This window comes from Dipodomys spectabilis, unplaced genomic scaffold, assembly GCF_019054845.1.
Source record: "Dipodomys spectabilis isolate Male_0828 unplaced genomic scaffold, ASM1905484v1 ptg000017l, whole genome shotgun sequence".
Taxonomy (NCBI): domain Eukaryota; kingdom Metazoa; phylum Chordata; class Mammalia; order Rodentia; family Heteromyidae; genus Dipodomys; species Dipodomys spectabilis.
The window spans coordinates 3,598,041-3,670,129 of NW_024870694.1; the positions used below are offsets into that span (position 1 = coordinate 3,598,041).

The 72,089-nt window shown below is 36.3% G+C and overlaps 1 non-coding gene across 1 annotated transcript; it reads right to left on the bottom strand.

The window, feature by feature from the left end:
• Positions 1-52,387: 52,387 nt before the first annotated feature.
• LOC122099893 lies at positions 52,388-52,493 on the bottom strand. Its single transcript, XR_006146025.1, has one exon. It is a non-coding gene; the product is annotated as a U6 spliceosomal RNA (small nuclear RNA).
• Positions 52,494-72,089: the final 19,596 nt, after the last annotated feature.

Consider the following 72,089-nt stretch of genomic DNA (forward strand, 5'->3'; position numbering starts at 1 on the left):
GAACCATAATCCTACCATTCTCATCCTTCAAAGGAACTAAGATTTCAGGTGTAAGACATCTCATTTTTTTAACTGTTTGTCTGGTTTTCATTTCTTTATTTTGCATTATAGTCTAGTATCATTTCATTTATCCTTCAGGATTCTTTTACATATTTCTTTACAATAGGTCTAGTAGCAGCAGATTTTTGTTTTTTGTTTTTTGCTGGTCATGGGGCCTGAACTCTGGGTCTGGGCGCTGTCCCTCAGCTCTTCAGCTCAAGGCTAGTGCTCTACCACTGGAGCCACAGCGCCACTTCCGGCTTTTTCTGTTTATGTGGTGCTGAGGAATCGAACCCAGGGCCTCATGCTTGCAAGGCATGCACTCTACCGCTGAGCTACCTTCCCAGCCCGCAACAGATTTTTTTCAGCTTTTGGGTATCTAAGAATATCTTAATTTTCATCACTTTTCGAAAACTCAGTATTACCAAACAAAAATCTCTTCTATGACAGTAATTTCTCTTTGAACACTTCAAATATATTGGTTGTTTTCTATAAAGAAATATGCTTTTGGAGAGAAATATGATCATAATCCCATTAGAAAAGCTTTTATAGGTTGAGGATGCCGCTCCATAGTAGAGTGCTTGCCTAGCATGTAAAAGGACTTAAGTTCTATCTTTAGTGCTGAAAGGGAACAAGGAAATCACAAGGTGGTAAAAAAAAATTAAGCATATGCCTTGTAGATGGTGAGTTAATTCTTTCCTGTCACTTTCAAGTTTCTCTTATTTTTGTCACTTGAACATTTGAACATAATACATCTCAGTATGGTTGTATTTGAGTTCATCTTACCTGGACTTTGGTGAGCTTCTTGGATACTTGTACTCCTATGGTTAATAAAAAATAAGTTGGTGTTTTCGACAATTATTTCTTCAGATATATTTTCTTCCTTTCTCTTGTTTTCTCTTCTCTGTGGCTCCAATGTATGTTACTCCCTCTGATGATGTTGTGAGCTTCGCTTATACTTTGTTTAGTTCTTCAATCCTTTTAAATTCTGTTCCTCAGACAGTAATTACCATTGTGTTGTTCAAACCCAACTATTATTTCTTCTTTACACTGAAATCTGCCTTTGAGTCCCTCTAGTAAGTTTTGCAGTGCAAGTATATTATCAGCTCCACAATTATTTTTTGAGTTCTGTTATTTTATTAAGAATCTATTAGCTCTGTGGACTTCTTTTCTTCATTTGTTTTTTGACCATTTTTTGAACTTTTATTTTGGGCAGTTTTGAGGTTAGAACTCTGGATTCCTGCTTGCAAAGCTGGTGCTCTACAACTTGAGCCATACTTTTAGCCCAGCGCAATTGTCAGTTAGAGAGACATCTCTTAGACTTTTCTGCCCAAGCTCTCCTTGAACTACTATCCTACAGATAGTACAGACCTTTTGAGTAGCTAGGATTAAAAAATTAAAAATTGGCCTTGAATTATTTTTAAGAGCTATTTTTCTAGTTTGACCTTCCTTTTCTTCATATTGACTGTCTTTTTCATGTATTTGTCTTTACACGTTGATTTATTCTTTCATTTTTAATGGGCTGAATTTTCGCTTTTTTTGTATACCTTGTTATTTCTATTGGTTTGTTGCTGTTTAGTAGTAAGTATTTTTCCCTAGTAATTCAGTTACCATAAAAGTCAGTCTCTGTCCTTTCCAGTCCACATTGCTCACTCCTGTGGTGCCAATATTTGTGTTCTCCAATAGTCATACATTAAAGGGTACATCCCTTTGGGATATGATTATGAAGTGAGGACTTTGAGGAGTACTTAGCATAGAAAGGAAGAACTTTAATAAATAGAATCAGTGACTATTATAGAGAAACCCATTCCTAGAATTATATTAATCTGAAATTTTCTGAGCTAAAGAAAGATTGCTTTAACACCTTTGTTTCCTAAAGCAATGAAATATTAGACACTCATCAGTGAAGACATACAATACAATAATAACATTGGCAACCATTTTGGTTGAATTGATCCTCATTTCAGAGTACTAAAAAGAAATGCTGTCCTTAAACCAGAAAGTACTCTCACCAGAAACAAAATCTTTGATATTGCACTTTCCATCCTCTATAAATTACTAAGTTTTTAATAAGTTATTTATTCTGTTTTAGGGACTTCAACAGCCTATGATTGAAAATTGAGACTGAGAATTGGGTGTTTAATAACAAAAACCAAGACAAAAAGTTAAAGTAGACTGGCAACTTGGTAGAAACTCAGAGATATTTGAATAGACCATAAAGTGTGATTACTATGGAGGCTCATAGGATGGATGGAGAACTACAAAGAAACTCTCACTGGCAAAGAATGCTTAAAAGATTCTGAGCAGCATGGGAATGTTAATGCTCCCTCTGATAATATTTCAAGTAGAAATGAAGAATATTAGACATAGAGGAATGACTAACATCATTATAATGAAGAAAGAACTTTTCTAAATTGTGTTCTTTTCATAGTGCTTTATGAAAGGCAGAAATGTGACTGATGAATTTGGATATTTGCCTGAGGAAATTTCTAAACAGTGTTGAAGGATTAGACTGGTTAATCCTGACTGCTTATACTAAAATATAATAAGAGAGAACTATTTTAAAGATATACAATTGTTCATCAAAGTAAAACAGAGCATTAGAATTTGGAAAACTCTTCACCTATCCATATTGGAAAATGTGAAAAAAAATCTGTGCAGAGAAAACCAGGGATGACCAAATGATCACATTATGTGATCAGCATAAATTAGGTATCTAAGTAGGAGACAGGTACTATTCATCAAGAAGTAGTGTACTTACTCAGCTAACTAAACAGAAAACAAATTATTTTATTAGGCAATGAAAGAATGACCTCTGAACTATTTTGATGCTCACTCATTAAGATTGCTGTTCCTATCACAGGCCAGGGTGTCTCTACTAAGGAGAATGAAATAAAAGGAGAGGCATCTGCTGCCTCGAGCCATTTATATTTTGGACTCAGCTACCCACATACTCTCATCATGCTCCTCACTTACCTCAGAACCAGAGTTGCAGCGTATTGCAACTCTGGATGGTTACCACCTCTACTGAGACTTCAAAGCCCTCATAAACGATGGGACTAAGCAACTCTCATAAGTATAAAATCACTGCGGAGTTTCTAGTAAAGCAAAACCGAACAGTACTGTAGGGGAAAGGCTGTGCTAACACCACCAAAACAGTAGAACCATAAATAGGTAACTATAACCCAGTAGAACCAATAGTATATGTTCTAGAATTAGAGTCTTGGAGCTTGTGATGACACAGCTTCACTTCAAGGATGAAACTGTCAAAAAGCTGTGAGGCCTGGGCTCCTCTGGCTCAGACCTGTAATCCTAGCCACTCAAGAGGCTGAGATCTGAGGATCAGTGTTTTGAAGTCACCGGGGGCAAAGAAATATGACTGTTGGGACCTATGTTTCTTTGGGCCTGGCTTACTGCACTTAATATAATTTTTTCCAAGTCCTTCCATATCCTAACAAATAGGCCAATGTCATTCTTTCGGTTTCCCTTATTTGCAATAACTAGTATATGTCTGGAAGAAGCAGAAAGGGTCAAAAGCTATGTTCATATGAAAGATAAGATGATGTTAAGCGAAATGAACCCCAACATAGGGACAAAAGTTTTTTTTCTTGCTATTGTTTCTAACATATTTATAATGTACCATGTGAATTTTTGTTGCTTTGTATGTTCCTCCCCCATGGTATAAGCCCTGTTTTCACTTATTTGATGTTGGTCTAATTTGGGGAGGAGGAGGGAAAAAACAAAATGTTTAAATAGGGATATAGGTTTACCCATTGTAACAATGAGATGTACAAGAACTGTTGAACAATGAACTTTACAATTTAGTTGGGGGTGGAGTATAGGGGGGCGTGGAGGAGTATAGTTGTGGAGGTGGGAAGGAAGGAATGGTAGGAGAAAAACCAAGGAGGAGGCAACAATGCTTGATAGGAAATGTACTCATTACCTTGCTCATGTAACTGTAACCCCTCTGAACAGTATTTTTACAATAAAAAACTTATTAAAAATATGACTGTCATCTCCATTTACTCAGCAAATAGCCAAAAGTGATTCAAGTGTTAGATTGCCAACCACAGACAAAGGTTTCAAGCTAGAGCTAGAGTTTTGGAGTTCTAGCCCCTGTTCCCACAAAATTCTTATAAGGTATAAAGTCAGGCTGCCTCCAAAATATGTCTAGGTGAGACTCTAAGCACACACAGTGGATCTGAAAAGCTAAACAATTAGCCAAAGACAGTGTTCTCCAACCTTGAGGTTTAGGACTTGTTTCAGAACCTGCTATTGCTTTATTCTTTCTTATCTCTGTTTTATAATGGAAATAATTTGTCCTGTGATTGGACTATATCATTGTGCATTGAAATCATATAACTCATTTGATTTCATAGATACACATCTGAAGCATACCTCAGAATCAGTGACCTTTTATTCTCAGCCTTTGATTTAAATGATAGTAAAATGAGACTTTAGATTTTAGAGTTTTGAATTGATACACAAATCAGGTAAAACTTTCAGGGTTATTAGGATAGAATGAATCATTTTTACTTTAAAGCAAGTTATGAATTAGTAGGATCCAGAAGAATAATCATTTGTTCTGAATATTTGCATTTCTCCATAATTCATATGAAAAAAACATCATCCATAAGATGATGAGACTTTGAGAAAGTCATTGGAAACGAAATTCATCAGATAATAAATATGATTAGTGTCTTTATAAAGTAAGTCCCAGAGAGTTTCCTTCTTCCTTTTCCATGTGAAGACAAAGTGAGAATGATACCATCTTTGAACTAGAAAAAAGGCTCTCACAAAATCCCCAAACCTGCCTTAATCTTGGTCTTTCAAAGCACTGGAACTATTCAAATTAATTTTTGTTACTTCTAAACTAGTAAGGAAATTTTTGATTTTCTAAAAATTTTATTGTCTTGTAAAGATGCTGTACAGAGAGGTTACAGTTACATCAGCAAGATAATGAGGGCATTTCTTGTCAGCCCTGTTACCTGCTCCTTTGTTTTCCTTCTGAGAAGATGAAGGGTCTATCCTTGATCTTGAAAAATAATTTGGGAACAAAGGCACAGCTGTGTATCATGGGGGAAATGGCAGGGACAAGTAGATGCTATTGCCACAAGCTAAAACTACTTGAAATTAACAGCAATATTCTGCTCCAGACTTCCATTGCAAGAAAGTTGCAATCTTTCAGGAGACTCCGAGTTCTAAAACAGGTTCCATTGTTGCAATTGTTGGACACATGATGAGAAAGATTCCTGGGGTTTCCAATTTAGCAAATTTACCACTGTAAGTATTCTGAAATAACTCCTTTTATCCTGTGTGTTAAAATGACAAAATAATTCTTTTATATTTATTAACATATTCCTCATGACAGATGATCTTAATTCCTTTTTGGGGATCTAGAGTTTGATCTTGGTTTTACTTTTAGATTTTACATGTGTCCCAAAGATACCCTATATAATTTCTTTTAACTTCTTTTATATATGTATTATAATATTATATATTATATATATTATACATTACATATTATTATATTTTATACATTATATTATATTTAATAGTATATATTATATATTTTATGTGATATATATTATATATAATATATTGTAAATGTTATATATAACATATATAATATAACCACTTATGTCATCTTTTATTTCAAATTGAAATACAATACAAATATATACTTTTTCCTGATTCAATTATTTTTCCTCTGCAGATACCAATTGGATATCTAGTAACTAACCTCAATTGTTATACTAACCACTCAAAGTGTCAGACCACATGGTTGAAAAGTTCAGACCCACAAGGCTGCTCTTATGTCAAGATATCAGTCAAAGGCAAGGTCAGCCTTGCTTTTAACCAACTAGTTACAAACCAGTCATTTTGATGACTTTTTCTCTTGTTTTCTAGAGATCTATAGTTTCAAAAAGTCACTCAGCCCTTTGTATATCACCTTGACAATAAAAAATAAAATTAAAAAAATAAAAATATTTAAGATAAAATAATGGACGAAATTGCAGATAGAGATTAAAAATTGCATTTGATGTAACAAAAAGTCACTCAGTCACTAGTTTATCATAAAGGATACAAATGAGCAGGCATAAAATGAGATTGTAAGATATAATTAAGAAAGGTTCTGTATGTGAAAGCTTTTGTCCCTATAGAGTTGAGCATAACATCTTCCTAACACATATACGTAATTCAATTTCTGATACAGTTTTCCTCAATTGAATCTTATTGAATTCTAATGTAATTCCGTTGTGGTAGTAAAATGTATGCTGTATGATACTGGTTAGATTTAGAATACATACCAAATATATTCAATGAATACAAAAGACTGTAAGAAAGGATGAACAGAGGAAAAAAGCAGGACATAAACAGAAACCAAATGATAGAAGTAAATGAAAATATATCATCAATTTCATCAAATGTTAATGGCCAAAACATTCTACTCAGAAGCAGAAGTTACTGTAGTACAGACGGAATAAAATCCCATCAAATGCTGTCTATTACACTAGACAAACTGTAAACACCAAGCTTGGATAGCTTGAAAGTAACTTTAATAAAATAGACTTAAGGACAATAGAAGTGCCAGAAATAGAGGAATATATTACATAGTGATAACATTTTAGTGATAATATTTATTTCATAAGGAGAACAATGATAATAAATGTACTTACAGCCAATGACCTCAAATTATATTACTCTGAAATTTGCAGAGATAAAGGGAGACTGTTTCAACACCTTTATTTCATAAAGCAATGAAATATTAGACACTCATCAGTGAAGACACACAATACAACAATAGCATTGGCAACCATTTTGACTGAATTGATCCTCATACAAAAGAATAAGTGTAATTAAAAATTTCAGAATATGCATTCGTTCCCAACAGATATTTATCAAGATTGATTTTATCCTGAATCATAAACAGAATCATGACATATAAATTCTAATTAACCTGTATCATATAGAGTATATGCTATTACCACAGTATAATTGAATTTAAATTTAGTAAGATTCAGTCTAAGAAAACCCCATGAGAAATTGATTGTAAACACTTTGTGGCAAATAAATGATATAGTCCAAGGAAAATTATAAAATATGTAAAACAATAATTCAATTAGAATGTATCAAAATTTGTGAAATACTAAAAGAGCTTTTGTTGGTGTATTAGTCTTTTCTGATTAGACATTGATTATATGATTAGAATAAAAGGAAAGATGCAAAGTCAATGTCCTAAATTTCTAACTTGATACCTAAAACAGTAAGACAAAGTAAGTCAATAGCGAAGTCCAGAAACTAACAACAACTAAAAACAAGAGTACAACCAAAAACAAGAGTATAAAATATTTAAAATTTCTGTGTTTCTTTTCATACTTATATCTTAAATCTGTACAAAGTTCTTTTATTTTCCCTTTGGATATTTGGAAATTTTGACCCCTGTGGATGCATTTTACAAATCATCCAAAAGAAATAAAGATGATTTATATGGAGATTTATATAGAGATGATTTTTATGGAGATTTATATGTAAGGCTTGTCTATGACCCCCTCCCTTTTGTATTGTTTCAATTTCTACTCATTGTAGCATCTCTGTATTTTGACTTCTGACTCCTCATGCCCAAAGGATTGTATTTTTCTGCTCTAACTTTTCCTGACAGCACATTTTTGTTGACTGAATACTAAACTAACCTCAGAGCAAAATGGTCTGATGTGAAGATTTCACTCTTGTGTTTTCTCCTCACTTAAGTGTTTTATTACTCCACTATCTTCCTGTTCATCATTATTCTGCCTTGAAGCATTTTGCTTAAAGTTTACCACTGCTTTCCACAACAGGAGCATTCTGAATCAGGTTGTCCATTAACACTAGCAGCTGAAAATGCCTTAGTAAATTCTGACCATGCTAGTTAAGTGCTTCAAAAATTTTGGTGCCCAGATAAGTCATCAGGGAATTATACTCAATAGAGCTTCTGGTTCAGGAAATTTGGGATGAGACCTGAGTTTTTGCATTTTTTAATGTGCTCCTAGTGGTATAGATGCTTCTGTTGATAGACTAAACCTGTAGTAGTAAGATCGTAAAACTACAAAATGAGATAGGAATAGCAAATTTCAGAGTGTGATATAACAGAATTTTTGAGCTTGAAACAATTAGAATTAACATGGTGCTGTTAATGAAGAAATGCTGGCTATGGTGGTAATTCCTACTTTCCAGGGCCTGAACAAGTGTCAGTATTGATAAAACCTACCTTTACCTTGTTAAAACTAACAGATTAAATGCACCATGAGCCTGATTATCTACTAGCCAATTAAGATAAGCATTGAACTTGTCTTTATAGCATATTTATTGTGATTGGAAATATTGATGCATTCTATCTTAAATACCAGCCAATATATCAAGCACACAATATGCCCTTGGCAGATCCCAAGAACAAGCACTGAAAACCAATTATGAAAAGAGTAGTTGCCAATATTTCTCCATTGTTAAAAAAATTGTCTCTAAGAGGGTGATAATAGTTCAGTTTCTAAGAAGGACCTAAAAGGGAGTTATCTTCTACTCACCATTATAATATCAACTGCCAGTCAATACTAGAGCTGTTTTCCTTATAAGATCACTCCCTGTGGGTCACCAGATCTTATCAACAGTCTCAACGGACTTTTTCCTCGTAAATAATACCATATCCAATTCCTATCCTCTTCTGCTTACTGCCACTATACCTTAATGATTATATCCCTCTCCTAATTTTTGTTCTTTTTCTCCTCAGGTCCATACAAAACATGGTAACCTAACTATTTAACCCATTCCTTTAAATACAATACAGAATGCAACCTACACAATTTGCAATGATAGAAACCTCATGGGTTGATCTTTGGCTATGACTACAGCTTCTTTTCCTGAATTTTGTCTCACAGATGATGTTCCACTGATAATAAGCGGCTCTCATCTTTGTATCTATCATCTATACCACACATATCACTCTTCTTCTCTGGGTAAGTCATAATTCCATTTTAAATAAGATTTTTATTGTGAAAATACAGCACAGAGGGTTTACACTTACATGAGCAAGATAATGAGTACATTTCTAATCAAGCATTGTTGCCTCCTCCTTTGTTTTTCCCCTACTATCCCTACCCTCCCACCTCCACAAATACATTCCCCCTTCCCCCCTAAATTGTAAAGTTCACTTTTCAACATAGTGTCTTCTACATCTCATTGTTGCAATGGGTTAACATAATTCCATTTTAAATCTAATTCTATTTTCATTTTCTTCAGGAAAACAAATCGGATGCTTCTTGGCAAGTTCCTAGTGCACATCAAATGCTCTGCACATACTATGATAACCATTATAGCAGAAATCAATTTTTTTTGTCCATTATGGGGCTTACACTATGACCTGGGGGCTGTTTTTGAGCTGTTTTGCTCAAGGCTAGTGCTCTACCACTTTGAACCACAGCTCTACTTCCAGTTTTTGAGTAGTTAATAAGAGACTTGTGGGGACTTTTCTGCCCAGGCTGGCTTTGAACCATAATTCTCAGATCTTAGCTTCCTGAGCGGCTAGGATCACAGGCATGAGCCACCAGTGCCCAGAATACACCAATCAATGTATTTGTCCTGGTCTCTGTTTCTCTCTTGAAGTTTAACTTTTAGGTCAGCTGATGGCTTCTACATTTTTGCATGCTAAGTGTCCAGCGTAATATCTGCCACTGAGATAGGTAATGTCGGCTGAACAGATTAATTAAGGAATTCCTTCTTCCCTTCATTATTTGAACAGCTTGTACTAGAGTTTTTCTGGTTTTAATTTAAGAAACTACTTCGCTCAACTGTATTTGGTGCAATGAATAAAGTAAGATCATGTATAGTAAGCAACTAAGAGACCTTTAGGCTATTCTTCCAATGAAAAGTAATTAAAATGTGTGGGTAGAGTGAACAGGAAATGAAGAACGTTAGAAAAGGACTGAAGAATACCATGAGGGGAATCTGTACTCTGGAGCCTGGGATGTGAATCACCAGAAATCCCAATGGCCTGATGACAGACACTTTCATAAACACACAGATCAAATCTCCAATTTAATGTGTTCTGTTCTTCCTTTTTTGTAGCATCATCTTGTAACTGGTTTTTGAAGCCCCTATACTCTGGACCATTTTAGGAAATCCTAAGTATATCAATACATACTTGTAAAGCAATATGAAGAAACATTAAGATGAAGTAGTAAAGGAATATAGATACAACCTATAATTCACTCCTTCCCAAATGATATTTAAAAAATAACAACAATATTCGATTACAGGAATATGTAACCCAACACCACAGGGTATAATTTGCCTCGAGATAAGTGTGACAAGAATGGCTGGGGAAGACAGGTAGAAGGGACTTCTCACTGATGACTTCACAAAGTTACAGCTATAAAATGCTGATGACCCAGTATATTTGAAGGTTGTTATACCATTTAATGATGGACACTCTTTTATGAATTCCACCTGTGTCCTCCACATGTTGGGTCCCCTGATAAGCACGGACATTCTTCTTCCTTTATCACTGCTGTTTAGAATGTCTCTCTATTTTCTTTTTTGTTCCCTTCTCTTCAGACCTTAGGTATCTCCTAAGCCAAACATAAATTCAACAGATTGTTTCAGATAACACTGGAAGAGCAGAGAGAGAAAAGCAAAACAATGTCAAAGATAAGATGACTCATTGAAACATTAATCCATGACCCATTGAAACATTAATACCCACAAGATAGTATATCAGAAATGAACTTTAAATTTTCGGGGGTGGGGGAGAGTGAGGGAGGTGGGAGAGAGAAGGGATAGTAGGAGAACAACAAGGAAGGGGGTAATAATGCTCGACAAAAAATGTACTCATTGCCTTACTCATGTAACTGTAACCACTCTGTACAGTACCTTTACAATAAAATAATTTTTAAAAAGATAATTTCTGACAGGTATATACACATATAACACACTTGCATGCAAGCACACACACATACAGAGCTACCTGAATTAGGGAATACTATTCTGTTACATATGAATCCTAATCCATTTTTAGCTTACTTTCACTTGTGTGCTCATAATCACGTCTAATACAAGTGTAGTAAGGTAATTAGAAAATCTAGCCAAAAGTTGCACTTGTAAACTGACATGTTGAATTGAAATATCTTTGTGTAACTACTCAAACATAATAAACTAAATAAATAAGAGTTTTCCTTCAAATGCAAACCTTCCATAACACTTTTCTGCGAGGTTTATCTCCTCACAGTGTGAACAGTGGTTTTACACTTCACTATCTACATGTACCATGTCATTCTATGTCTGTGTTATCAAGACGACCACCAGGAATGACAAAAGAGAAGGGAGGAAACCTGGCAGTCATAGATATCTACACATCCAGATGACAATTCCCCAACTATCTGTAGTTCCTAGTCTATGTACTTCTGGTATTGAAGTTCTCCAACCTCCATTCTTCTCATCCTGATTACATTCCTATCCATTCCCAGTTCACTGAGTAACCAATATTTAGTTTGCCTTTCTAGGAACTAGGCACCATTGTAAACATTGTGGAAACTACTGGGAACAGAGTGATTTTACTCTAAAATATTCAAGAATGTAAAAGGATAAGATAGGCTTTTTAAAAAAAAATAAATATGGTATTCAAAGAAATCCCATTGGGCTAAGCACCAAGTTACTTCGTGTCTGCCCACCTCCCTGGGAATCAGGTATTTATAAACAAATGGTGATTTTGTATTGGCATGCACCAGACAGAGCTTCCATTTTAATTCTGTTTATGCATTTATCAGAGTTAGAAAGCCATCTCATATTCCCTCATGCTGGATTTCTCCATTCTACTATCCACCAAATAGATGATTACAAACCAAGAATGAGTCATTTCCTCTGTGCTGTAGATGAAATGTGTTTCTACCATTTTAAAATAGAATTTAGGGAATTTTTCTTTCTCAGAGAAACATTTTACCATATAACATTTTGAACTATACTTGTATTTAAAATAAATAGAAGTCCGAAGATGATTTTATATGCTGCTTTTTGAATATCATTATATCATAAAGAAGTGGCATTATAGGTTCCAAGAAAATGGTTTATAAGGTTCTTATTATGTCAACTTGCTGGTAAATCAGATAACCATGTATCTCATTCTTTAATTTTAAGGAAACTTTAGAGCTAGAATTATCAAGGGCTGTAGACATATTTTATAAACTTCTTTATTTAAAATAATTAGAGAAGTGAGTAGGTAAGGTCAAAAGTATGCTCCATTAATTACCTAAGGCTCATTAGAAGAAAGTATATTTCACAATCCTAATTCAACATATTCCCACAGTAAAGGTTCTCAAGTTCCTGAAGCTTTTACTCCCCTTGAGGGGAAAGATAAACCCTTGAAATCTGAGTATAAAAGAGAGAGAAGAGAATGTAAAGTATGCAAAACACCATATCAGATAAATTTTAAAAGAGGTCAAGCAATTATGGTCCTATTGGAAACTCTGATCCTAATTAAAATTAACCAACACATTTCAAGTATTTTCCTCAGTCATTGTCATAGTTGGAAAATTCTTCCTTTCTTTCATTTTTTAAATTCTGGTGTAGAGGTAGAGATCTATTCAAGAGAAAACTGTCTGTCAACCTGGGATTTAAAGGAAAGACATGCTAGTTTGAAACCTAGGGGCTCATGTACAATTGGACATTACTCTCATGTACAACTAGAAGTGAGGTCATCTGACTATCTTAGGATTGATTACACTGAGCACTAAATCTTTGCCATTCTTGTTTTTATTGATTTATTTTTCATTCTGCTTTAAGTGGTTGCTCAGAAAATGTGCAGGATTCTACTTTTTGTTGTTGTTGTGCCAGTCCCTGACCTTTTGCTCACGGCTAGCATTCTACCACTTGGGTGACAGCTCTATTTGCATCTTTTCATTTTTTTCTTTCTCTCTTTTTTATTGGTAGTTTAGTGAAGATAAGAGTCTCAGAGACTTTCTGCCCAAGCTGGCTTCAAAACCACAATCCTCAGATCTCAGTCTCCTGTGTAGCTAAGATTAGGATTACAGGCATGAGCCAACATCAGCCAGCAGATTTAATTTTAATAGGAAGGAAATTGTAGGAGAAAAACTGTTAGTAGGATATATATTCCTGTACACATTATTACTATTATAGGGTATTGATCTTCCTGTCTAAGAAAGAAACAGTAAGTCTAAAAAAAAGAATTCTTTTTTTTTGTTTTGGTCAGTCATGGGGCTTGAACTCTGGGCCTGGGCGCTATCCCTCAGCTCTTCAGCTCAAGGCGAGCGCTCTACCACTTGAGCCACAGCACCACTTCCAAGAAAAGAATTCCTTATGACAATGAGGTATTCATGCTCATAAGAAATAATCTGTGAAAGACATCAGCTTTGTCTATAAAGAATACTATTCAGAGCTCTGAATATCAAATAAGAAATATGGATAAACTAGATATATATGTGTACATACACATATGAACACACACATATATACACATACATGTATGGTAGACAACATTTTTAAGCCTGACTCTGGTGCCTTATTTCTCTTTCTCATCTCTGTAATCCTAGCTGCCAAGAGGCTGAGACCTGATGATAATGGTTCACAGCCAGCCTGGACAGAAAAGTCTGTGAAACTCATCTCCAATTAACTGCGAAAGAGAGAGAGAAAGAGAGAGAGGGAGGAGGTGGACAGAGGGAGGGAGGGAGGGAGGGAGGGAGAGAGGAAGGGAGAGAAGGAGGGAAGAAGGAAGGCAGGAAGGAAGGAAGGAAGGAAGGAAGGAAGGAAGGAAGGATGGAAGGAAGGAAGGAAAAGAAAGCCAGAAGTGGATGTGTGACTAACATAGTGCTAGCCTTGAACAAAAAAATCAGGTCAATCACGGAGGCCCTGTGTTCCAATCCTAGAACTGACAAGAAAAAAAGAAAGAAAAAGAAAGTAAAAAAGAAGATCTTCTCCCAATCCGTTGGCTTTCTATTAATCTTGCTAGCTATGTCCTTTGTCATACAGAAGCTCTGCAATTTCATGCAATCCCATTTGTCCAACCTTTCTTTGACTTGTTGTGTTTTTGGGTCTCTATTAAGAAAATTTCAGCCTGTGCCAAAGAGTCCTAGGGTTTCTCCTATTCCATCCTGTAATGTTTTCAGGGTGTCTGCTTTGACTCTGAGGTCTTTAAGCCATTTGGAGTTGATTCTGGTGCAAGGTGATATATAAGTATCTAGCTTTAGTTTTCTGCAAGTAGTTAACCAATTTTTCCAGCACCATTTACTGAAGAGGCTGTCTTTCTTCCATTCTATTTTTTTAGCTCCCTTATCAAAAAAGAAAGGAAAGATAGAAAGAAGGAAAGACAAGTAAAAGAAAAGAAAAGAAAACATTTTTTCTTTGCTGGGCTTGGGGCTTGAACTCAGGGCCTAGGCTCTGTCCCTGAGCCTCTCTATACTCAAAGATAGAGCTCTACCATGTGAGCCACAGCACCACTTCCTGCTTTTTCTGTTTACGTTGTCCTGAGGAATCAAAATGAGGGCTTCATGCACGCTAGGCAAGCACTCTACCACTAAGTCACATTTCCAGCCCAGAAAGCATTTTTAACTTAAACTCTTTGATGAAAGCTCCTGAGCCCATAATATGAGCAGGAGCTTTGAAATTCTTTATATATACAATTCATGGGAATGTATAATGCTTCTGGTATTAGTTACATTGTATTAAAGGCCTGGGAATGATTCATAAATAATATGGCTGAGGATACTGTACAATCTACCTAATATGGCATCCTGAAAAAAATGTCTATTTCCTATTCTGAACTCCAATGATTAATTATCTCCTGAACAGTTAAAAGGGAAGCTTTGAAAATTAAATATTTGTTAAATTATTTTGTTTTGTTTCTTTTCAATATATTCTACAAAGGAAAGGCTGAGAGAGATACATTGCTTACGTGCATTAAAAAGTTTGTACCTTTTCTTTCAGTCATATTGATATTGTTTCTGGCGTATGAATGCAAGAAGCCTGTTTTGTGCCCATTTTGAAAGAACATTCTGTTTGGAATTAGCAGTTGGAAATTATTTATTCATTTATTTAGTGTAAAACTGAAGCCATTAAATAATAAAGTTATTTGCCAGCCCCTCATGATTAGCAGCTCAAATGTGATCCTGAATCTGTTCGTCGAAAAAGGGGGAGTAAATTCTGTTACAGAAAGAGGGAACACACATTCCTTAAAGGCACCAAGGATCAAAGGGATGTCAACTACTTAAAATCATCCAATATGAAGTAGATGTGAAAGAGAAAGGTAATAAACCCGAAAGCACCTTGCTACTTACACAAATAGTTAAATGTAATACTTCTGAGGAAAGTATACTATGCCACGTTTCATGGAATATGTATGAAGAAAGCAGATGCTAAAAACAAATGTCATAAATCCTTATATAGATTTTTTAAAGCATGTATATGTTTTGATAGGAATTCATAGAACCCTGCTATTAGAATACATTTATTAAGTCATGAAGTATCAGTCTGAAATTGCTACTGTGCCTTTGTTTGCTTGTTTTCTTTTTTTAAATAATAATAACTACATCTTTTGTGAGTGAACTATCCCTAGTGTTTTCTCCCTCTCTTCTGGACCACATACTTCAGGTGAGACCAACTTCATACTAAGAACACCTAAGCCCAAACAATAAGATTATGCCTGGTTCCAGCATACAAAAAACACCTGAGCTGAAGCAAAATGATTATGACATCATCTGGTTACTTGCATCATTTTTTGAAAAATAGTTACAATTATTAGACAAAGAAGCATTTTCTCTTTAAGTCATATGTTACTCTGAGTCACCAAGAGTCAGACTGGATACCATATGGAGAGAACCTGCTGAGCAAGGTTTGGGAGTGAGGAGAAAGAGAGGCCTGAAAAGACCATTTGATCTGAAGCCAGATATACAGACAGGATTTTTTTCAGCAGTAAATAAATACCTTTGGTTTAATTTTTAAATTAGCGGAGATAGAGATTGTAATTTGAATTTGAAAGTAGCAAAACTACATTATGCTATGAGATAAACAGTTTTCCTCAATTTAACTGCATTCTGGAGAGTTTAAATAATAACTCACCCAAAAAGTATGTAACCTAAAATTTGCTTAGGCAAAATTAGAACTAGACACAAATATGTAGTGAATTAAATTAGAAATGATCATTTATAATCACATCTACACAACAAAATAGTTAGAGGATAAATGTAGTATGTAAGTTATATAATGATAACTTCAAAAAGTTGTGAAAAAGAATCAAGTACCTTAACAATTGAGAAGATAAATATTGTCCCTGTGTTAGAAAACTAAATATTCTTAAGATACTTGATTGTGATATTATAATCTCAATCAAAACGTAAACATTTTTTGAGGAATTTAACAAACTATATTCACTGTGGGCTTAGAAATTCAGAGATCTAAAATACACAGAAATATTTAGAAGAATTGAGATATGACTATGCAGACAGGACAAAATAAAACTCACTTGCACCACTAAGTGATACTAATAAAAAATTAAAAACTAAAATAAATGAAAAAAAGAATCAAGTTAATTTTTGTCACCTATTTTCAGTTTATAAAACAATAATTGAGGAAGTGTTATAGGATCGACATGTATGTTTTAATGGGATGGAATTAAGGGTTGAGATATAGGCCCAATGAGATATGTTTTTTGGCAAAGATGTTGTAAATCAATGAACAAAGGATTTTTTCCCCCAAATGTTGTTGAAGAATTGATTATCCTAATGCAGCAAATGAAACAAATGTCCCCTTCACACTGTATCCCCAAAAGATAGAGAAATAGGGCCCACCTTAAAATATAAAGAAGCTAAAGCCTTTTCTCTTTAAAATGTTTAAATGGGTACTAATTAAAATTGCAAGAAAACAATTTAATAGGAGGTGGAGGAGAAGTATAGGAAAGAAAACTTGAGAGTTCAAAACCCTGGACTACCATCAAGAAAAAAGAATAATACAGAGAATGAGTAAAATGCATTACCATGACACTTCTCACACTCATTATATTTGATATTAAAGATAAAAAGAGGAGGTGGTACTGTGTCTCGAAGTGGTAGAGTACTAGCCTTGAGCCAAAAAGATCAAGGAAAGCACTAGGCTCTGAGTTCAAGTCCCACAATAAAATAAATAGAAAAGAAAAAAGAGAAAATGTTTTCAAATTTGGATTAACATTTTAATTTGTTTGTATTCTGTTATCAATACATAACATGAATTGGCTCAAAGACACACCACTGATTAGATGCTATAAGCCAGTAATAATTGTATTTCTTTAAATTTTTTGTCTGTTTATGGCGTTGTGAGATTATTCTTAACATCATAGATAAGTTGTGGTTTTAGCAGCAAAAAGGTTAAAGTTGTAAAACATATAAATTTAACTGAAAAATTCTTTTTAAAATCTTGACAAAATAAAAATATATAGAACATAAAAATGGAATAAATATGAAATAATATTTGAAAGAGTCAATTAGATAATAAAACACAAGCCACATATTGAAGAAAATATTTTCTTTTTATTTTAAAATTATTTTTTATTGGAAAGGTGATGTACAGAGGAGTTACAGTTATATAAGTAATGAATACATTTCTTTTTGAACAGTGTTACCCCTTCCTTCATTTTCTCCCCCTTTCCCTTCCCACTCCCCCACTCTCTTCTCTGTCCCAAGTGGTAAAAAAAAAAAAAGTGGCAAAACCTCCCATGCTCCTGGATTGGAAAGATCAACATCATGAAAATGACAATACTTCCCAAGGCTATCTACAAATTCAATGCGATATCTATCAATATTCCAAGCTCATTCTTCAAGAAGAGGCAATCCAAAAAATTCATATGGAACAATAAAAGACCCTGAATAGCAAAAACAATCCTTACCAGAAAGGACAGTGCTGGAGGAATATCAATACCAAATCTCAAACTCTACTACAAAGCCATAGTAATCAAAACAGCTTGGTACTGGCACAAGAACAGACCTCAGGACCAATGGAATAGAATTGAAACCCCAGAAATGAGCCCACAAACCTATAGCCATCTAATTTTCGATAAAGGAGCTAAAAAAATAGAATGGAAGAGAAACAGCCTCTTCAGTAAATGGCACTGGCAAAATTGGTTAATCACTTGTAGAAAACTAAAGCTACATCCTTATATATCACCCTGCACCAGACTCAACTCCAAATGGATCAAAGACTTTAGAGTCAAAGCAGACACCCTGAAAACATTACAGGATGGAATAGGAGAAACCCTAGGTCTCCTTGGCACAGGTCAAAATTTTCTTAACAGAGACCCAGAAACACAGCAAATCAAAGAAAGGTTGGACAAATGGGATTGCATGAAATCGCAGAGCTTCTGCATGGCAAAGGACATAGCTAGCCAGATCAATAGAAAGCCACGGAGAGACTCTTCACTAGCCATACAAGGACAAGGGTCTCATATTTAAAATATACCTGGAACTCAAAAAATTAAATCCCCCAACAACAAATCCTCAAAGAAACAACTGCCAAATAAATAAGTGGACTAAAGACTTAAAGAGAAACTTCTCTGAAGAGGAAAGAAGGATGGCCAATAGACACATGAAGAAATGCTCAACCTTTATAGCCATAAAAGAAATGAAAATCAAAACAACATTGAGATACCACCTCACCCCAGTTAGAATGGCTATAACTCTAATAACAACACATGCTGGAGGGGATGTGGCCAGAAGGGAACCATACTGCATTGTTGGTGGGAGTATAAACTTGTTCAACCACTTTGGAAAGCAGTATGGAGGTTCCTCAAAAGACTCCACATAGAGCTCCCCAAAGACCCAGCAATCCCACTTTTGGGCATTTACCCAAATGTTCACAAACAAGACCACACTAAAGCTACCAGCACGACTATGTTTCTTGCAGCATTATTTACCACAGCTAAGATCTGGAACCAACCCAGATGCCCCTCAGTAGAGGAATGATCAAGAAAATGTGGTATATATACACAATGGAATTCTATGCCTCCATCAGAAAGAACGACATTTCCCCATTTGTTAGGAAATGGAAAGACTTGGAAAAAATTATAGTAAGTGAAGTAAGCCACGCCCAAAGAAACATAGGTCCCATGATTTCCCTTATTTGCAATACCTAGTATATGTCTGAATCAAGCAGAAAAGGTCAGATAAGGTGATGTTAGGAAAATGAACCCTAAAATATGTATTTTAAATGTTTTTTTTCTTTCATGCATTTGTTTCTAACGCAATTATAAGATTATTTCTTTGTTGCTTTGTATGTCCCTTCCCCACAGTTTAACCCCTGCTTTCACTGTATTTGATGTCGGTATAATGTGTGGAGGGGAAGGGGAAAAACAAGTCATTTAAATAAGGATACAGGTGGACCTGTTGCAACAATGAGAAGTACAAGTTGTCATGTCGAAAACGAACTTTACAACTTGGGGGGGGGAAGGTTTGGGTGGGGAGGGAGGGAGGATGGGAAGGGATGGGAAGGGTAAACAAAGGAGGAGGCTACAATGCTTGATAAGAAATGTACTCACTGTCTTGCCCATGTAATTGTAACCCCTCTGTACAGTATTTTCACAATAAAAATAATAATTAAAAAAAAGAAAGTGTGGTATATACACAATGGAATTCTGTGCCTCCATCAGAAAGACTGACATTGCCCCATTTGTTAGGAAATGAAAAGACCTGGAAAAAATTATATTAAGTGAAGCCAGGTGCATAGAAACATAGGTCCCAAGGTTTCCCTTATTTGCAATAACTAGTGTATGTCTGAGACAAGCAGAAATGGTCAGAGAAGTTGATGTTAGGTGAAATGAGCCCCAAGATAAGTATTCAAATGTGTTTTCTTTCATGCAATTGTTTCTAACTTATTTATAAGATGATTTCTTTGTTGCTTTGTATGTCCCTCCCCACGGTATAACCCCTGCTTTCATTGTATTTGATGTTGGTATAATTTGTGGGGGAGAAGGGCAAAAACAAAGTGTTTAAATAGGGATACAGTGGACCCATCGCAACAATGAGATGTACAAGACATTATGTTGAAAAACGAACTTTACAACTTTAGGGGAGGGTTGATGGGAAGGAATGGGAAGGGGAAACAAAGGAGGAGGCAACAATGCTTGATAAGAAATGTCCTTATTACCTTGCCCATGTAATTGTAACTCCTCTGTATGGTGTTTTCACAATAAAAAAATAATGACATCGCCCCATTTATAAGGAAATGCAAAGACTCGGAAAAAATCATATTAAGTGAAGTATGCCAGACTCAAAGAAACATAAGATGGCAGAAGTATTTTCAATTGTCATTGCTGCAATGTATGCAGAAAGCCCTTTTATATAATCTTTAGAATATATATTTTGCTCACTCATTTCAAGAAAGCAGTCATACTTTAATACATACCAGTACATAAACAATTACCATATTTCATTATTTAAAGCTATAGATGTTCTCATATACCTGTGAGATTTGTACATCAGATGTTTTATGTTTCTATCGATTACTATTGTTCACTTGAAGAACTCCCTTAGCCCTTCTGGAAAAAGAGAATGGTAATGATAAACATCATTAGTTTTGTCTTGGTAAGTATTTGTCATTTCTTCACTTTTGAAACAGTTTTGCATTGTACTCATAAACTGACAAGTTGAATTGAAACCACTGTACTGTGATAAATATGCAAATGAATAAATATTTTTAAAATGTCAGTTTCCAAGATATGGTAAAGCTTACTTTTCTTGGGCTACTTGTTTTTTGTTTTTGTTTTTAATTTTGTTTTTGCTGGTGCTAGCACTTCAATTTAGGGCCTATAAACTGATAAGTTAATGCTTTTATGAGTTGAGCCACAGCTCTATTTCTTGCTTTTTTTTTTTTTTTTTTTTTTTTTTAGTGGTATTTGATGTCGATAGGAGTCTCAAGATTCTCTTCCCTGGGCTGGTTTTTAACCATGGTCCTTAGATATCAGCCTTTAAATAGCTAGAATTACAGTAATAAGCCACAGGCTCTAGCCTCAGGCTACTTTTAAAACTCTGTATCTCTGACTTTAGACAATTTGCTTACCATATGTCTCAATGTGTATATTTTTAATGGTTTTAGATTTATCTTTAAATAGTTGTACAAAAGAGTTTCTATTTAACAAAGCAATTTATGAATACAATATTTCTTGATCAATGTCACTTATTTTAAGATTCTCATTTGTCCCTCTCATTTGCCTCTCCCAACCATTCTCTTCCCTCTGTTAATTTTTTTTTTGTTTTTGGATATACAGTGAGTTCATGACTGCATTCTCTCCCCTTCTCCACTTTATTCATTGCTCCTCTCCCCATGACCCAACTCAATTTATGTCAGGTCCATGGAGTTTCATGAATCTATTTTCCCATTTCTTTCCTCAATTTAGTAAATTTTTAGTCTTTATTTTTTTACATATGCTTACTACTTTCTGTTCTCCTTTTGGATTTCCCATAATAGGTTCTGGGATCACATAATGGTATTTTATAAGGCACATATATTGTCTTTATTCTTTCATATTCTTTTTTCTTTTGGTTCCTCTTAGTAATATCAAATATCCTGTCTTCATGTATATTATGTCAAGTCTGCTATTAAAGCTCTCTTTCTATTTATTTTTTCAGTTCAGGTATAATCTTCAGTTCTAGAATTTATATTATTTATTAAACTTCATACATTTTTGTATTATTTTCCTGATCTGTTTCCTTATGTTCTGCTGAGTTTCTTTAAGAGGAATAGTTTTAATTATTTGTCAGGAAGACAGTAAATCTCCCTTTCCTACAATGAGTTACTTAAGCTTTCCCCTCCTTTGATGGTGTCATGTTTCCTTGATTATTTCTCATCATTCTGACTTTTTGTTGGTGTCTGAGTTTAGACAAGATGATATGAGTAAAGTTAAACTGTTCCTCTTAACTTTCTTGAGTGTGCCTTTTTTTATTGGAGTGCTGCAATCCCATCCAGATTCTAGAGCTCTCCCCAAGTTAGTTTCATTTATGTTTGCAAATTGGTGTTTTTATAGCAGGAATGAGATAGACACTTCTAGTCTACAATATTGCTGAAATCGTTCCTATAATTATTTTAAAATTCAATCTGCATCATGACTTGTCTTTTCTTAAAGACCTCTCAATACCTTTACTATAATCCCTCAAACTCAGATTTCTTTCCAACAGTCATTGTAATCTAACATCTCTTTATTTCATGAAGCTTCTCTCATGACCTTTCACTTAGTGTGTATCCTTGCTTCAGTTCTTCAAATGAGTCATACTCTCTTCTATATTTGAGAATTCTAACTTTTTATTGTCTCTATTTCAAGTGATTTTTCTTCCTCTGACCTTTATCAATTAAAATACCAATTAACTTTAAAGCATCAGCTTATTATGATGTCTTTCTTAGAAAACCTCAAGGTATGGAAGTTTGTACATCATAAGTACGTAAGTCAATGAATAATTAAACAGATAAACTAAATAGAAGTTTTACTAGAATCTTTAGATTAAGTCTTTCTGATTTGTAGGTGTGTTCTTTCTACACATTCCCTTTTCTTCATAAAATTTATGATAATAATTATTCCTGGCTATATAAGAAATTCCATAAGACTCTAATCTTAGTCACTCAAGAAACTAAGATCTGAAGATTGTGGTTCAAAGCCAGGCCAGGCAGGAAAGTCTCTGAGACTCTTATCTCCAATTAATCTCCAGAAAACCCAAAGTGGTGCTGTGGCTCAAAGTGCTAGAGTGTAAGCCTTGAGTGAAAGAGCTCAGGGACATTGCCCAACTCTTGAGTTCAAGTGTTGTTTCTAATGTACTATGTGATTTCTTGTTTTTTATAAACCTTATGGTTTATCCCTGTTGCCACTGTATTTGATTTTGGTACCATGGGTCTTGTGTATACATTTTCCTGAATTAGGGAAGAGAAATAGAATGACAAAATGGTGAGACAAAAGGAGAACCAATTCAACAGTAATACTCACAAGACAATATGTTGGAAATTATCTGTACAACTGAAGAGTGGGGGGTTGGGGGCAGGGAAAGTAGGATAATAATGAGGGAGGGGGTAACAAGTTTGGCAAGAAATGTCCTCACTACCTTACTTAAGTAACTGAAACCCCTCTGTACATCACCTTGACAATAAAATTTTTAAATAAAAAATGAGAAGAGGAGTTGTATCCAAATATTTATGACATCATTACCAGTATGAGTCAGTATTAGTTTAAATGAAAATACAGAACTCAAAGAATAGTGACTGAGCTTCAAACATGAAGAAACTAATGTGATACATGGCCTTAATTTACAAGGCTAGAAAAACTGTAATTATCTAGACATTTACAAAAAGTGTTGTTTTATTGGTGACAAAATGTCGGTAAACTTTAAGTTAATTTTTAAAGTAATTTTTTGTCTTCTATGAAGGAGAATAGTTTCTGGGAATCTAAGTAAAACACAAGAGTTCTTATTAAATAGTGTATGCTGTATACAAAAACATCTATGTCAGGAGAGAATCTCTTTCTCTGCAATAACATTTTACAAACTTCACATAATATTATGGGTTAAATGAAGACTTTTCCATTTTACTGAAACTTTGAAAATGATATAAGAAACAACCTAGGTGTTATACATATTATGCATTGGCTATGAGATGGAAAAACAGGTTCTATGACTCCATCTCTCAACCAACAACCTGTATGTAAGAAAATGGCAGAAAGAAGCCCTCACATTGATGAGTCTGTAAAAGAAAGTTTGTTTCCTGTGCTTTCCTCCCAACCCAAATGGGTAAATCTTAGAAACATCCGTAAAGTAACAATGTTGACCTGAAGGAAAGTTTAAAATCTAATACTCTTTGTGGAAATCTATTAAGCTGATGAAGCCTGAAGACCAACTAAGGTCATAAATTTATCTACTCCTTTTACTAAAAGGAATCAATGTTCCATGACTTTCCATTACAAATTCTGATAAGCATAGAGAGACATACAAGGATTAGATACTTGTCCTGGATTTAGAAAAGAAAAGGTGTATAGTTCTAAGGAATTTGAAAAGAGAAAATATTCAAGAGGATTTGGTAGATTCCTGAAACAAAGTCAATAACTACAATAAAAACTGAAATTGGACCATATCAGTATCTTGACCACCATGGGAGATTAAATTGGCAAGAAAAACATAATTTTTCCCTCAAACACATAGAAATACCAGATATTTTTTAAGTTCAATGCCAAGTGCAGTGGTTCATGCCTATAATCACAGCTATTCAGGAAAAAGGAATTGGGATGTTCTCAGTTAAAGGCCAATCTGGGGCAAAAATCCAGCAAGATCACCTCACAATCAATAAGCTGAGCATATGCTATGGTACCAGATACTGAGGAGACCATAGATAAGAAGGTTGTAGTCTGATGCTTCCCACAGGATAAAACACAAAACCCTGATGGAAAATTAACTGAAGCAAAACATTCACTGGTCACATGGCTCAAGTCTTCCTGGAAAACCTGAGTTCAAACTAGTCATAGGAAGACAAAGGGAGAATGAGTGGACAGAAGGATGAAAAGAGGAATGATATAAGGCAGGAAGAAAGAAATTGAATAGGCAGAAAAAAAGTAATTTAAAGCCAAAATATGAAGTAGAGGCAACCTATGGTGACAGAGCTAGATATTTGTCTCTAAAGTCTAATTCTACAATAGCTGTGAAGAGGAACTGTGTGTGGTACACGGCGATAGTATTTGAGACTATTCCATGGTCATATTCAAAGAAAAATATCTCCTTGAATTAAACTCTCTTACTATGGGGTCAATATCAACAAAAGCAATGACAATCATAAAAGGTCTTTCCACTGTCCAAGGATGTCATAGAAAGCAGATTTGTCCAATTTGAGTGGCTGATGAAAATTATAGGTACTCATGACAAGATGAAGCCTTAATTAAAGGGGACGCAGATAAAGACAGAATCAGGGAGCCGGAAGATACAAGCTAAAGGAAACTACAAAAGGGTTGATATTATGTATTAGCTTAGAGAAACCACTGCTAGACATAGACAAATAGCTTTGTCTAGACAGAGAGCGTAACTTTGCATTGTTAAGACAGTAAACCTGACAGGTGACCAACACCACTGCAGATCAAGAAGTTAATTACCTGGGTGAATTCATGCTAAATTTACCATAACTCAGACTCCTCATTTCTAAAAATTGAATAATAAAAATCTTTATTTGACAAGGTCTTAAAAGGATTTAGAAGTAAAAGTGTCAAAAATCCAACAAATGTTATCTCCAGCTGGCTTATTACTTTTTAAAACCAGCAATAAAAATCTCCCAGTTTTCCTAAGTCAAGCAGCACATATGCAACTATATAAAAGTTAAACAAACTATGTAAATGTTAAACAAACTTTTTATTTAGTCGTTTCTATCTTTAGACATGTATCTTCTTTCATTATCTTTGTCATTACAACAATACCATAATAAACATTCATAATAAATCTTATTGAACTTGGTCTTCAATATGTATGACTGAGTCACTCAAGTGATATAACTTGTTTGCAGGATACATAGCTTTTCAATGTTCATTTTCTTTGCCAACATTCTAAAATTGTTGTAATTTATACACATCAATGAACATGTATATGTGTTCTCATGAGCTACAGATACCATCATTTTTATAATTTCATAAACGATGAATATTAAGTTATATTTTAATGTAATTTTGATGTTATTAGCTTCATGTAATATTGACTCTTTGGGGCCACTTAGATGTTCTCTTTTGGAATTTTCTTGTTCGTGTCCACTGCCCCTTTTTCCATGAAAATGCTACCCATTATAAGAGTTCTTTATATATTTTACTTTGTCAAATGGATAATAAGTACATTTATTAGTATAGATCTATAGTGGTATGGATATTTATAAATGTTCTTAGGGTACTCTTATTGCATAATTATAAACATAACTAAGTTATCTATCTATCTGTCTAGCCTATCTATCATCTATCTATCGATCTATCTATCAGCTAGCTAGCTAGCTAGCTAGCTACTGTTGTGCCAGTACTAGGGCTTAAACTCAGAGCCTAGGCACTGTCCCTTAACATTTTTGCTCACAATTGATATTCACCACTTGAGCTACTTTTTGGTGGTTGATTGTAGATTAGAGTCACAATGACTTTCTTGCTCAGGCTAGCTTTCAAATGGCAATCAGTCTTCAGATTTTATAGGATAGCTAGGATTTTATACAATTTATTTTTATTTTAAGGTTTCTGAATTTTGTGATTTATATTGCTTTTTCGTCCATGATTACTTGGAGTACATTTCTTTTGTTGTCATATTTTCGTTATTCTATACTATTTTAAAAGAGAAGTTATAATCCTCTGAATTCATCTTGGGAACTACTAAGGCAGTGGTTTTCAAATGTTAGTGTGAATTAAAAGAACCTACAAAATGTTCAAAAACACAGATGTTTAGATTATTGGACCTCATTCCCAATACATTTTTCTAGCAACTACTAAAATAGAATATTAGGATTTCTAACTAGTTCCTCAGTGACGTTGACCCTACTTACTCATGGAAAACTCTTTGAAAACCTGGAATAAACATTTCAAGAACATATGTACATAGCTTGTGAGCTTTTTAGCTCATGGATAAGATTATCCTATATATACTAATTAATGCAAATAAGGGACCTAAATTTCTTTGGGCTTGGCTTATTTAACTTAATACAATTTTTCCAAGTCTTTCCATTTTCTAACAAATGGGACAGTGTTGTCCTTCTGATGGAAGCATAGAATTCAGATAGATAGATAGATAGATAGATAGATAGATAGATAGATAGATAGATAGATAGATAGATAGATAGATAGATAGATAGAAAGATATAACATTTTCTTGATCCACTCTTCTACTGAGAAGCATCTGGGGTTGGTTCCATATCTTAGCTATTGTGAATAAACATACTTTATTCATGATAAACATAGTTGTGTTGGTAGCTTTAGTATAGCCTTGTTTGTTTTCATTTGGGTAAATGCCCAAAAATGGGATTGTAGACCATAGGGGAGCTCTATGTGGAGTCTTTTGAGGAACGTCCATCCTGCTTTCCAAAGTGGTTGAACAAGTTTACACTCCTACCAATGATGCAGTAAGGTTCCCTTCTGTCCACATCCCCTCCAGCATCTGTTGTTATTAGGTTTCTTGATTATAGCCATTCTAACTGGGGTGAGGTAGAATCACAATGTTGTTTTGATTTGCATTTCTTTTATGCCCGGAGAAACTGAGCATTTCTTTATGTGTCTATTGACCATTCTTTCTTTTGGCTGTTCTGTTTTTTTAATAAGTTTTTTATTGTAAAAATATTGTGCAGAGGGGTTACAGTTACATGAGCAAGGTAGTGAGTACATTTCTTATCAAGCATTGTTTCTTCCTCCTTTGTTTTCCCATACCATCCCTTCCCTCCCACCTCCTCATCTACACTCCACACCCCCCACCCCTCCAGAACCCCCACCTAAATTGTAAAGTTCATTTTTCAACATAGCGTCTTGTACATCTCGTTGTTGCAATGGGTCAACTTATACCCCTATTTAAACAACTTTATTTTTCAAAGTCTCTCTTTAAGTCTTTAGCCCACTTGCTGATGGGGCTGTTGTTTCTTTGAGGATTTGTTTTTGGTCCCCTGCATCTTGTATATACATTTGTCTAATCTAAGGAGGGGAAGGGAAATAACAAAACAGTGAAACAAGGACATAGGGTGACCCATTGCCACAATGATGCCCACAGGACAGTATATTGGAAAGGAACTCTACAACTTCGGGAGGGGAGGGCGGAGTGAGGGAGGTGGAAGAGGGAAGGAATAGTGGGATAACAACAAGGGGAGAGAGAACAATGATCCACAAGTAATGTACTCATTACCTTACTCATGTAGCTGTAACCAATCTGGACAGCATCTTTGAAATAAATTAAAAAAATGATTTCATGAACAGATGTTTAAATTACGAACCAAAATTTAAGATGAAAAGAAAGCATTTTAGGACAACACTCAGACACACTGGCTTGGCACTTCTTTCATCATACTTCTAAAATGGCAGATCACTGTCTCCTGACCCCCCAGATGGTCCTGCCACATCCACCTACAGCACCTCCTTCCCTGTAAGAATGGCCACACCAGGAGTTAGGTCCATCCAAAACTGGAAATGGCCCCGAGTTCCTCGCTCACCCAGAGATGATTTTATAAACCCCGCTAGCTTCTACTATGACTTACATTTGAGATTTGAATTTTTACAAATCTAGGAATACAAAAGAGATAACAGGAAAAGAGATAATTCATGAAAAAAACACCTTCCCAATGGACCGAGTCCATAAAGAATGCTATCTAACAATACTGTCTTTGAAGTCCCCAGAGTTGAAAATATTGTTAATATACTGATCAAATCAAAAATGAGGAAATAGGCTGGATGTTCAAATGACATTTAAAGTTTTAAAACTCATAATTCAGTCAGCAAGGACAAAACCAAGAAATGTGACTAATAAAGACACACTGACCTACAAAGCTTGCATAATGCAAACTCCTAGGCTGCTGATTACAATCTGGCTCCAAAAGTTAAATTATTTGATGTGTTTAATAATTGGAGACGGCAAAACTGCCAGAGTTCATTGCATTAGAATATCTGGCCAAATGTCACTATATTAATTAAGCATTGTGGCTATGACTGGGTTTTGTGAAAAGACAACTATTCTGATTGCTATGCCATGCTATCTAAATAAATAGTGGCCATATACAGTTTCATGCAAGACAGACCATTTTCTTAGTCTACTAGGCTGTTATTAGTAAAAATAATAGGGAAACAGCGTAGGATTGTGACTCTCCATGATTCAATCCTGATGATGAAGTCACATGTTGATGGAGACAAGGCCACATTTGCTCTATTACTCTATTTTGAGATCCATCCTTTAAGCTATTCAAATGTATCTGTACTCAAGACAATTCAATTTTTGTTCTGAACCTCCATGTAGAGTTGTGCTTTTGCCTTACAACAAATGCATCACCTTTTATCTGTCTTTACAAAGCCAGGTTGTGCCCACTTTGCCCCTCAGTCTTCCTATGTCATTTGCACTGTGGAGTTGAAAGCACTCTCTCTCATTGCCTGCCAGCTGGGATTGTCCCTCAATGTCTTACCCTTCAGATCTCTACTTTTTATAACCCACACTGCACAGTGTAATTAAAGTGGGTGCTGTTCTGCTTCATGTTGTCTAACATTTTGCTTTGTGCCTGAGAGAGCTATTTATTTTAGTGGGCACAGAATCTTTGGGAATTGGTAGCTCCCAATGAGGGTCAGTAGGCAGCATGAGGAACAGATGACAGCCTGCAATGCCTCCTTCGCAATTCTCTAAAGAGATTTGACATTTACAAAGTACTGCATGGTGCCTTATCCTACGAGTCTCTGAAGACTTCATAAAAATAAAAGGCTTAATGATCGTTCCTTCACATTTGATATGCCTTGAAAAATGTAAAATAAGCATTCTTGGTTACACTGAAAGAGACCTTACCTGTGCAGCTTTGGTAGAGCCAAGTTAAGACTAAATGTAGGATATAACATGTCAAAATAGGGTTGGGTAGGCTTGAGTGAGGGCTGGGGAGAAGGATGAAAGGGGTGACACTGATCAAGATGTACTCAGAAACTGACATGATGAATCGAAACCTCTTTGTACAACCGTTTAAAGGTAGCTTTTAATAGATAATAAAAGAATGGAGAGAGGGGAAGGAAGGAAGGAAGGAAGGAAGGAAGGAAGGAAGGAAGGAAGGAAGGAAGGAAGGAAGGAAGGAAGGAAGGAAGAAAGGAAGGAAGGAAGGAAGGAAAGGTGCCAAGAATGGAGCTGAAAAAATAGCTGCTCAGGAAAGAATTTTGTGTCCCAAGGAATCAATATTCATCCTTAAAAGTACCCTTACTTCTGGCTCAGGTACAATTTGATGATACTGAATCCACCTAAGTTTATCATTCTTCTGTATTTTCCCATTTAAAAGCAAACTGAAATCCATCCTTAGATAAGCAAGAAAATCTTTTTAATAATAAAGAACAGATTCTAGCAAATCTTAAAGATTCAAGCAAATTCCAAGAGTTAATCTACTTTTATATCATTTAAATTGCATATAAAGAAACCTGCATGCATTAATAAGAAATGTCTTAGCTTTATTAATAATGCTTTATTTCCAATTTTCTAGTCTAAATACAGATTCCTAAAGAAGAAATTTTCTGTAACATTTCCTTCATGCAGAATTTAGGAGACTTCTCGGGTTAACTAATCTTTTCTAAAATAAGTGATTTAAGTGGGGAAAAAGTTAATCAAAAAAAAGTAAAAGAGTATTAGTGACAATTTGAAGTAAAATCCAAGGACAGTTGTGATATGAATCAAATTGCAATTCTCCATCAGGTTCATGTAGCAAGCATGCAACAGTGGCTAAATAAATCATTACTGGATTTAGTCAGACAGGGGAAAAAATGACTCTAGGGGTGAAGATACGAAAATGGCCATTTGAGGGAGATTATGCTCAAAATGAATATTGCAACAATGTTTAAGCAAAACAAAGGTGGCTTTGTGACCCTGGCTCCATTCTTCTAGCCTAACCCCAAACAGATGCTGTCTAAATAGCTCAGAGTACAGTTAAGGGCTATGAAAATTAAGGAAAGTAGGTAATCTTTTCTAAAATGTCTTGATAATAAAACCTTGCAATTCATGCCATACCATTCTCAAAAATGGTATACCAAGGAGGGAAAAACTGGAAGCAAACAAGGAAAGAAACAAGTTTAAAAAGAAATGTACTCATTATCTGACTTAGGTAACTGGAACCCCTCTGTCCATCACCTTTATAAATTTTTTTTAACAAAATGGTATACAATCCCTAATTTTATTAAGTTATTCTGAAATATGATCTTTGATAGCCTTAAATTATCAGAAATAATTTAGAATGAAAACAACGTTCTTGGCACAGTGGTATATACCTGCAATCCTAGCTATGGAAAGGGGAGGATCACCATGTGGATTAGTCTGACAAAAAAAAAGTGCTCAGTAGAAAGCCCAGGACCTCCAGTACAATGAGTAGGAACATCTGTGCTCACACCGCTCAGTTTAATGAATGGAATACTGGCTGCACTTAACACGCTTTCTATGTGTCCCTGCATACCCACCACTCCACACCCACCAAATTTTCTACTTCCATCATGTAAAAATAGAACACAGAGCTTACTTTTCAGAGGTTTGTATTAGTTGAATAATGATTCTCTGCGTGTGTTTGTGACTTTCCCATAGTGATGATTGCACATATTTTTTTCTATTGCTGCATATTATTAGATCATCAAATGGCATACCACAATTCATTTATGTACACCAGCAAAACTTTGGGGTGCATCCAGTTTCTGAAAGCTCATGATTTTAATTTGTCTTTTTTTTTTTTTTTGGTCAGTTGTGGGGCCTGAACTCTGGGCCTGGGCACTGTCCCTTAGCCCTTCAGCTCAAGGCTACTGCTCTACCACTTGAGCCACAGCGCCACTTCTTGATATTTTTTTCTGCTTATGTGGTGCTGAGGAATTGAACCCAGAGCCTCATGCATGCAAGGCAAGCATCCTACCACTGAGCCACTTTTCCAGGCCCTTGTCTTTCATTTTTAAGGCATGAAAGCATGAAAGCATGTCAGATGTTTGCAACAGTTCAAAGAATAACACAGCGTGCCTAAGGATTTTACCTAAATACTTGTGTTGCATTCTTCCTCTATCTCTCTCTGTCTTTTCCCTCTGCCTGTGCTCTCTTTCTCCTCTTCCTCTCTCCCTTTCTCCCTCTCTCCCTCTTTCTCCTTCCCTCCTCCCCCTTCCTCCCTCCTTCTCTCTCTCTCTCTCTCTCTCTCTCTCTCTCTCTCTCTCTCTCTCTCTCTCTCTCTCTCTCTCTCTCTCCCCACCCTTTCTTTCCCTAACTTTCTTTTACTCCCTCCTCCTCTCTCTTTGTTCTACACTAAAAGTTGCAGTTCAAGTGGCCTATGCCTATTATTCTAGCTACACAGGAGAGTGAGACCTGAAAATGGAAGTTAAAAGCCAGGCTGGACAGGAAAATCCTTGAGATTCTTACCTCCAATATACTACAGAAAAAAAAAAAAAAAGCCAGAGTGCAGCTATGGCTCAAGTAATAGAGTGTTAGCCTTGAGCAAAAGAAGCTCAAGGGCAAAGCCTCAACCCTGGGTTCAAACCCCAGGATCTTCACCAAAACAAACAAACAAATAAATAAACATACATAAAACATTCAGGTCTGAAAAAAATCTATCCTCATAAGTGAATTTACAGATCATATTTCTATGATCTTTTGGGTATTGTATGATTTGACTAAAGCCAGTTTCATGATTAAAACAGGTTAAAAATCTTTGTTAAAAACATGGCAGAGGCTGAGTAGTGTCCTCTCCAGGGTGTCGAATAACTAGAGGTAGGGTATCGGGTCTTTTACTATGATGTTCAATTTAGATTATTTAGGTCACATGGTGCTCAGCAGACTCCTGAACCTTAGCATATGTCCAGTTCCTATTTCATCATAGTCTGATGTAAATATCTTATTCTCTCCTTACATTTCACCTAAGATATTTATAATTATTAAAAACTATTTACTTTCAATGCTGTCGTGTATTTATAAACTGGTGTTTTTACTGCTATTACTTCTGGTTTCGTGTTTTCATGTTATCCCATATAAATGTCTTTAGTTGTATAAAATATATATATTTCTCTAATAGAGCAGCCTTAACTATAAAAAGTATTCTACATAATAGGTTTGAAGATTATATTATATTAAAACCTATATTTCCTAAACAAATGTTATCAATTTATTGGGAAAACATAAAATTATAATGTGCATATACCTCATAATACAGACTCAATGCACAAACCATTCAAAACTTAAGAACTGAAGAGCCAGGTGCTGGTAGCTCACACCTGTAATCCTAGCTACTCAGGAAGCTGAGATCTGAGGATAGCAGTTCAAAGCCAGCATGGGCAGGAAAAGTCCATGAGACTTGCATCTCCAATTAACCACCAGAAAACTGAAAGTGGTCCTATGGCTCAAATGCTATAGCCCTTATCTTGAGCTGAAGAGCTGGAAGAAAGAATACCTATTCACAATGTATGAGTAAATGATAATGCATATTAGTGGAGATGAAGAAGTGTGATGATACACACCAAATTTGTTTAATTTAAATGATGGAACAGTATTTTTCTAGTATACTGAGTATTTTCAAAATGTACATTATTTTATAATGCAATATAATTTTATCTAAATTGGTAATATGCACGATATCTCAAAAATCAAAACCCTGAACTTACACAACTTTCATCTGCTCACAATGGAATTAAGCCTTAGTTCTATGAAGTTCTTCAGTGTTCAAAGTTGAAAAAGATTGTTGAAGTTGGGGAAGATTTATCACGAAACATTGTACTCCTGAACTGACATGTTGAATTGAACACTGATTGAACTACATATAATAAATACATAGGAAATTACTTTGAGATAACATATTTGTCAAAGAAACTCAGGGAAAATGATGAGTAAAAATCCATCTCAAAGATTCATGGAATATTAACAAAATATACTAAAGAAAATTATAAAAGGGAAAAATCCAATGTCTATTCTTTAAAATGATTACTAAAGTTTATATAATCCTTTCAGCACAAAAAGATGCATAAATGAGCCAGGCTCACAAATGAGCTAGGGTCTCACGCCTATAATCTGAGCTACTCAAGAGGATGATATCTGAGGATCATTGTTCAAAGCCAGCCCAGGCAGGAAAGGACATTAGATTTGTATCTCCATGAAGTAGCACTGTGACTCAGAGTGGTAGAGTGCTAGCCTTGAGCAAAAGAGCGCAGGGACAGTGCTCAGGCCACAATTTTAAGCCCCATAACCAACCAAAAGAATAAAAACTAAAAATAAGAAAAGGGGAGATGGTGCGTGGAGGGAAAGCAGGAAAAAACAAGAGATGGGGTGACACTGTTTGAAAAGATTGTACTTAGTACCTTACTTACACAGCTGTAACCCCTCTGTATATCACCTTTACAATAAAAGAAAAGAAAAAAAAGAAAAAAATGCATAAATGGTTAATTTAAGGAATGAAAAAAATTCACCACAAATACCTTCTCCATACATGAAAATATAAATAAGATAAAATTACAGTTAAAATGCATTAAAATTTACATGAAATTAACAAAAATCTCTGCAAATAAACTTATCAAGTTTATACATAAAAATAAAAAATATGGAAGTAAAATTGTGTTTAGAAATATTTATAACCTATGCATGTATATACATGCATGTGTTATTGTATACTAAATCATAATTATATACTAAATTGTACACAATTATATATATATACTAAAATCTAGACCTAAATATTTTCAGCAGTGAGCATTTTTAAATATTTAAAAGATTATAATAGTCACTATTTTAAAAGAATTAAAAATTAGAGAAAATTCCCACCTCCAACATGTATTTTTAATGTCAGATGCCCTAGAAATATAGCTTAATATTGGCATTTTGGGGAAGTACTAGTGTGTGAATTCAGTACTTTGAGTTCACTAGGCTTGCTTGCTTGACTCATGCTCTACCTGAGCATAGCCACCTTAGCCATGTCTCTATCCTGCCATTTTTACTAGTGACTTTGGAGATGACATCTTTGTACTTTTTGCTCACGCTGGCTTTGACTGAGTATCTGATAATCTCAACTTACAAGAATGAGCCACCAATACCCAGTAACTATCACTGTACAACCCTTTGTTTCTCAAGAAAAAAGAAGTGCAGAATAAAACCAAAAATAAGATATACTAAGAGAAAGGGTACACAACACAGTACTCTCAGTTTACATTTACTTTACTTTGACAGAAGCAAGTTCTGTCTCTGGAAAAGCACCATGGAGTTGGTCTAACCTTTAGGCAGAAGAAGCTGGGCTTGGGTTTTGTATCACTCGGGTTTGGTCAATGTCTGCTTGAAGTGTGGGGGGGAGGGGGAGCGGGGGTCAGCAAAGAGCATTACATTGTGCTGAGAGCAATTTTCTGGTAGCACAACATTGTTCCCAGTCAACCACATTAGATTAGGTATGGCTACTAGCCAGTCAGGGGAATTTGCTTGGGATAACAACCCGTACTCCATGCTACACTCCTTGCGATGGGCAGATACACTTGCTTATCACATTTGGGTCATCCCACATAGACAGAGTTTCTTCAAAATTGTGGTTGATGATGATTTCTGAATACTTTATGAGCCATGATAGAATTAACAGGACAGATCCCAACTCTACTGCCATTGTTCATCCTTAAACCATCAGTGATACCATCGTCTCCTTCATCTTCAGCCCATTCTAGATTTCCTTTTAGTTTAGCATCCATTTCTATCTAGGCAATCTGACACCCAGATTCACTTGGACTGTTAAGTCTCTAGAGGACATTTAGCAATCTGAGGAAATGTTTTTGGTTTTTGAAACAAGTACATCCTTAGGTCATCTAGTAAGTAGAAACTAGTGATGCTCATAAGCATCCCAGAATCTGTAGCACAGCTCCCGTCAATAGAGAATTATCCAGCTCAAAATACAAATATTACTAAGGTTGAAAAACCCCAGCACTGTTTTAGTAAATTTAATGAGGATTATCAGGGGTTTATAGAATTTAATAATTTGCCTTCTATATGCTGTTCCAGTGCTTGTTATTTTGGACACAAACAACTTTGTAAGTATTTATCCCAAGCCATACTCCTCAAATGACCCTTGCTTCAAGGAAAATCCCACTATAAAGTGAATCTTTAGAATTAATTTGATAATACACCTTTCCTACCATTAGTTCTGGGATGTAAACAAGTCCCTTGAACTCCGAGTACAGATACTTTTTTTCCATTTTCAAAAAAGAGGGAATTATTTGATTCTTAAAAAATTTTTATTCATTCACTTATTTATTTTGCCTGTCGTGGGGCCTGAACTCTGGGCCTGGGTGTGGTCCCTGAGTTCTTTAGCTCTAGGCTAGAGCTCTACCACTTGAGCCACAGTGCTACTTCCAGCTTTTTCTGTTTATGTGGTGCTGAGGAATCGAACCCAGGGCCTCATGCTGCAAGACAAGTGCTCTACCACTGAGCCACCTTCCCAGCCCTGAATTATTTGGTTTTTATATGACCTTGTAGTTCTAACCTTTAGGTGGCTAAATAATTCTTGCAAGATAGACATTAATATTGAAACTCCTATCAGTTATTTGCATCTTAGCCTGAGTTAGTTCATCTGCTCCATTAATAAAAGACAGTTGCAAAGGAGACCAAGTAATAATGGGAGTGTGCTAAGCAGTGAGGGCATAACCCTGAGAAGCTGTGAGTCAGCTAGACAGGAAAATTATGGAGGGAAGAGAAAACAATGAACATCTCTGCAAGAAGTCAAACCACAGTTAATCTAGGGCTTGAACTCATAGCCACAACAGCAAACATTTGCACAGGGCATTATGAACATTAGAACTTTTAACCCTTACCACAACATCACCAAGTGAGCAGGGCTATCTTAGTAATTTTCATTTATTGCAAAGGAAGAAATTACCACTGAAAGGGACAAGTGAAAGCATAACTTCATGTGTTGAACAGGTGGCAGCAAAGTCTCCTACTCTGTTGTTTAATCCTTGGGACTATCAGAATAAAACCCAGTTGAGATCAAGAAACTGGGGCTTGAGTGTTATTCTGACATTTTCCTATATGTAAGAGCTTGTTTTTCTGTACCAAAATTACTTCATTCCTGTGCTAGAGAAGGTTTTGTTCCCTTCTTCTCTGCACTCATTAATTACATCCCTCTGAGTTTGAAAGGGGTGATTCACTTTTAGCATTTCTGAAAAATAAATAAATAAAATCCTGCCAAAACACAAACATTAGTTCTGCCACATTATTCTTCAGGTCCATAGGCCATGTCTCAAAGCCTAAGGGAATAATGCTTATAAATTAACTCTGGCTGTGAAAGGTTTTGAAAGAATTATGTTCTCATAAAAGCCTTAGAAAGCATGGGTTTTGTGTCAGTATATTTGAATGACCCTTACTGTGTGCTAATTATCAGTTATTTTTAAAGTTGTTTTATACTGAATTTCACCACACAGCAGCTTAAAGAAAGATTCTTGGAAAATATCCTGGATTTCTGTCTACAAAGCCTTGTTAATCTATCACACATTTGGTGGTTATAAATATTATGGTTTTAAATTCACCCAAACTAGCGATGATATTTGGGAACAGAAGAGTTCTGGAGTGGAATTTTGTCCTGGTTTATTGGTGATATCACATATAATAGTCTGATGTCCAAGCTGTTGGGTCAAACAAATCTATGTCTGAAGCTTCTTTAGTCCTCTTCCTACTTCCCTCTCATATCTTCTGCTGTAGCCATAGCTGTAACAAACTTCAAGTGGGTGTTGACTTACTTTGCAATCACCATTTCCTCCAAGATGTGGCACATATCTATGCTTATTACTTCTTGACTTCTCCAATGCCAGATCCTGGTCCTATCTGTGGAGACTTAACCTCTGAGATCATTTTCAATCCATCTGGGATAAGTGGCAATTCATGAATACTTGTCCCTGTCTACCAATAGATTCATAATTCAATAACACATTTCATGGAAGAACCTGGGTTTGCATGGTGGTGACCAACCCAACAATATTCTCTTACTTGTCTTTTTTCTTTCCCAACCATCTCTACCTAATTAAACACATTTATTTCTTGAGATCATCTGGTAAATTAACCTATCTGCTCTGCGCTCATAACCCACTGCTGTAGATGTTGCTTTTGTTTTTCTGTGGGGGATATGAGCCATTAACGGATGGGTAGAACTCAGAGGTCAGACAATTTGATACCAGTAGTATCTCTAGAAATGTACCCTATTGGATGAGATTGTAGACCATAGCACTCACCAATTACTAGTGACAAGTGACACAGAGCTAATACCAGGCATGTTATAACGTCACAGTCAATACCATCACCTGTGGTGGGCTGAAGTGACATATCGCTAGAAAGTGAACCTGGGGTAATGTGAGTTATTGGATTGAATAGATGACAGAGGTAATCATAAGGCAGACTTCTGTTAGGTGCATTAAGAACACTGAAAAAAAGGAAAATAGTACGCTATGGTAAGCCAAGTAGAGTGAGCAGTGACAGCCGGAAATGCTGCAGAAGGGTTTAAAGAAACCTTGTCTCCAACAGCCACAGGGGAGCCTGTGTTGGAAATTAGATCTGGGATTTATTTTTTGTCATTTTGAACTGACAGAACTTCAAAGGGACTAATGTGATGACTCCATATGACTCCACAGGACTCCTAGACTAAAAGGGTCCAGATAGAAGAGTAATAACATTCTGAAAAATGGCATGAGAATATCCAACCTAAGGTTGATTTCCAAAATTTTCTTAAATCTACTAAGCCAACAGAATGAAACTCCACTCCTATTATACAGTACCACACCTCCACTATCCTGAAAGCATTCAAAGGCTTCATTGGTGGTAGGTACAGTGCAAGCTCATCTGAATCTTGATTATTTCTCATTCCTATGCACCCTTAACTAAAATCAGGTCTCAGCAAAGCACAGGCAAGGGAGCACTGGAGTTGTTCTAGAAAGTAATGATTTAGTTACTAAAATAATGGCAGTTTTATGGCTGGGAAGGTGGCTCAGTGGTAGAGTGCTTGCCTTGCATGCCTGAGGCCCTGGGTTTGATTCCTCAGCAGAATTCATAAGCAGAAAAAGCTGCAAGTAGTGCCATGGCTCAAGTGGTAGAGCGCTAACCTTGAGCTGAAGAGCTGAGGGACAGCGCCCAGGCCCAGAGTTCAGGACCCACGACCGACAAAATAATAACAACAATAATAGCAGTTTTGAACTCCTATTTATGATGCATCATTGGGAATATAAAAATTTAACTTTTACACCAATTTGAGTATAATGCTGGATTTCTGTTATAACTTCAGTAATTTTTCTACAGTAATTGAAAGCAGACATAGGTGTTGCTATAGAAGTTTAAATTGACTCCATTGAAGCATATGCTAAATGTGATCATTTTAGGTATGTAACTCTGGAATTTGGATAATTTCAGATGCCTGTATCTCCCTAATAAGAGAAAACATTTTTCTCATGACAAAAGCTCCCCTGAAATCTCTGTATTAACTGATTTCTCCTCTTTACCTCATACTACTGACCTAATAGATCAGTTTTTTTCCTGATCTGAAATGTCATATAATAAAATTATACAGTCTAGATATATTCCCATGTGCTTTTCTTTCTTTTATTGCTCAACTGAATATTTCTTAGTTTTAACATGTTATCACATGTAATAGTATTCTATACTTTTTAAAATTCTGATTATTATTTGAACATATATTAAGCTATTTGAACTTACTACAATTGGTTTATACGTCTATCTACTGAAAGATATTTGAATTGTCTTCCATTGTTAGTATGAACCAACTGCAAAAATTATTCCTATGACTTCTTTTAAATAAAGACCTTGAAATTTGTGGGTTATATGGGGATGGGTATTGTGATTATCTTTTAAGAAACTCAGTTGTCATGAGTCTGAAAAGGTAAACTGCTAGTAGTCTTACTTAGCCTGGTGCAGTGGGTATCCATCCTTACTTTCATGCAATGTCATCCTGTAAATACACAACTGGGTAAGCTATCCTACATGAACATCTTAGGAAAGAAATACTTCTGAAACAACAGGCAATGTAAATTGTTTTTCAAATGTGCTTTGTAAATACAGAATAAAGGTAAGGATAAAAATGGAATAAATCCAACAATGAAGTAAGGTTCCTTTCTGTCCACATCCCCTCCAGCATCTGTTGTTGTTAGAGTTCTTGATTTTTGCTGTTCTAACTGGAGTGAGGTGATATCTCAATGTTGTTTTGATTTGCATTTCTTTTATGGCTAGGGATGTTGAACATTTCTTCATGTGTCTATTGGCCATCCTTCTTTCTTCTTCAGAGAAGCTTCTCTTTAAGTCTTTCGCCCACTTACTTATTGGGCAGTTGTTTCTTTGAGGATTTGTTGTTGGGTGGTTTAATTTTTTGAGTTCCAAGTATATTTTAGATATGAGACCCTTGTCCGTTGTATGGCTAGTAAAGATCTTCTCCCAGTCCGTGGGCTTTCTATTGATCTTGCTAGCTATGTCATTTGCCCTGCAGAAGCTCTGCAACCTTATACAATCCCATTTGTCCAGCCTTTCTTTGATTTGTTGTGTTTCCGGGTCTCTATTCAGAAAATTTCATTGTTGGTGGGAATGTAAACTTGTTCAACCACTTTGGAAAGCAGTATGGAGGTTCCTCAAAAGACTCCACATAGAGCTCCCCAATGACCCAGCAATCCCACTTTTGGGCATTTACCCAAATGATCACAAACAAGGCCACACTAAAGCTACCAGCACAACTATGTTTATTGCAGCATTATTTACCATAGCTAAGACATGGAACCAACCCAGATGCCCCTCAGTAGATGAATGGATCAAGAAGATGTGGTATATATACACAATGGAATTCTATGCCTCCATCAGAAAGAATGACATTTCCCCATTTGTTAGGAAATGGAAAGGCTTGGAAAAAATTATATTAAGTGAAGTAAGCCAGGCCCAAAGAAACATAGGTCCCATGGTTTCCCTTATTTGCAATATCTAGTATAGGTATGAGTCAAGCGGAAAAAGTCAGATAATGTGATGTTAGGAAAACGAAACCTCAAATATGTATTTTAATGTTTTTGTTTCTTTCATGCATGTGTTTCTAATGTATTTATAAGATTATTTCTTTGTTGCTTTGTATGTCCCTCCCCCACAGTGTAACCCCCGCTTTCACTATATTTGATGTCAGTATAACATGTGGAGGAGATGGGGACAAACAAGTCATTTAAGGATTCAGGTGGACCTGTTGCAACAATGAGAAGTACAAAAAGTCATGTCAAAACCAGCTTTACAATGTCGGTGGGGGGGGCAGGGGGGGTATGATTGGGTGGGAGGGAGGGGGGAGGCTGGGAAGGGAGGTGAAGGGTAAACAAAGGAGGAGGCTGCAATGCTTGGTAAGAAATGTATGCATTATCCTGCCCATGTAATTGTAACCCCTCTGTACAGTATGTTCTCAAATAAAATAAAATTAAATTAAATTAAAAAAAATGGAATAAATCCACCTTTTAAGGACAGATTACAAGTGGAGAGAAGGACTACATTATTTGAGACTTAAGCTATATAACGCTCATAACTCTTATTTTTGTCTCCTAAATGACTTAATCTCCTCAGTGGCAGTATGTGTATAAGCATCAGTACTGAGTTTAGAGATGGAGTATTCATATACGGAAGGTGTCATTTTCCAATGATTCGTGTTTTCTCTATTAAGAAGACACAGGAATGAGTTTACTCCCCAGCACTCCCAATAAAAAGGAAAAGAAAATGAAGATTTAGAGGAAAAATACATTTAGTCATAGCAGGAGCTTATCAACTAGCCTGTTGGTCAACTATGAATTTTATTTGCATTTCTTCTATAAAACACATCTGGGTTAGCAAAGACAAAATTATGAGTTGTTCATTGTATTTATTTATATCTATAAGTAACTCTCATGTTTACTGTATCATCTTGGCTATTTGTTCTAATTATCTTTCCCATTTCCTACAAGTTACTAACTTGTTTACAATCCGTATTTAACATGTATCCTGAATTTGGTCTATGAATCACAGGCTACTTGTTTACTCATTATCTTTATTTAAAATATACTATAGGCTAAGCACTTCTCACACATTTTATCACTCCATTAATTCTTTTGTTCTCCATGATATATTGAATATTCTCAAATAATCAGTGTACTCACACTCCATATGCACATACTCACACTCCATATGCACATGTGCAGGTTAGGTGTTATCAAGGGGCTCATCGACTTTCTAATATAAGCCAGGGCCAAATAGTTGAAAGATAAATTGAGCCCCTTTGAAAAAAAATTACCCTAGAATACCACCAATGCATGTATAAATGGCAAATATTCACAAATCCTTCTCCCTAAAGTGCCTGTGGTATATGACTCTGGCAAACTATACTGAAAAAAGAAGTTACACACCTAATATTTTGAGACTCCCTAGAAACAAGACTTGCATTATCTCTACTACGAAGTGGGAACACATTGCCAATTTGTTATTTACTAGATAATAAATACTAATTAATAGAGTAAGCCAATGCTTATCTACTCGTTTCATCCATATACTATATCACATAGAAGTAAAAGAATTAATAGAATAATGGAATGCCCTCCTCAAAGCTCAGCTTAGATATTATAATATATTCAACTCCTTGTGAGCTCTGTGAAACTGCTTTATAGGAAGCAGTATATAATAAACAAAAACAATGGACATTGTATGGCAATTTATTTCCCCATTACATAGGATACCTCAATCTGTTCTTTCCCAGAAGAAAACTATTTGAATATGTCTAGAACTAAAGACATTCACTGGATATCTCTTGCTGCTTCCAGGTCTGGTAGTGATGTTGGTGTATGGGCAACTGCAGCAGACTCAGCTCAGTAAGTCTCAGACTGTCCAGGGATGCAAGTCTGGGTAGATCTTACCTGGCAAGAAGCCTAGACTAGCCAAATCATAAATTGGAGATGGAAATCTAGCAGGAAATAGAGAAAAAGAAAATATCACTGTGGACCAAGCAGATGCAGATTCCATGAAAACACTTGTCTTTTGTAAATTAGATTATCCTCTACCCTAAAGGAAGTGATGATACGGGTTCTTAATATAATGTACATGCTGTTTTTAGCAACATACCACATGACCTATATTAAATTTATCTTATAGTTGGCTTTACATCCTCTCAATCTCATTTTTAAATCTAAAATGAGGTTGATTTTAAAACATTTCCATATAGTATTTGACTTCTTCCATGTTTTTCATTCTAATCTGAGATTTTTCCAAGCATAAGGATCGTCAGAACCTACTAGCAAGGTACATCTACAGTGAAGAAAGGCTGTATGTATATGCATGTGTGTGTGTATGTGTGTACATGTGTGTGTGCTTGTGTATGTATGGTAGGATTAAAACCTCTTGGGATAGTATTTAATGGAGAGATTCTTGAGCCAATGGGTAAGAGATTCTTCCCTCGGTCCTTTGGTTGGCAGTTTTGAAAATCATTTGGGTGTCTCTCTTCTCTCCAAAAGGCCTGCTGGGATTAAGCCCTATCATAGAAATGACTCACTTGATAATAGACTCACCAGATTCTTAAATTGACTTCTCCTTCCTCAACCCTTTTTATTCTTGATCTTTTGAATTACAACCCTGAAATCTGCTTTGCCTTTAAAGAAGGAGACAGCACAAGCAAACCTAATCATTGCAACTCTGCCACTTGTGATGGAGGAAAATTAACTTCTTGTCCCAATTGTCTTACCTATACAATAATAATGTGAATAGTTCTGAGAATGAAGACAAAGCATAGTGCCGAGTTTATAAAATACAATCAATATAAGCCAGGCGCCATTGGCTCACCCTTGTAATCCTAAACTACTCAGGAGGCTGAGATCTGAGAATCACAGTTCAAAGCCAGCCTGGACAGAAAAGTCCATGAGACTCTTATCTCCAGTTAACCACCAGAAAACCGAGTGGTGCATGGCTCAAGTGGTAGAGCTCTAGCCTTGAACTGAAGAGCACAGGGACAGTGCCCAGGCCCAGAGTTCAAGTTCAATATTAGCTGTTGATAACACTGTTAACATTATATTTTCCTTGGATCACAAAAATCAGTCTTGTAGTTTATTTAGAAAAAAAAATGTAGCAATGGAGAAATAATAACAACCTGACTTGAAAATAAATCAAAACATCTGTAATAACTTTTTTATCAATATGTAAAGCCTCAAGAAAGTCTGTGGTTATTGATGGCACCTCACTGTCTACACACTGTTTAATATAAAGGAGCTACATGAAGGTGATATTTCCAATAGTTTTAACTCTTAAAAGCTTATGTTCCGCATATAATGAAGAATATAAACCCAATGCAATATTCTCTACTCATTTTGTTCAAAATGAAAACCGCAGCACTCATTTAACTTTCAGAATAGTTTCATATGTTATACCTATAAATATACATGTGCATAACATATGTAAATGTATATGATATATACATATGTGAGCACCTTACATTCATACTTTAAAGTTAGAGAATTTAATCAAAATTAGAATATTAAGAAATTATTTAATTTTACTTCAAAGCATGACAGTTATAATAAATTCAGGATTTGAATCTCTGGTGTAAACTTTCCATAAAATCTTAGACAGATTATTTAACCTCTCAGAGTGGCATATTGATCATTTTTTTAAAAAATGAGCATATTAATAAAACTTCCTCCAAAGATTTGATATTAGGACTAATGGGATGTATGTGAAAGTATTGTTTTATTATGTAAAAAGGATTTATTAGCATAAATTAATTAAACAATGTGATTTCAGTGTGATATTTACATACATGCATATAATGTACTTTGATCTAATTTGCCTCCCATGAAAAAAGCATTTTAATTAAAACTATTTTGCTACTATAAAATATTAAAGCAACAATACTTGCACATGCTCATATGTCTAGATTTAAATATTACAATATTTAAATATTTAAATATTAAATGAAAGGACCTCCTCTCAGTCTCCTTTTAGATCCTCCTGTGATATATGATAATAACAGAATGGAAACTGCAATCACCTTGATTAGAACAAAGGCTGGTTCTCTTCCATGAGTATGGTGACAGGAAAGTAAGACCCAGCTCCATTTGAAAATCTTATGTGTACCAATCATTGTTAAGCCCTTATCTTCCTGCACAGTGTAAGGAATCTTCCTACCTCTGCTTCTGCTTCTGGGTACTTGAGACTTACACAATATAGGCTCATTCTGAATCACTAAGCATTGATACATCAAGAATATCCAAGGTATGTCAGCCACCAGTGGCTCAGGCCTGTAATCCTAGCTACTCAAGAGGCTGAGATCTGAGGATCGCAGTTTAAAGCCAGTCTGGGCCGGAAAGTCCATGAGACTCTTTTCTCCAATAAACCACCAGAAAACCAGAAGTAGTGCTGTGGCTCAAGTGATAGAGTGCTAGCCTTGAGCTGAAGAGCTGAGGGACAGTGCCTAGGCCCAGAGTTCAAACCCTTGACCAACAACAACAACAAAAAAAGTGAGTGAAGTTGTTGCTGCTTTGTATTTTTTTTTCCCTCCAGACTGAGGCAGTTTAAGTAAAGTGTAGCCATTGAGCTCAGCTGTATATATTTTCAAATTAAAATTATGTTGAAAGCATAGAATGTCTTCACAATGCCTATACTCTTTGAAGAAGACAAGAACTAAATTTCAAGACTAATTTAAGTACAGTGACTATGGTGGCTTTTAGTGTATCTCCCCAAGAGATCATGTATTAGAACCCTAATTTTCAGTGCACCAGTGTTGGAAGTTTGAGCTTGATAGGGGTTGTTTTCATCAAGAGGCTTTCACTCTCAGGAATGGACTAGTGCCCTTCTCCTAAGAGTGAATTTTTTGTTAGTGCTTATGGAACACGTTGTGAAAGTGGGTTGTTTAAAAGTAAATTTAGTGTCCTTAGTTTCTTTTTCCAGCCATCTTTCCCTGCTGCAAGGTATCTATAGAACAAGAGTTATCAGCATTGTGAACTTGGAATTTTCAGAAACTAGAACAGTGACTCAAACAGACTTGTTTCCTTAATAAATAACCCAATACGCGATATTCTGCTGTAGCAACCAAAAAATGGACTAAGATGAATACCCTGGTTACTGAGACCAGCAAGACACACAAGCACCTAAACTACATCAAGATGATGGCAAAAACTACTAAACTGTATAGGACCATCCAGGAAGCTCCTAGAGTCCAAACAACATAGCTCAAGCTACGTAATATTAAAACATATTACCTACCAACATAAATAACCAATGTGGCTTTAATACGGACAGTTGAACCAAAGGAAGTGAAGATGAATAGAAAGCCCAGAAATGAACCACTCATGTACATCAGATGAGCATCCTCAAAGATTTGAGATTAGACAATAAGAAAGGAATAGTTGCTTCAACCAATGTTATTGGTAAATCACGTAACCATAAGCAAAAGAAATAAATTAGAACCTTACCCTACACCTTATGCAATTCAAAGCCAATTAAGGACCGAGGAGAAGACCTGAAAAAATAAAATTCTTGGGGGAGAAAATGTGGAACAAATCTTAATAAATTTGTCTTGGCAAAGATTTCATGGATATGACTTCAAAACCAGGGGCAGCAACAACAAAAATAGCCAAATGGGCCATCATCATATATACAAACCTCTGTACAGCAGAGGAAACAATCTAACAGCAAGCAAAGTGGAAACAACCTAAGAACTGGAGAAAATATTTGCAAACCATCCATCTGAGTTAACAGCCAGAATAAATAAAGAACCCCTGCAAATCAAGAACAACAACAAAAACAAACACTTTTGAAATGGACAGTAGTTTTGAAAAGATGAAGGATGGATTGGAGGAGGAAAGAATAGCTTCACATGAAGACCATGCAATAGTTCGCACAAGGCAAGAAAAAGTCTACAGAGAAGAAGACAGACTCATAAGGAATTTAAGAGATATACCTATGATCTCTTAAGTGTGTGTAGGGAGATAGTAAAGATAGAAAACAGGAAAGTAATTGGTTTTAATAATGTAGAAAAAGATTCACCTGGATTGATCCTGACCTCATGGCTTGACCACTGTCGACATTGGAATGCTGAACTGATAAATCCTTTTGTCTTGAGTTCCAAAGGTATAGCCTCAGTGTCTAAAGCTGACTAATGTTGAGAGCGTCACACAGGGCATTGTGTCTACTGTTTTAGTAGACCATGGAGCCTCCATGTAATGAGGCTATATTAGATTCTCAAAGAACTAGTCCTGGTATATTTCAGTAACTCAGTCACAAAAATGCTTCTCCTGCTGAGGAATTAATTGGTGTGTTCTCAAGTAAGTACAAATGCTTCATGTCAGGGTAAACAAAACAAAATAACCACCACCAAAAACCTTGGTGCTTGTGATAGGGCTGCCAACTTGGGTGGGGGAGTGAGACAAAAAAAGTAATTGTTTCCAAGTATTCTTTCTTCCCAGCTTATATTGTCATAAATTCTTTAGTGCTAGCAGCTATGAGGTGATGTCAATGTGATGTGACAGCAGAGGTGTCCCTGATGCCCAACCCATCCATTGCTTAGGACAGAGTTGGAGAATATAAACGAACCTGGAGATAGGAATTCCATGTCTCTTTAAATTCAAGTCTTCATTGTTGTTGTTGTTGTTGTTGTTGTTTTGGTGTTGTTTGTTTCTGTTTTTGGAGTCATTGTGAAAATACAAAATGAAGATTCACTGCCATCATACTAGCATCTTACAGATTACTAGGAATTTTCTTAATAAGCTACCTAATTTGAACTAGACAACCTCATGAAGATGAGGACAGTGGATGTATGAAGTTAAACTGCGGCCTCGCAGCAGCAGCATGTATGTGCTGTGCTGGAGCGGGAACAGAAGCACTAAAAACCTAGAGACTTGAGTTATTTTTATAAAACTGAACTGTCTCCCAAGGAATCAATGGAAATCTGATTGCTTATACTCCATCAACTTTTCATTTCTCCACACACATTAGCATCCTTCCCCTGTTTGTGTGCAGTGTTTCTGGGACCTTGGCCTCAGAGTATGTCAATGTGAGAACTCAATAGAGCCAAGGGACATGTCGCTTAATCCTCTTCCTATCTGGTGTAACAGGTGTACGTGTCTCCAAGGTGCCATGAAAAGAACAGGGAAATTGAAGGATGGAAGCTACTTCTTTCCTTATAGCCATACGGTGGTGAAATCATAAAATCATAACAAAACAACAACACAAACAAACAAGCCCAGGAGAATTCAGGTGAGAAACATGTACTTTTTTTTTTCTTTTAGAAATCCTTTACATCTGATTACTAACTTACACATAGCACTTGAATTGAAAAACAGGGATGATTTTTACCACTTCTTGAAAAATGTTTCCTGTTTCAGACACATAACTGCCATAGCCGTCAGCATTTGGCTTTGCCATCTGTCCCTTGTCACAGACATCCAAAGCTCTTCCATGTAAACCTTGCTTCACTGAAATTCACTTAAAATCATTCTAAACATGAAAAATTATTTAATGTAGCAGCATATTAAGCCTATGGGCTAGAAACAAATATCAAATAATATATATATATATATATATATATATATATATGTACAGAGAACTGATATTATTATGCCTGCCATGTTAATGCTGACTTTCTGACTATATGAGTTTGGGTAAACTCCAAAAATGAGCAAATGTTTAAGAAAAAAATCATCACTGAAACAGCATGCAGATATTCTAACATGAGAAATTAAACAAACCATTAAGCATAGATACATGCTCTCATCAGGAACTGCACTAGTCGTGGCCATAAACCTAGTGGGACAGAGGAAGTTGAGGCATCAACACCTATGGCCCACAGACGTTGCTGGAGAAAATGAAATTGTTAAGACTCCAGGGAGTCATCTCACCTGGCAATTACAACTTTGATCTGGAAGGGTGGCAATGGACCTCAGAGATACTCAAGAAGGCAGACGGCGCCATTAGAAGACATAAAGGGATCCAAAGGAGACACAGATGCTTAGATTAGCAGCTTTTCCATGAGGCACCATTTCAGACAAACAAACACATTGATAGTGTTACTAGAAGCTGGCCACTTACTCAACTAGAACAAAAGGTTTCCCCAATTCTTGTCTTCCATATTATTTTCTTTTTCTACACATTTAAATTCTTTCCCCCAGATCCCAATATTTTTCTGGATATTTGCAGGCATTCAGCTTTATTTTCATAAAGGAACTGTCCTGATAACCTCTGGGACTCACTTGACCTTTCTTTGAGAGAAGTCCTATCTTTATTGTAGCAGGACTGCCTAGAATTTATGGAGCATAAATAGACTTTGATAAGGGAGCAAGAGGGGAAGCTCTGGTCTATAAGACCCTCCTCCATGCAATGATGCTCATACTATAGGACAGAGGAGGAAACTATTTAAACTAAACTACCTCTTTCTCCAGCCTCTCCCCTTCAGATGGAAAAGCACTTATCAAATTTCCTGTTCAGGACCACCTTTGGAGTGGTCTTACTCTGGGAAATTGTTGTTACATTCATAATGTAATATGGATAGTATTTGATAAGTAGGCATCCAACTCTACTTTAGTGTCTGCACAATTCTTTCTTGTTGATAACCCTAATGTAATTTGTTGTTCTTTCAAACATATTAAGTAACTGAAATGCTTTCTGTAATCCAAACTATGTTAGAGTTAGACAGTTTTTCCCATGACACCTCACTGATGCTCAACCAATGTTAAGCCAACTGCCTGCTTACATGGTCTGTGTCTTTTGATTAGGCTTCTTAACAATATATTTCATTTGGTTTATATCTCCCTATACCTGAAGGAGTTCTAAGGTTACTTTTAAATCAAATCTCCAATAAATCTTTTCTAGCTACCAAGATAAGTATTAGAGCATATTGTGTGTGTGTGTGTGTGTGTGTGTTTGTGTGTGTGTGTATTTAACAGAACATAATAAAATGTAAAAAGCACATAATCCAGATTATGATAATATCATAGTTATTTCTAATGGACTAGAGACACTGGAAATTTTCTACGTGCTGATTATTTTACCAACTGCAGCAGATTCTTGGTTTTACACCAGGGAGCCACAATATTCTGTCACCATTTCTCTCTTCTTATGGCATTTCAGTACTCAAACTATTAATCCAAGATAATCCTTCTTTACTCTTTCCTTTCCTGAGATAACACTTAGTCCTATATTTACCACTACATGTGCAAATAAACATTCTTTTTCAATCTCAAGACTTCTCCAAACATGCTACTTCTAATTCAAATTATTTAGAGCCAAGATCAGCTACAGCCTTAACAAGAAGAACGTGGTTTCCTGAAAAAAAACTGTTACTGCTTTGCAAATACCAAGCGTGCTTTCCAGGCTTCCCACCTACCCATTGTAACACTGCCCTCCAACTCCTATTTCTCTATCATCAATGTGAGACAACCTGTCCATATACACATTCAAACCTTCTTTACAAGCTTATTCAATGTCTTTGTGCTCCCATGTATTCTGCCTCCTCACCCCATCTAATTTCCTATTCATCTCTTTCCAATATGGTATTACCTACTCTATTCGGAACTGGGTCTTTGGCAATTATAGAAGGCATGTTATTAACTCTGCCAGCTGCTTCATCACCTGCACTCACTGTAAGCCAATTTAAAAAAATCTTTGTTCTTAGATACTCTGCTTATTCTAATTAGAGAGCTTATCATAGAGCTGCTGCAAAACTCTGCCTTGACAATGATCTTCCCCCTCCTTCTCTTCATAACATGAATTAAAAAACAAAATGGGTTTCAGACACCAACTTCCATGTCTCTGACTCTTATTCTTGCATAAGTTCACTTAGGATAACCGAGGCCTTTGTTGTGGACCTTCAAAAAGGTATTATGAAATTCATTGAATGCTGTGGACATTCAAGAAAAATGTGAAGGCAACTAAAACAGAAAATGAGAGGAAGAAATTCTCTTACTTATTTATCCATTCTTCCTTTATCTTATTTATGAGACTGATTTTTATCTTTAATTGAAGAAGGTAACAATAGCAGTTGTAGAGTGGAGGAGTTAATTTACAGTGGAAACAGAAGGTACCAACAGAGGGGCTTACTAACTAAATGAAGTAATCTCTTCTGGGCATTACTAAACTAAGAAAGTAGTTGGCTTATGGGTTTCTTTCTAAAGTAAACAGAACAAAAGATTTCTTCATCTCCTTTTCAATTATGCCTTCCTATAAGTACACTAACTACATTTAGACTACCAATTTTATTCCTTTTAACATCTATTCATATAGATTCACCCATGCCTGTATCCATTGGACGATGATGTGTTGAAAACTTACGAAGAGAAGTACAGATTGCATAGACATATATAAAGGAAGGCCTGTGCTTGCATTATAACTTAAATCATTAGAATAACCAGACAAGTAAAGAGACAATAAAATATGCAATTAGCAACCTAAATGCTATGAATAGAGTGGGATGAATTCCTGCTGAAAAGTCTTAAAAGTTGGAAAGTTCAGGAATATATTAGAAAACACTCAGTTGAATATAGTTTTACTAGAAAAACTGCATCAAAATGGCTTAATATAATAAAAAGTCTATACAGTGACATTTTTAAAGATGCAAGCTATATGCGGAGGTATTGTTACTATGAACTATTGTTACTACGAATATTACATGACACAAATACATACAGCATATAGTTACTAAAATAGCCTCTGAGAGACAATCGCAGTAATTACCTTTCTGTGAGGAGATGTTTTTATAACATTCAAAGGAAAATCAAGTTGCCCTAAGAGGTTTGCAAAATTGGAAGAAATAAGGCAACATAATCTCACATAATTGAGCATTGATACAGGATAAAGTGGGTCAAATGGATCAGGGTTTAATCACAAAGATGAGTGAAGTTGTCTTTTTGTTTCGGTATGTTTTTGATTTTCATTGATATAGATCATGGGCATTGGGGGAACAAAACTAAGAAAACTGAAAGGATCACTTTCTTCTTTAATCTATAAGAATAAGGATCAAATCTGCAGATTTTAGTTTATTTCAGGCCTTTCTCAACACTAACAAACATTTTCCTTTTTATGAGAGAGAAGACTACCTATCTGGTAAAGCAGAACACAGACTTGAAGAAGCCATGACATCAATAATTTTTTATTAATTTAGACAGCAAGGAAACATACAGTAAGGGCTTGAAGGGTAAGTGTCATGCTAGGAAGCCAAGAGTAATCTGAGTTGCAAGATCTCCCTCATGCCTACAAACAGCATAGAAAGACAAGAGAGGATGCTAGCAGAATGGACAAAAAGCTAAGTTTAAGAAATAAGTGAGAATTATGGAATGGCTATCACACGATTTTACCTATGCTATTATTTTTTCATGATAAGGAATTTCCATTCACAAAGGCAGTTCATTTATTCATCTTGATCAATGTCAACCTTGCTTTCATCTTTCTCCCCCAGCGCTCATTTTCTTAATTTTGTAGGATAGGAATTGAATTTTATGACTGCATTCTTCTCCCTCTCCGTCTCTTCCTTCATCTACCCCCATCCTTGATACCATTCCTCCTTTGAGTACCTGGTGTTTACTTTGTTGAACTGTTAGACTTTTTAAGGAATTACACACTCTGAATTCTTCCCTCAATCGACCATATTTCAGCTAACACATTTATGTATACTTGGATACCATCTCAAAGTGTTTACTTTTATACTTATAAATTAATTATATATTTCATATATGAGCAACACTATGGAGTACTTCACTAATTTGTGTGTCATCTTTGCAAAGGGTCATGCTAATCTTGTCTCTATTGTTCTGTTTTTAGTGTATGTACTGCTGCAGTGAGCACCAATGCCATTATTTATTTGTCTCAAAGTCTTGTTCAATCCTGAAGCTAGCTTTAAACATATTTGCAAATAGTGTCATGGAGACTAATGACTTCTGCTTCAGGTCTCTGGTTATGCTGATCCTGCTGGGTTTGGGGATATCAGTTTGTCTTGTGACCTCCATTCTTTGCTAGGAACAAGAATAGTCATTAAAGTTTTGTCTAGTGCAGTTTTTCTTCTTGTTGTAAGACAGAAATGACAACTTCTGAGCTCTTTTTGTGTTGGATCAGAAATCTAATTTCTCCTATGGTTTCAAATACACAATGAATATAATTTTATTTTGCCCTTTAAAAGATTAGTTCACAGCCAGATTGGAGGACAGCATCGTGGAAACAGGATATGGGTTCAGAGGCTGTTGTGTTTCAATGGCAACCAAGAAATGTTGGTGTTATTAGTAGATGGGAAAGCAAAGACAGGAGACACAGGGAATAAAAAAGGTGATATTTTCTGATGCAGATTAAAAGCCCATGGTGTGGTGCAGTGGGAGGAAGTCATAAGAAATATCCCATCATTGAGATTCTTAGAGAATAGGTTCGGGCTTTGAAGTCACTTTGCCCACCAGTATGACCCCATACTTTTTTTTTTTTTTGGTCGGTGGTGGAGCTTGAATTCTGGGCCTGGGCGCTGTCCCTGCACTCTTTAGCTCAAGGCAAGCGCTCTACCCCCTTGAACCACAGCACTAGTTCTGGTTTTCTAGTGGCTTATTGGAGATAAGAGTCTCACGGACTTTCCTGCCCGGGCTGGCTTTGAACCTCGATCCTCAGATCTCAGCCTCCTGAGTAAGCTAGGATTACAGGCGTGAGCCACCGGCGCCCGGCTGACCCTATACTTTTTAATATGAGAGGCATCTGAAATAATTTCATTAAAAGCAAAAGTGTGAAGAAACTTGATTACATAATGATAAGAATGCACTTGCAGAAAAAGAACATTAATATTATCTCACCTGTGTAGTTATTATGGGAAAGTTAGTAAGATTTGCTGCGTTCCTCTTGGCATGGTGACACTAAAAATAAGACCATTCGTTTTGTGACAGTGACCAAAAATAAGCAGATCTAAGCATTTTTCTCTTCCTTTTATTTCCCCATGGTTTATCACATTCTGTCCCAAATCCTAAGATATTTCTGGCCCTTTTACAAGATGCTTTCACTTAAGCTGGTCCTCTTACCACCTGATTCCTAAGCAGGGCCATTATTCTTTGGGCCTTTCTTTTTATTCATCATTTTGTACCTCTAGAAAACTGTCCCTTTTGGGGGCTGGGAAGGTGGCTCAGTGGTAGAGTGCTTGCCTTGCATGCTTTGCATGCCTGAGGCCCTGGGTTCGATTCCTCAGCACCACATAAGCAAAAAGAAAAAAAGCCGGAAGTGGCGCTGTGGCTCAAGTGGTAGAGCGCTATCCTTGAGCTGAAGAGTGAGGGACAGCGCCCAGGCCCAGAGTTCAGGCCCCACAACCGGATCCCCCCCTAAAAAAAAAGAAAAGAGAAAACTGTCCCTTTTCTCTAAAATCCAGGTGGAGTTCTCAATATCAGAATGTTTAGGATTTTGTTAATAAGATTTTCCTGTAGTTTAGCTTTGTTTGTTTAGGCAAGAACACAATGTTATCTGTAGATAGTAATGTCTGATAGGAATGTGACACTAATTATGATTCAATATTTTTTATTATATTAGAACAGACGTATTGGGGGAAAGCAGTTTTTTTAATTCGATTTTACAAGGCTTATTTTCTAGGGGTAACAATAAGAGTAAGATCTTAAGAGGATGGCACCTAATTAAGCTTTCTTGGAGAACTCATGTCAGCAAATTATTATTAAAGTTATATTATTAGTATAAGTATATAGGGTTGGCCCTCTTTACCTCATGGTGTATTCCTGTCTTACAAGTACTTCTATTATCTAATTTACATGCCAAAGACTTACTGATTGATTTGCATTGCATAGGAATAGTCATATGGATCTCCAAAGAGAAAGACAGAAGAAGAATGTTTCCTTATGAAAATTTATTCTGCTACAGCCCCTCTAAGTGATAGTGAAATGGGATAAACATTTATTGATATTTCTTTTCAAGCATGATCATATTACTATTACTGAATTATGCAGTTCATAAAAACATTTTTTCACTCATATTTGGATGCAAGTATAGAATTTAGGGACCTCTAAAGGCTTTGCAAAGAGCATAGTAGCACTACTCTGGCTTAAAAGTAACAGGGCAGGATTTTGTTCTGTTTTGTAACTACCTTCATTATGTATACCAAATGCAATAGATTGCCAAATACAATAAATCTCCAAACAGGAATAAATATTAATTGATTATTAATAAAAAATATATTCTAGGCTGTTGCATTTGTTTACTCTTACTGCCCTAGCAAATTACAAAAGGCTAGCAATATTAAATTACCCCAATATATTATCTCATACTTCTATAGGTCAGAAGTCTGGGTTAGTTCAGCTGATTTTTCAGCAGTGCATTTTATAGTCCCCAGTTGGGTTGGCACAGGGCTATTCTTATCAACAGTTTTGAGAAAAATGTAGACTTCCTTGCAGGTGATGGACTGAGGCCCTGTGTTCTTTGTTTTCTGTTACCCAGGCTTCTCCTAAAGAGGCTGCTCAGGTCTTTGCACACAGCCCTATTTCTCAGGAGCAGCAACGGCATGCCTAATATTTTTCCTTATTGCACTATTTCTAATTTTCCCTTTTGTCAAGTCTTTGTTTTGCTCCCAGCCACAGAAAGTTCTCCTCTTTTAAGGACCTAAGTGATTATATGGTGCTTATTGAATAATTCATTAAAAAAACTTTCTATCTTAAGGTTTGTAAAAATTACATTTATTTTTTCTTGTTTCCATATCTTGAAGTTTATTTCTTTCTTTAATTTTATGTTATTGTAAAGATGTTGTACAAAGGGTTTACAGTTACATGAGTAAGGAAATGAGTAAGGTAATGAGATCATTGATCATTGTGACCCTTTCCCTTTTTGTTATCCCACTCTCCCTTTATTCCCACACTCCTCCCCACTCCACCCAAGCCCTGCCCCCACCAAACGATGTAAAATTCCTTTCCCTTTACTAGGTGTTAGAAGAAGTCACATTCTAGGTTATAAGAATAGATTGATAACTTTGGGAAATTCTTTTATTTTAAAGAAGTTTTTTTTATTGTGAAAATACTGTACAGAGAGAGGGGTTGCAATCATATGAGGAAGGTAATGAGTACATTTCTTATCAAGCATTGGTGCCTTCTCCTTTCTTTTTCCCCTCCCATCCCTTCCCTCCCATCTCTACAACAACATTTCCCATCACCCAGTCCCCCAAGGCACCCCCCCCCCCCGACACCCCTCACCCCGACCTGAATTGTAAAGTTCTTTTTTCGACATAGCGTTTCATTGTTTCAATGGGTCAACCTGTACCTTTATTTAAACAATTTGTTTTTTCCCTTCTGCTCCCCAAATTATGCCAACATCAAACACAGTAAAAACAGGGGTTTTATCATGGGGGAGAAACATACAAAGAAACAAAAAAAAAATCACCTTATAAATATGTTAAAAACAATAGCAAGAAAGAAGAAACCCACTTGTGTCCTTATCTTGGGGTTCATTTCATCTAACATGATCTTATCTGATCTTTCTGCTTGTCTCAGACATATACTAGTTATTGCAAATAAGGGAAACCATGGGACTTATGTTTCTTTGGGCCCAGCTTATTTCACTTAATGTAATTTTTTCCAAATCTTTCCGTTTCCTAACAAATGGGCTAATGTCATTCTTTCTGATGGAGGCATAGAATTCCATTGTGTATATATAACTCTTTTCTTGATCCATTCATCTACTGAGGGGCATCTGGGTTGGTTCCATATCTAGCTATGGTAAATAATGCTGCAACAAATATAGTTGTGCTGGTAGCTTTAGTGTGGTCTTGTTTGTGAACATTTGGGTAAATGCCCAAAAGTGGGATTGCTGGGTCATTGGGGAGCTCTATATGGAGTCTTTTGAGGAACCTCCATATTACTTTCCAAAGTGGATGAACAACTTTACACTCCCACCAACAATGCAGTACGGTACCCTTCTGGCCACATCCCCTTCAGCATCTGTAGTTATTAGAGTTCTTGATTATAGCCATTCTAACAGGGCTGAGATGGTATCTCAATATTGTCTTGATTTGTATTTCTTTTATGGCTAGAGAGGTTCAGCATTTCTTCAAGTGTCTATTGGCCATCCTTCTTTCCTCTCCAGAGAAATTTTCTCTAAGTCTTTAGACAACTTATTTATTGAGCAATTGTTTCTTAGAGGATTTGTTGTTGGTGAATTTAATTTTTGGAGTTCCAGGTATATTTTAGATATGAGACCCTCATCTGTTGTATGGCTAATGAAGATCTTCTCCCAATCCGTGGGCTTTCTATTGATCTTGCTAACTATGTCCTTTGCCATGCAGAAGCTCTGCAATTTCATGCAATCCCATTTGTCCAACATTTCTTTCATTTGTTGTGTTTCTGGGTCTCTGTTAAGAAAATTTCAGCCTGTGCCAAGGAGACCTAGGGTTTCTCCTGTTCCTCCTGTAATGTTTTTAGGGTGTCTGCGTTGACTCCTAGTCTTTGATCCCTTTGGAGTTAATCTAGTGCAGGGTGATATATTATGATCTAGCTTTAGTTTTTTACAAGTGATAAACCAATTTTGCCAGCACCATTTGCTGAAGAAGCTGTCTTTCTTCCATTCTATTTTTTAAATTCCTTTATCGAAGATTTGTGGCTATAGGTCTGTGGGTTCATTTCTGGGTTTTCAATCTATTATATTGGTCCTGTGGTCTGTTCTAGTGCCTGCACCAAGCTGTTTTGATCACTATGACTTTGTAGTAGAGTTTGAAATTTGGTATTGGTATTCTTCCAGCACTATCCTTTCTGTTAAGGATCGTTTTTTGCTATTCGGGGTCTTTTATTGTTCCATATGAATTTTTGGATTGCCTCTTCTATTTCCTTGAAGAATGAGCTTGGAATATTGATAGGTATTGCACTGAATTTGTTGATAGCCTTGGGAAGTACTGTCATTTTCATGATGTCGATCCTTCTAATCCAGAACATGAGAGGCTTTGCCACTTTCTAAGTTCTGTTTTGATTTCCTTTTTCAGGTTTTTAAAGTTTTCATCATAGAGGTCCTCACTTCTTTGGTTAGGTTAATTCCTATGTATTTTATTTTTTGTGGGGCTATTACAAATGGAGTTGCTTTCCTGATTTCAGCCACACTTTCATCATTGTTGGCATATAGAAAAGCCATTGATTTTTGAGGGTTAATTTTATACCCTGCTACTTTGCCAAAGTTTGAATCAGCTTGAGTAATTTGGGAGTGGAGTCCGTGGGATTCTTTAAATACAAGATCATGTCATCTGCAAAGAGGGAGAGTTTTACTTCATCTTTCCCTATTTGGATCCTCTTTATGTTTGCATCTTGTCTTATTGCTGCAGCTGGGCATTCTAATACTAAATTGAAGAGAAGGGGAGGGAGTGGACATCCTTGTCTCATTCCTGAGGAAATGGCTTTAGTTTTTCACCATTAAGTATAGTGCTGGATGTAGGTTTGTCATATATAGCCTTCATTGTATTGAGGAATGTTCCATAGATTCCTAATTTTTCCAAAACCTTCATCATAAAGGGGTGTTGGATCTTGTCTAATTTTTTTCTCTACATCTATTGAGATAACCATGTGGTTCTTATCCTGCTCTTGTTGATTGATGAATTTTATTAATTGATTTGCATATATTGAACCAGCTTTGCATCCCTAAAATGAATCCTGTTTGATCATGGTGTATGATTTTTTCAATGAATTGTTGAATTCGATTGGTCAAAATTTTGTTGAAAAAATTTGCATCAATGTTCATCAAAGAAATGGGTCTATAGTCCTCTTTCTTTGATGACTCCCTGCCTGGTTTTGGGATGAGGATTATTATAGCTTCATAGAAAGAGTTTGGTAGTGAACTTTCTCTTTCAATTTAATTGAAGACCTGAAGGAGTATTGGTTTGTGTTCAGATTTGAAGGCCTTGTAGGCCTTGCTGTAAATCCATCTGGTCCTGGGCTTTTCTTAGAAGGAAGGTCTCTCATTGCTGTTTCTATTTCAGTGCTTGGTATGGGCCTGTTAAGTTGGTTTAACTCATCTTTGGCATGTGGATATTTGCTAGGAAATCGCCCATTTCTTCCAGGTTCTCAAACTTATTAGCATAACGTTTTGAGAAGTATTCCCTTATAATGTTCTGAATCTTGATTGTTTCTATGTTAATGTTTCCATTCTCTGAGTTCGTTTATTTGGGTGTGTTCTCTTCTTTTTATAAGATTTGCTAAGGGTCTGTCAATTTTATTAATTTTTTTGAAGAACCAACTCTTTTTTTTGTTGATTCTTTGTATGAATTTTTAAAATTCTAATTCATTCAATTATGGTTTAATTTTAATCATTTCTCTCCCTTTACTGGATTGAGGTTTAGCTTACTCCTCTTTTTCAAGGAGGGTCAGATTCATTAAATTGTTAGTTTCAGATCTCTCTAATTTAGTGATTTAGGAACTCAGAGCTATAAACTTGCCTCTGAGTACTGCTTTTGCTGTGTCCCAGAGTTGCTGGTACTTTGTGTGTTCAATTTTGTTGTATATCATGAACATATGAATTTCCTTTCTAATCTCTTCCATGACCCACTGGTGATTTAACAGTGTGTTGTTAAGTCTCAATATGTTACAGGGCTTTCTTTGGTGGCTTTTGGTGTTGAGTCCTAATTTTATTCCCTTGTGGTCTGAGAAAATGCAGGGAATAACTTCAATGTTTCTGAATTTGGACAAATTTGCTTTGTGACCTAAAATGTGGTCTATTTTTGAAAGTGTTCCCTGTGCTGCTGAGAAAAACGTGAATTCTGATGCTGCTGGGTGAAATATATGGTAGATGTCTGTTAAATCTAGTTGATCTATGCAGTTGCAACTCCTGCCTGTTTATAGGGTCGTTTGCTTGGTAGATTTTATTCCAGCCTTTGACTTTCAGAATATGTTTTTTTTATGGGCAAGGTGTGACTCTTGAAGGCAGCAGATAGAAGGATCTTCCTTTTTAATCCAACTAGACAGTCTATGTCTCTTAATTGGAGAGTTACATCCATTAATGTTGAGAGGACTGAGAGGTTTTGGGGAGTTCCTGCCATGTTATCCTTCTTTTGGGCTGGGTCAACTGGGTTCTTCTTATGGTTCTTGGATTATCAGTTTGGGTGTAGTTTCCTGGACATTATGGCCCTCTTATTGGTTTTCTATATGTAGGACATCTTTAAATATGTTTTGTAGGGCTGGATGTTGGAGATATATTGTTTCAGGTTTTCTTTGCTATGGAAGGTTTTTATTTGACCTTCTGTTATGAAGGAGAGTTTATCTGGTTACAGTATTCTTGGTTGAAAGTTGTTTGTGTTTGGGGCGTTGCATACATCATTCCAGGTTCTTCTTGCTTTAATTGTCTCTGGTGAGAAATCTGAGGTGATTCTAATTGGTTTCCCTTTATATGTGATTGATCTTTTTTCCTTGAAAGTTTTAAGGATCCTTTCCTTGGTCTGAATTGATCCTGTTTAGATTATAATGTGACAGTGGGATGTCCTGTTCTGGTCTGGACTATTTGGAGTTCTAAAAGCTTCTTGTATCTGAATAGGCCTATCTTTTTGCATGATTGGGAAGTTCTCTGCTAGGATCCTATTAAATAAATTTCCTAGACCATTAACTTCTTTCTCTAGGTGCTCCTCTACACCCATTATCCTCAGATTAGGCCTTCTGATGGTGTCTTCCAAATGTTGAATAGATCTATCATATTTCTTAGATTTGTCTTGGATAGTTGTATGTTCTTTTCCTATAATATATAGGCTGTCTTGAGTCCCCGAGATGAGATTCAATCTTCTGCATCGTCAAACCTATTGTCAAGACTTTCTACTTTGTTTTTTATTTCCTTTCCTTCTAATTGGTCGGCTTCGATAGCTTCAAATTCTTTGTTGGAGCTTTGTTTTAGATCCTGTATGAACTTCTTTACTTCCTTAATTTGGTGTTCAGTGTTTACTCTCAAATCACTTAGTTGATTGGTGATGGTTTGGTTGGACTCCTTTCCTTTTGACAGGCTTCATCAGCATTCCATTTGTGGTCTCCCTGGATTCCTTCAGCTGTCTGTTTATGGATTCCATGAATGCCTCCATTGATCTTTGTCTATTCTCATCCTGCTCACACAATTCCTGTATTACTCTTTGATTAGCTTCCTCATGCTCACACAATTTCTGTATTTCTCTTTGACTGTTCTCAGTCTGCTCTCACAATTCCTGTCTCTTTGACTGTTCTCAGCCTGCTTCAACAATACTTGTGTTTCTTTTTGACTGTTCTCAGCCTGCTTCTGCAATTCCTGTGCTTCTCTTTGACTGTTCTCAGCCTGCTCACACAATTCTTGTATAAATCTTGGAGTACGTTCCTCATGCTCATGAGATTCCTGTAGTAATTTTTGGTTAGCCTCAACATGCTCATGAATTCCTGTATTAATCTTTGGTTTGCCTCATCTTGCTCCCTAGCAAGCTCGCACTGAGTCTTTACAGGTTTTCAATCTTTTCATTCACCATGTTTACCAGTAATATTTGTAGAACTTTTTGGGAACTCTCCTCTGGATTATTCATTAACTGTTCTGTCACCTGATTATCCTGAGTAGGAACTGAGATACTTGGACTTGTCATTTTTCTTGTGTTTCTCCAGCTTGTTCTGCCCATTTGGTATGAAAGCAACACCAATTTTGTGCTAGAACACTATATGAATGCAAGCATCAACCAGAGTCCTGAAGTTGCACAGTCAAAATGGCTGCAGATACAATCTAGTCTAACAGATACAATCTATTCAACATCAAACAACTATGGATTAATGGGCTAAGAACATCCAAGAGGGATTCAGCAAACCAGAAATTATTAGGTTTAGGGAGAATTGTGGGGAAAATAGGATTAGAGGGATGTGGAGAGGTAAAAGGAGAGTGAATTTAACCAAGTCCTAATCTCAGAGAGGGAAATGGATAGGACAGAATGATAGGAGAGAGATTTAAAAAAAAAAAAACAAGAAAAAATGGAAAAACAAAAATTTAAATTTATAAAATGAAACACTTAAAATTATGTATGTAGGGCTGGGAAGGTGGCTCAGTGGTAGAGTGCTTGCCTTGCATGCATGAGGCCCTGGGTTTGATTCCTCAGCACCACATAAGCAGAAAGAAATAAAAGCCAGAAGTGGCACTATGGCTCAAGTGGTAGAGTGCTAGCCTTGAGCTGAAGAGCTGAGGGACAGCGCCCAGGCCCAGAGTTCAGGCCCACGACTGGACCCCCCCCAAATAATTATGTAAGTATAAAGAAATAATATTGAGAGAAGAAAAGGATAGGATGAGAGGAGGAGAAACATAAAAAGGAAAAATGAATACATAAAAAATAATAATTATTAAAATTGGAATACTTGAAAGTTATATAGGTATAAAAATACTACTATTAAAGAAGTTAAGCCTAAGAAGTTGTGAATTGAGTAATAAGTGTCTAGATTAAGTATGTGCACGCCCACATGCGCACGCGTGCACGCACGCGTGCGCGCTCACACACACACACACACACACACACACACTCACTCCTAAAATAAAAATTATGAAAGAAAAAAAAATAGAAAACAATTAAAAATAATAATAATAGACAAAAGAGTTCTTTAATTTTTTTTGGGGGGGAAGATCTTATATCTCCCCTGTTTCCATAACCAGTCTCTTGGTGAAATCTCTGGTCTGCTTGTGGTGTTCGGTTTTCCTATGGCTTGATTGGTTTCTTAAGTTGGTTTGTTTGAGCAGGCAGACAACTCTGCCTTACCCAGGACTTTGCGATCTTCCTCCCCCGGGCTAGTTCAGTGGGAGGGAGATCTGCTTTGAGTATCACAAAAGAGGGAGATGGCTGTTTCCTATAGTTTGGAAATGCTGTGATGAGGCTAGGCCCTGGGTAGGGTTGAGGCCTTTCAGCAAACAGTAGCTTTTTCTTGAGAGGCTAGCTCCTGAGACACTCACAGAGCCCAGCCTGGAGCCATTCTCAGGGTTTATGTTTACTGAATTTCAATTGTTTGTCTAGGCTGCCATAGGAAAGGGCAGCCTCTGGCTCTGTTTACCCAGTGAAAAAAGTCACTCCTTGGGGTGGATTTTCCTCTGCCTGGGTGGGGTGACTTTCCCCTGGGTGAAACTGAGCCTGGCAGGTCAGGTCAGGTTCCTGTGACCTGCTAATGGCTCCAATTGTTTCCTTCCAAGGCCTGAGTTGGAGCTAGCTGCTCAGCCCAGCCTTTGTCTGTATCAAAGATGGAGATCTTCTCCAGTGGTGGGAGAAGAACTGCCTTCCCACTGTGGCTCCGTGAGAAGGAATGAGGATATCAGGGTTCTACTCACACCAGATTCTTGGTTCCTGGGTCGTCCCTGGTCTGCGATCAGCAAGATGAAGATTTCTGCTCCTTGTCAGTTCTTGATGGTAGTGAGTAGAATCTGCTCACAAGCCATGTCTGTTGCCTTTGTCCAGACTTACTCTGTTAGTATGGAGGCTGCAGCTACCGCCACAGCTGCTCCAGCTTTGCCTACCAGCAAGCACTCAGATCTGTCTCCTTGACCAAGCTGCCTGGATTTTCCACCTCTGGCCAAACTCTCTGTACTGTGATGGCACACTTGGTGTGATTCTCTAGCTTAGGACTGTTCCTTGGAACACTAAAACTGCTTTCTATGTGAGAGCGTTTTTAGCCTTCAGCTTCTCCTCTGCCATCTCTTCCAGTCCTGGGAAATTCTTATTTAGCAAAACACTCTCATGAAAAGTAAAATGAAAATTAAATTAAAAAGATGAATGAAAAAGTGGCTATATGTAATCCTTTGCTTAATTTGCAGAGAAAGATAAAATTAATCTTGGTATATCCAAATTGTAGAACATTATATGACCAAATATACTTTATACTTAAAGTACATGTGTTTACATAAAGATATACCCAATAGTGTATACAATGCAAATTTAAAACAAAATACTAAGTGTACTGTATAAAATATGTGTATAGTGTATAGATTCACACATTTACATATGTACACAAATACATCTATGTATGTATAATTCATGTGTATAACTAATACCCATATAGATTGCATACCAGACTATTACCATCACTACCTCTGGATTGCATTCTCTTTCTAAAGTATTCTGTCCTTTAATAATCACAAAATGAATAACACACTTTAAATAAGGAATGGTATCTCAAAGTTTCTATCATAAACAGAACTTTCTAGGAAAAATAATCCAAAGCGTTTTACACTATGTACAACTTTTCATTATAAATTAAGCATAAAAGCTGGGTGCTGGTGGCTCATGCCTCTAATCTGCACTACTCAGAAGACTGAGATCTGAGGATGACAGTTCAAAGCTAGCATGGGCAAGAAAGTGTGTGAGACTCTTATCTCCAACTAACCATCAGAAAGCTGGAAGTGGAACTGTGGCTCAAAGTGGTGGTGCTCTAGCCTGAAGAAGAAAATCTTAAGGACAGAGCACAGATCCTGAGTTTAAGCCCCATAATCCCCCCCCCAAAATACAGATCTGGTACCCTGAGACAGGGGTTCAGAGATAGCATAGGACAGTTCATATCTTATCCATAGGGAAATCATACAAAATAATTGAAGATTAGGAGAAACTTCTCTTCTGCTGGTTATATCTATTTTGAATTCTATTTAAAATATTTCTCTCTCTGACCTAAGTTGAATGTGTCAGCAGACTTTTGTTTCTGTTTCATGGTTTCAGATGTCTATAAATGAATGAAAACTCAAAGAAATCAATCACACACACACACACACACACACACACACACACACACACGGAGAGAGAGAGATAGAAAGAGAGTGAGAGAGAGAGAGAAATAGAGAGAGAGAAGAGTGGAGAGAGAGAAGTGGAGGGGGGGGAGGGAGGGAGAGATAGAACAGAGAGAAATGACCTCTTCTACTCTGTCCAATTTCCCCAAACTACATCCTGCATTTGGTGACACCTCAACTATTTTAAACACCCTCCAAAAGAGTTTGCTTTTTCATTTTTGTTTTTGTTTTTGTTTTTTGGTCAGTTGAGGGGCTTTAACTCTGGGCCTGGGAACTGTCCCTCAGCTCTTCAGCTCAAGGCTAGTGCTTTACCACTTGAACCACAGCGCCACTTCTGGTTCTCTGGTAGTTAATTGGAGATAGGAGTCTCACATACTTTTCTATCCCAGCTGGCTTTCAACCACAATCCTCAGATCTCAACCTCCTGAGTAGCTAAGATTACAGGCATGAGCCACCATTGCCCAGTTGGGCATTTGCTTTATATCACAGAGAAATCCTTCTACATTTTATATTTCTTGTGGGTTTTTAAAATACATATAGTTTTATTTCTTCTTTAGAAATCCGCTGATGAGTTAGTGTTAAAGAGCTAGGAATAGAATTGCTTTTCGAAGTCTTATATATGTTCTGTTTGAAAGAACTGCTTCTGGTATCTAAGAATAATTAACAACACACTTTAATTTATGAATGTCTGTGCTTAAAGGTCCTCATCCATGGGAGGGGTAGGGAGAGAGAGAAAGGCTGGGAGGCTAATGGAAAGCTTCCCTGTCCCTGTGCTTAGCTCTGGTCTGGCATCAGAGAATGGCACTGGAATACCAGAGGAAACACTGCTGAGCTCTGCTTTGCATATGTGCATTATAAATGGGTAACCTCCACATTTTAGGTCCTAGACAAACTCTCTCTTCCCTCCGGTGCATATGATTTAAGAATAACAACCTGACATGAACATTGAGAAGTGAGGCTATGTGAATAAAGAGAAGGGATGGTGGTGAATAATTAAATGAAGGGGGATCAGGGTGGGGGAGGATGGAGACACTGACTCACGGGGGAGCAAAATGAATTCATCTTTTCTTTGTCTTTTCCATGTACTCGTACTTCTCACCCAGAAAAGCAGATGCCTTGATTCTCAAAAGAAATAAAGGTGGCAATTAAATGCTGACAAGAGAAATAATAAAAATAAAATAAAGAATAGAACAGAGACCGCCCTCCATCCCTTCCTCAACTCTATACAGTGATCTGACATCCTTCTCTCCATTTGACAACATGATAAAGGTCAGAGGGTAACATCTGATGAAGAAGTTCATTTTCCCTACATCTTCTCTTGTTCCAACCTCCACTACCCACCCATCCCTAGGAGTATCTGATCTCCAGTGGGATCCCCTGGCTGCAGTTCTGTTTGCCCCCATCCCCTATGAGTAACATCAACCACCAGATGGTATTACCAATGCTCTATACTAAACTCGCATGGCCACATGGCTTCTGACTAGACTTAGACACAGTGCCACTTAACATTCTATAACCTACTCATCCTGACTCTAGATGTTGCAATGGAAAAATGCATAGTCAAGAAGACCTAGTTTGGGCTGGGAAGGTGGCTCAGTGGTAGAGTGCTTGCCTTGAATGCATGAGACCCTGGGTTCAATTCCTCAGCACAACATGAGCAGAAAAAGCTGGAAGTGGTGCTATGGCTCAAGTGGTAGAGTGTTAGCCTTGAGCTGAAGAGCTGAGGGACAGCGCCCAGCCCAGAGTTCAGGCCTATGACCAACACACACACATACACAAAAGAAGACCTGGTTTGAGCTGGGTTGCCAGTGCCTCACATCTGTAATTCTAGGCATTCAGGAGGCAGAGATCTGAGAATCACAGTTCAAAAGCCAGCCTAACCAGGAAAGTCAATGAGATTCTTATCCGCAATTGACCACCATAAAAGTGGTGATTTTATGCTCTAGTGGTAGAGCATTATCATTGAGTGGAAAAGCTAAGGGATAGTACCCAGTCTTGAGTTCAAGCCCCAGGACAAAACTAAGATCTGGTTTGGAAGAGTATTTTCTATTTTCTATGCTTATTTTTAATTACCACTTCTTTGTAAGGTTTTTATTCCATGTCATCTACAATTATGCTTCAAGGAGCTTTATTTAAAGTGTACCCCTAGACCTAAAAAGATGTCCTGGAACTCCTCATGCCCAGGATCTTGTAAGATAACAATTTTTCCTCCCGTGTTTGTTAGAAATCCAAGACCATGCCACAGACATTCCAAAAGATTCCCTAATTTGCCCTCTGTCCATTTTTATACCATTTTGTTCCTCAATCTGAGAATGAAATATCCCCTTTCTCTCTGAAATTAACTTATCCACTTCACCCCAGCCCTGTGTAGGTTACCTCCCTGTCTAGTTGGATCCCTGAACAGGATCTTGACATTAAATTTCTGATAATATGGATTCAAATCCTTCCTAATTATGACAGGCCTTCTGTACCACCTAAACTTCTCTAACTTCATTGTGAACTGAAGGAGCCAGCCTCCTATTTTTACTCATGTACTGTGTTCTCCCATGAATTTCAGCAACATCTTTCATTGCTGCCATGTCTCTGCCTTGTTCCAATATGCTGTTTCCTTTTGGTCAGTCTGGTTTTGTCTTGAGTCCTGTATATACAAAGGATGTTTTTTATTTATTTGAGGGGTTTGAATGTTTTAAAGCCTTGAACTCAAATTTTGGCTTCTCCTCATGCTAGCTATTACTTGGTAAATCACTTGTCCCTTGAGTTTGCTCAAGGGACTTGTCCCTTGAGATTTAGAGATAGCTCATTTGTAAACTGAAGACCATAATAATACATACTTTATGGACATATCACAACCAAATTGCAAGGTCTTTATACTCCTTCTCTTTACACCACAGTGCCTAGAACAATACTGAGCTCCAGTGTTCAGTGCAATACACTTGGGCGGTGGATGTGCACAGCTTACCAATGAGAAATGACCTCAAGAATAAAATGAAACAGGATCAAGCATCAGAAGAAGGGAAATACAGCAGGAAAGTTGAAGCAATTCTTTATGCAGTTTTTAAAAAATAATGAAAGATTTTAAAAGTAAAAGGCCCTCCAGTCATCCTATTGTGAGGGTTCTATGTAACAAAGGCTTACATTAAAGTAGTAGAAGATGAATCAAAAGAAGGTTTCTAGGGTTTTGTGAGAAATTCGGAGGGAAGTTAGGAGGCCTCACTGCCACCTATTATCTGCCTTTCAATTTTATTCTTCTTGCTTCTTAATAAATGGAGAGTAGGAGCATTTTCTACTTAGGTCTCTGTCTCTTTAGTTTCAAATGAGGATAGGACAATGGCTCCATAAAGGAGAGGCTACCACTCTGCTTCCTGTATCCCAGGGTGTTTAAGCCTTTAATTCTGTCCTTGATCACTGCATAATTATCCTCATTATATTAGAGCCTCATATTATCCTCATTTATGAAATGAGGAAACTGAGGTTCAGAAAGATTAAGTGACTCACCTTGTTAAGAAGTCCTCTTAAGATATTAATGTGATTAAATCCCTGTTCCTACAATAGACCACTGCAAAAAGCTCTTGCATCAGATTTGTATGAAAGATATAAGAACAAAATCACTGAAAGAAAAAAGCATCTAGTTTTGACAAGTCCTAGATACTAAGTCTAAATGAATAAAAACCAATATGAGGAGTGATCGCTACTATACTTCTTACACTTTTGTTTCATCTAAATTAAACAATTAGATATACTACTTCAAGCAAAATGAATTAAGAGATCTTGACTGTGGAGTTCCAGGAAAAGAAGCTGCTAAGAAGTTAAAAAGACTAGGGTTAAGGTATTTAACATTTACAGTTTGAGACTAAGAGGATTAACCAGCTGCCTAGTATCTAATATTCTAGAGAGTATGGAATGTAGGACCAATATATTGTGTGACTTGTGTGGTAAGACATGGTAACTGACAAATAACACACAGATAATGGTAATATGTGGCATCAGATGTTCAAAAAATCTGAGTGCCAGGTATATCGGTAGCTTGAAAACAGCATCACAGGAAAAAAAATGCTAAAGCCTGGATCTTGAAAAAATAAGAAGAAAGAACTACAGAGCTTAAATAGAGGTTATCAGAGCCCCCGAGGGAAATTTGATGTTCAGAAAACTTTCAATATTACAAAAGCATAATGTATGCATGTATGGAAATATCCTGGAGAAATGCGTTAATTTGCACAACTAATATGCAATTATTATTAAAATTGAATATTTTAAGAAAGAAAGCAAATTACAATGTGAATTAAGAAATTCAGGGACATCGAACAACATTAATGATAACCTGACCTAGTGTGGACCGCCCGATTTACCATTCTAGGTATTCTACATATACAATTTAAGTGAATTATTTGTATTTATTTTCTCTCTAAAATCAGTACTTTAATCTCTAGTTATATAAAGCTGAGGCTTTAAAGTCTTAAACTGAGAATGAATTTCAGTAATGAAGAAGAAATGAAGAATGAAAAAAAATGAAGAAAATAATCTGCATTGTTGCCTCCTCCTTTGTTTGATAAGAAATGTACTCATTACCTTGCTCATATAATTGTAACCCCTCTGTAGTATTTTCACAATAAAAAAAACCTATTATAAAAAAGAAAATAATTTGCTTTCCTCAGATGGCCCTAAAAAAGAATTGGCCTTAGTCAGGGTAATGAAGAACTTCAAGGAGCACTTGGACCATGTGAACAGTCAGTGAGTGCTTACTCCTAGTCATGAAAATAACTAAGAAAATAGTAGCCACAAAAGGAAATTGAGATTTTTAAAAAGGCTTATGAACTTTGCTTAAGATTACACAACTACTATTCATAGGTTTGAGCCAAGAAATTAATTTAGTTCAGTCTGATTCCAAATACTCCTTCCTTAACTATTAGGCTATAAAGCTGTGCTCCATTCTTCCCCACGAGGCACACATGCTGCTCGAGGGATGAAAAGGACAGAGTAATGGTGAGCAGTGGGTGTAGTTTGGTTGACGGGAACATGGAAAAACATTCAGGCACATATAAGTTAAGCTTGGACCATCAAGATGTTTGGGCTCCAATCATGTTGCAAGATGATCTTTCTTATATCAGTAATAGTTTGATTGGACCAGTCTCTGGGTCTGGTTATGACTGACCTGATATAGGAAACACGGCAATATTTATAGCTAAGAGAATGATAAGGTAGGTGATATCAATCATGATGCATTGGGCTTATCATGATAACCCCTGGCTACAATTACTTAAAGATAACAAAAATATAATTTGAGAAAAAGAGCCATGAACTACTACTGTTCAAAAATATAGCTGAAAGCTAGAGAAAAAGAGCAGTGGTTCTGAATTTGACTTTATAGACAGTGCAAGAGTTATAAAGAATATGTGGTAATTTTATGTTTTCAAAGACAAACTCATAGCTGGGTCTGGTGGCACCTGTAATCTAGCACTCAGGAGGTTGAGACAGGAAAAAGCAAGATTTTGAGACTAGCCTAGATTCCATACAAAACCAGATCTCTAACATACAAACAAAATAGCAAGAAAGGTATTCATTACTTTACTCATGTAACCCCGCTGTACAGCATCTTTACAATAAGATAAAATAAAAAAATTAAAAATTAAAAAAGCAAACTGTTGACCAGACTTGGATAATCATTTCCAGCTGTTGATATTGGCCTACTTTTGGGCTATTGTAATCTTTAGGCTCACATTGACTGGTAGGCACAAAACTAACAATTGTTAGAGAATAGGTGACTCCTGTTTGGTCTGTAAAATGTTGCAGCCAACCATGAAAACATTGGCCTGCATTTAGTAGAGCATTGTTCCAAATCTGCCAGACACTTTCCCTTCATTAATTATAGGAGCTTGACGTTGTACAGTGGTAGAGGTAACTCCACAAATTTTTGTAAAAAACAACCAGAGATCCAACTGTGTGGGGGAAAAAAGGTATTACCTTCAACCAGACATTTGTATAGCTTCTCAAATGCTTCAAATATTCCTCTGTGTGATGTAGTTGTTCTTCATATTTTACCTACTGGTGCAATGTGGTGGGAGACACATTATTAGCAATACAAGCAAAGGAAGACAACAGAGGCAAACAGTTTGACTATTGAAATATTCACACTTCATTATTCCTTGCAAGTGATGCTTACTCAAAGTCTTGAGATTCAAGTGAAAGTGACAAATTCATTTAAAAAGGTACCACCCTCCATCACTTCTCTTAGAATATAAATCACTTAAATGCCCAAAGCTGGCAAAATTATATTCTTATATCAAATTAGATAAAAGTTGAATTACCCCAGACAATGAGTTTTTCTCTTCTACTTAAAAAAGGCCTTGACAGACCACCATTCTACCAGGTGAGCATTGCAGCAAGTAATGATATTTAAAATTAAGGAAACTTCCATTTCACCAATGCCAATTTTAACGTTTTTTACAATGGGTTTTCTGTCAGTCTAATTATTGTTCTATTTCTATTAACACTTTTTTGTATAGAATTATCTTCAAATGATTACTAAAAGTTTTCATTTGGAGTTGTATCACTTCATTAATCTTGATTACTTATAATTAATCAAAAAGTCATTTCCTCACACTTGCTTCTCAAATGTTTTTCTATACATAGCTTATGAACACTCTGATAAATGTATGATGACATTTTTTTGAAGATCTGAAAACTGAATAGGCTTCCTCCTTCAGATAAAATCTTAAGGTCCTGAAGTCAACCTCTTCACATTCAAAACCAGTTCTTCCTCTGGCTTTTTGGCTGTGAGGGGAGAGTCATTTAAGCTGGGCAAACCATTTTATTTTAAAACTTCAATCTTATTAATACTTTTTAATTCCTAGAGTAATTATAAGGACTTAATTAAATAATCTGTGCAAAAAGAAGAGAGATTTATAAAAAAAGACCTATGTTAAAATATTCAGTAAGGATAGACTTTACATTATTTGTAAAATAGAAATGATTTGCAAAATTATGGTGTGTGTTGGCCTTTGGACTCAGGCTAGTCAGAGATTTGATGGTGTTTTTCTTTGGCTATCTACATGGTAGTGCACAAGTTATCTTGGGGCTTTGGGGTTCAATTTTCTTACAGATATACATGTGGTATTAATATGACCCCTGAAATTTGCTAAGAGGATGAAGCCAGAGATGTTTGATGTGATTACTGCTCACTATGAATTGGCAGTATTTACTATACATAAAAGTAAATTTATATAAAATGCTCTCTGGAATTCCTCTATAGTGTTTGGCTTAGATACCTTTTGTGCACCACAGAGAAAAGGCCTATATCATACTTAGACTCAACCCATTCATTCATTCATTCATCCATCATTGAGCTATCACTGATAGTTAGTGTATACTGGACATTACTAACAACTACAGATAATGTATGGAAAGACATAAACATCACCTTCCAAGAAATTGTGTAACTGGGGATGGTGGAGGCAAATCAATTTGAGGCACTGACAAAATGCCAACATGCTCTGACAGATATCTGGAGATGGTAAAGGAAGAGCAAAACCGGCACACAAAATCTTCTCATGTGTATGGAATCTGAGCTGAGTCTTGAAAAAGAAGGTGTTAGATAGGCAACAAACAAAGAAGAGTAACCCATTAAGAGAACAACTGGAAAGGAATTTGGGAATCATCTTATCAGGCCTGAAAATATGATGCCAGAAGAAGAGAGTTCACTGAAGAGTTGGCAAGATGTCT